The sequence below is a fragment of the Rattus norvegicus genome, chromosome 18, assembly GCF_021556685.1.
Source record: "Rattus norvegicus strain SHRSP/BbbUtx chromosome 18, alternate assembly SHRSP_T2T, whole genome shotgun sequence".
Lineage (NCBI taxonomy): Eukaryota > Metazoa > Chordata > Mammalia > Rodentia > Muridae > Rattus > Rattus norvegicus.
The window spans coordinates 11,695,035-11,767,123 of record NC_141551.1 but is presented as its reverse complement, the minus strand read 5'-3'; the positions used below and the strand labels follow the sequence as shown (position 1 = coordinate 11,767,123).

Here is a 72,089-nt window from a genome sequence, read left to right as displayed (position 1 = left end):
GGAGTTGAAGGGGTTCGCAACCCCATAGGAAGAACAGCAATATCAACCAACCAGACCCCCCCCCCCCAGAGCTCCCAGGGACTAAACTACTAACCAAAAAATACACATAGAGGGATCCATGGCTTCAGCCGCATATGTAACAGAGGATGGCCTTTTCTGACATCAAAGGGAGGAGAGTCCCTTGGTCCTGTGAAGGCTCGATGCCCCAGTGTAGGAGAATGCTAGGGCAGAGAGGTGGGAGGGAGTGGGTGGGTAGGTGGGTGGGGGAGCACTCTTTAGGGGAAGTGGGGGAGTGAGATAGTGGGTTTCCAGAGGGGAAGCCAGAAAAGGAGATAACACTTGAAATGTAAATATATAAAATATACAATTAGAACAAAAGCTCATCATGAATAGCCAAACTGCAAATTAACCATTTTTTCCAGAACCTACCAGAAAGCTGAAGATACACACAGCAGCTATACTGGGATGTTAAGAGAGAAGTATTTGCTTAAGGGAGTAGGGATCCTGCCAGGTGCCAGTCCTAAAGATGGGAAGAGAAGTAGGGAGTGGGGATGTTGAGAAAGACCCAAATCATCATGGCCAAATTAATTAAAGCAAACATTTTTATTGTGTTAAATGGGCACTCTCCCTCCCTCTCTCCCTCTCCCTCTTCTCCCCCCCCTCTCACACACACACACACACACACACACACACACACACACACACACACACACACACAAAGTGGTATTCAAGAGATTAGCATTGGATATGAGGAAGACAAGGATTTGATAGCTTAGGAGTAGGGGCGTTTCCAAATAGGGGGTTTGGTGGACAAAACAGTCTGGGTTATAGGAGGTGAACAAATTAGTCATAATGGCCTTCTGAAACAAAGACATAATTGCAAGGTGGTCATAGCGAGGTAGTCATAACAACCTTTTGAAACAGAAGTAGGGTCAGAAGATAGTCATAACAGCTTTTTTGAAACAAAGCTGTGGTTGCCGTTTCCTGTAACAGGCAGTACAGAACCATTTATAGTTAAGGTTACAGGTGAGGCATAGCCCAATCCTTGAGAAACAGATTTAATGATGAGCAGGAATGAGCCTACTTTGTTTTTATTATAAAATGGATTTTAATCCCAAGACTGAGGAGGCCTGGTTCATAACAGTAAGAACTGGTTAAAAAATTCAGTTAAGAAATTGACAGAAGTTAAACGTGAGCTACTGAGAGGACAGAGGCCCTGGGGCAGTAGATACAAGAGATGTTTATATATTTTTCTTTAAGGATTTCACCATAATATATTGATGAGATCCCTGACAGAGCATTCTTTGTGCGGTGTGCCCCAGGAATGGGTAGGTCCTGCAGGATGGGCCAGAAGCTCTTAGCAGTCTTCTCTCTCATTTTCATCTTTCAAGAGTCTTAAACCACAGACCAAGGTGCACAGCTGTACCCAGGCACCTGGCTGGGGCTGGTTTGAGGAACGCTAATGTTTCCTGTGCAAAGGAAAAGCTTCCTGGTCTTGGAAGAGGGGCAGGGATATGCATGGGCTGCAGAATTATAGCTGATTGGTGGGAGATTTAAATGCTCTGGTCCACTGAGTGAAACCACAGCTACCAAAGATCACAAACAGCTCAACTCATCCAAGAATGATTCAATCCTTGATAAAGAAGGCGAATGCTAAGATACACCTCACGCACACTCCCTCGAGACAGTGGTCACAGTGTGTGCAGTGGATCAAAGCTCAGCCAGAATCCTCATGAGAGAGGGAGGACAACATACTGAGGAAGAAGCAGACTAAGAGGGTCAGTCCCTCTGTGAGGCAGGGTATCACAGTGTGAGTAACACTGTAACCATAGCAACTGGAAACTCAATGCAAACCCCCTCCTCACAGACTAAATCACAACTTGAATGACCATCTTATTCTGTTGAACCCAGTATGTGGATACTGACTTTCACTGAAAGTAAATCATTCATTTCCCAATGACTTAACATTTTGTTTGTTAATCCTTTTCTTCTTCTTCACAAATAACTATTGCCCACTTTTCTTTACTGTCTTAGGAAGTATCAGGTTGTTCATTCTCCAAAGAGTCCTAAAGCTCAAGCAGTATCTACCGGGCACACACGCACTGTCTTTACCTAAGCACAGTCCTAGTGACTGTCTCTCTGTGGGATAATTTTCATCATTACATAGCTTAGCTGTCCCGTTTGCATTACCTGGCTCTCTAAGGAATAATGACAGCAATTTATAATTACGATCAGCGTGATTGGGACAGTCCTTTGACATACTTCCTTAGTTATTTGAATAATGCACACACACAATTAGAATGGACACAACCGAATTCTTGGGTGCTGGGGAGCCATCATTAACACATATTCATTTAGGCTACTGTGGTCATAAATGGACTTTCCCTGTGTTTATTTAATAGCCTAACTTAGGCTCACCAACCTGGAAGAAAAGTGCATAATTTTAATTCGAAGAGGAGGTTAGGGCAAGGTCTAGAGCAGGCATGCTGCCTCCTGCCAAGTAACCACTGATGTCGCCAGTAAGGGACGGAGGTGCCAGAAAGGGAGCCCTGGGAACCAAGTACAAAAGGAATTTCTGCTGGCAGCAGGGCGCCATCTCTTTTCGTAAACAAGCTGGGATTTGATGCTTACAATTAAAATACATGCTTTCTAAAAATATGAGACAATTCTTGGATTCTTAAAGTAAAAGCACTTGCTAACTTAACTGTGCACCAGGTCACCTTGGGAAACCAAAGCCCATTGTATCAAGGTTGAGCATGGACTGTGGAGGGCTTGGTAGCACACATCTGTAATGATGGTATGCAGGATGCAGAGAACTGCAAGTCCGAGGCAGTGTGCACCACGTAGAGAGACCCTGCCTCAAAACTGAAACGAAACCAAACATGAACAAAAGGAAGCAAAAAGTGATAAACTGGGTTTGAGCTATATGTCCAAGATAGACATTCTTGTCTTCTTGTTCTCTTTTTACACCTTGTCCTGTAGACACCGGTTCACTCAGAAACAAAGCCAAGGGCGTCCCCAGGGAAGACCTCTGCTTCCTTTGCCGCACCTATTTGCATTAGGTTCATCATTTCTAACTGCAGTGTCTCCTGGGAGAGCAGATTCTTCTGGGTCTTCCTTCCCGTACTGTGGTACTTGTCACCCTCAAAGGCTCTCTCCATTTACAAGGAGTCTTACTCGAAGCCCAGTGCATTGGCCTCTGCAATCGGTCTTCCTGAATATTTCAGTTTGATTCTAAATGTACTATTATTGCTGTTTTGCTCTCCAACCTCTACTATTCTCTAAACCTTACTCTATCTTAAGAGATTCCTACTTAAGTAATATGACAACATAGAAACCAGGTCTCACATTACGAAGATTTTGAAATAACATTTATTTATTTATTTGTTTTATGCTGTTGAGATTTGGCTTAGGTATTGTAATGCTAAATTCTATGTCAGAAGGTCTAGGCCTAAGAGTGACTTCTCATGTTTACAAGGTTTTGTTGTGCAAACCTTGTTCCTTGGTTTAAAACTATTGGTTAAACAAAATTGGCAACAGTCAGTTACTGGAGGGATTAGAAGTAGGTGAGTTTGGAGTGACCTGGTTGGAGCAGAAGAAATGAGTGGGGAAAAGGAGGAAGGAGAGGGGAAGAGGAACCCACCATGAGGGAGGAAGAACCATGAGCACATGGCCAGGAGAAACAGCAAGTATCAGGAACACACATCTGGGGAGGCAGCCAGGCCTGCAGTTAGAAGAGTAGATTAGGAGCGACCCCCATTAATTGTTAAAGTCAAATAAAATAACCATAGTCTGAGTCTCATTTCTTTGTAAGCTAGTTGGCGATAAGCTTAGATTGTGTGTACTACAATTATGTGAGTGTGTATGGGGTGTACATGCACCACCGTGTGTTTGTGGAAGTCAGAGGATAACTCAGGGCCATTTGTTGGTTTCCACCATGTGGGTCCTAGGAATCCACCACAGGCTGTCAGGCATGACAGGAGCTATCTCTGGCCTCCAAGAGGATTTTGTTATTTAATACTAGAGTTACATGTGTCCTTGATTCAGCCAACAATATAAAGAGAATGCTGAAAATATGAAGTGATGGCAAGATGGGTTCGAAGACGAGGAACAGTATGAGTCAGGAGATGGTCTGTGTGACGAGTTAGAGGAAGACAGGAAAACTTGTTAACTTCGTTGTTGGAAGTAGGAGAGGAAAACAGAGACAGAGAACAGCTTATATGTCTATAGAGTTCTAGCAGGGGATGATTTAAAGAAGGTGACGGTCAAGGATGAATTTCAATGCCCATAAGGTGTTTGCTCTGTGGTATACAGATTACACCGGTGGTAGGAGTTGGGAGCAGACTGTAGCATCAAGATGCACTGGCGAGCTTTATATGTAAAAGATTGCATTCAAAACCTAAGACTGTAGGTCAGCAAACAAAGGCCTTGATTTCTCCGTGACTTACTTAGTATGCTCACACATACTAAGAGGGTTGTGATGAGGATTGAGAACTAATGCATGGGAGGGAGGCACCTGGTACACAGGCTTCCTTTCAGGCCCGTGAATGGAAATCAAAATTCTTATGACCGCTGTAAAGAAAGGCCTATTCTAATTACCCATCAATGATTAACAGTGACCCACAATAGAATAGGCATTATGGGGTATTTACATGGGGCGTTGTCTCGTGCCTCGGGGAGTTGGCCTGACTGACTTCGAGTCTAGCAGTCCATTCTGAGGAGAGTATCTTCAGGGAACCTGGGTTTGAGAAAGGTTTTGGAACATCTGCCCTTTTCACCTGTTTTGCTCTTAAAAGTAATCCTGAAAGGAGACATGGATGAAGAACTTAAAGAGTTCATGCGGCCAGGATGAGGAGATGGGCGGGAGTTGAGGCAGAGGAACCAGAGAAGGTGAAGGAGGGACTCCTCAAAGACACAGGGCAGGGGAGCTCAGGCTGCTGAGTAAGCCAGTACAGTAGACAGGGTGCGGCATGTGAGCTGTGAGCTGAAGAGGTCTTTCACCTTAGAAAGAGGGTGGATCCTGGGAAGGGCAGGTGGCCAGAGGGTGGGGACATGGGCCAGGCAGGACTGGAAAGAGACAAATGGGAAATTGCTGGGCCTGGTTGGGTGGAGCTCAGGCAATAAACCATTGCAGTCCTTGGAAGCAGCCTGTGTCTTCGTTAACATAGTTGCTCAATTAAAGGTCCCCCTCCCCTGCTTCCTTACACTGCTGGTTTTAGTCACCCAGTTACTCATTCCTGAAGGCAGCTGGACAGCCCCACGCTGCTCCAGGAGTGAGTGGCACACAGGAAGATCTGTTTCACTTGAGCAAGTACAACCAGCTTTACACAAGTCACTGAAACCATCTGGGCAGGACAGGATTGTTCTGGGATTAATTATATTACAGAGATGGGCTGCTAATGAAACGGAATGCGCCATACATATGTACATGTAGGTTTAGATTTTTCTGATTTAAGTGCTTGCTTTGATAGGAAAACTGTCGGAGCCTATCACTTGGGAACGGCGAGGTCGCTGCACGCATGGCCTTGAGGCGAGGGAGAGATAGGTTCACGTCCCAGTCAGCCCTACCTCTCGGCTGTGAGGCTTTTGGAAGTTACTTACTGTCTTCGGATTTTAGCTTGCTCTCCACCTAAGAGGTGGCATGGGAACTAGCTGCAGTGTATAAGGTAGCTGATATTGTAAATAACAACAACAACTACAATAACAATAATAATAACAACAACAACAACAATAATAATAAAACAATAAAAATAGTCCGCAGTTACTGTTACTTTTGAAGTGCTATACTAGTTGTTTGTTTCCTGGCGCTCTATCTCCGTGCAAAGCTACTCAGGTCGCATCCTTACTGTGCATTCACAGAGGAAGTCAGAGTACAGAGAATCCATTGCTGGATAGGGATTCTGAGGTTACAGGCAGTTGAGCTGCTATTGTTAGTCCAAGTCTTCTGAACACCATACCTTGTGTCCTGTCTAGGTGAGCCTCGGGACACAGTACAGCTGTGTCACACAGACATTTTATGTTCTTAGTCTAATGCTTCATTTTACCAAATAGCATGAAAGGCTCACTGACTTCATCTTTAAAGAAAAAAATGCGAATTTTTAAAAATATGATTTAACCGATGCAAGACACTCTCACATGTTGATGGGACGCAGAACATATCAAAGCTACATAAAATTTAAAAATTAATCAAGGCAAGCAGCATGAAATGTGGTCCAAGCCTAGACGGAAATACTTTGGCGTGAGAGAAATTTAAAGACATTTTTGACCATGTATCTGGGAAGTTTCGTCAAAAAACTCTCCTGTCCTGAGCACCTCAGCAAAAAGGCATGAAGTGGAGAAAAAATGAGCAAGAGTTGAGGGACTTGTGGCTGGAGCTATGAAGGCTAGGAAATCCCTGCTGAAGTCAGCAGTGGTTTTAAAAAACACATTTGTCCGCAAAGGTCCTGTTCCCTTCTCTCTGTGAAATGGCTGTGACCAGGGCATTTGAGAGGGAGGGAGAGAGGGAGAGAGGGAGGGAGAGAGGGAGGGAGGGAGGGAGGGAGGGACGGACGGACGGAAAGCAGAAAGATGTCTTGAAGTTCTCCAAACATTACAGCCCTCAGCTTGCTGCTTTCAAGCTGCCGAGGGTAGCCGTGAATGTAGTCCAATATAGACCGGGAACTTCTCCAAAACAAGGTTTTCTCCTAACACAGTTTTGCAAATCTTTTTTTTTTTTTCTTTTTTTTGGAGCTGGAGACCGAACCCAGGGCCTTGCGTTTACTAGGCAAGCGCTCTACCGCTGAGCTAAATCCCCAACCCCAGTTTTGCAAATCTTAATTGTGATCTTTGTACACAACGTGGGCCAGATGTACCGAAAGCTTGGAAATCCCACCAGTGCCTTCTGAGTGTCTTCCTCGTCTGTTAGACTGCCCTCTGGGTCCCATTGCTCTTAGACTCTAGCTCAGTTTATAAGTGCAAGCTTAGCACCGCTCTCCTCTTCCTCAGTTCTGGTTCCAGCAACCTCCACACTAAGAGCAGATGGAGCCTTTCGTAGTTTCTCACCTGCACCACCACCCCTCTCCTGTAGCCCTTCCCTTCCGCTCCTTCCCGCTTTGCAACACCTCTCAGTTCTCACTCCACTCCGTCCTTTCTTTCGTCCTTTCCGTCAGATCCATCCTGCCTTCCCCACCCACCAGCATGCAAAGTGGGGTACCCAGGTCCCCATTGCGTTCCTCCAATGAGTGCCCCTTGTTCCCCGCCAAGGCTGTCCTCACACACTACGCATGTTTGCCCGAGACCGCTCACCGTATTCCATGTTCTTGAGGGCAGGGACTGTAGCTCTCCTGTTGCCATCAAATCTGCAGGGCTGGACACAGGTCTCCCACGCAGCAGAGCGAACTCTCCATAAATACTTGTGGAGTGAGTGAAGATACCCTTAAGTGTGCTTTGCTATTTGTGAAGTCAATGTCTCAGGAAGAAGACGGAATTTATGAGCAGAGCTATCCAGCAAATTGTAATTAGTCCTGACACAAAGAACATGTATATAATCATTCCTACATTTCTCACTTTGGAGTGATAATTATTTTTTGCAAGTTCTGAGTGTTTGTGAACTCATGAATTCTGAGCAATATCAAATGTGGCAGTAGATGGCTCCTGTTTACAGCTTATGAGAGTAACAGTCTAGAGATAAACAGCTTCACTGGGGACTTCTCTTTTAAAAACAAAACAGCTTAAGAAAGGACGGGAATTGCTTTGAAGAAGAAGAGACTATGGACAGCTCTTAAGTATAATTTAAGTGAACTCTGTGTATAGCCTATATATCTGAAATACACATGCAATGCCAGAGGCCCAGCTCCTGGTGTCATTAGGACTTAGAGGCATTGGCATGTGGCATGAGGGACACAGTATGTGCGTATTGAAGGACTGTGTTCAAGGCCTTTGCACAGTTGAATCTCTTTGCTCGTTTTCCATTTCACATGACAGGACACTGTCATGCCCAGTGGTGAAGCAGCCAGCGTAGGCACGAAGGAAGGAGTTTGTCTGTCAGCTAGCCTGAGCAGACTTCTGACACCCATATGCCACGGATAGAGAAATTGCACTCATGTCTGCAGAAACCTGCCCCCCTGAGTCCCCACCGACCCTTCCAAGCAGGAGGCTGCCTGCCCTACCCAAATAAGGAATGTGTCTGTCTGCAGGAGAAGTGTCAGTGTCAGAAGGTGTCAGAGGAGCTGAGAGCAGAAACCAGTGTTGTACGTCACATTCCTTACATGAAATTAGAGTTACTGGTCCTAGCGAGTCTTCTGAAGATTAAATGTCATAATATGTATGAACTGTTAATGCAAGATTTAACCATAGGAAACTTACTTTAAATCAGATGGTGTGTGTGTGTGTGTGTGTGTGTGTGTGTGTGTGTGTGTGTGTGTGTGTGTGTGTGTGTTGTAAGAAAGGAAAGAGCTTATTTTGGCCAATAATAGAGGTGTAGTGGTGAAGGAGACCTGGCAGTAGGAGCAGGAAGCAACCGTATCACTTCTTGTCCACACACGCAACTCACCACATTAACCACATTTGCTTTTTTTATGTTTTATTATGAGACAGAGTTTCTCTATGTAGCCCTGGACATCCTGGAACTCACTCTGTAGACCAGGCTGTCCTCACACTCAGAGATCTACCTGCCTCTGACTCCCAAGTGCTGGGATTAAAAAAGGTGTGGGCCACCACAACCTTTTCTTTTTTCAGTTTCTTAATAGTTGAATAACATTACATTTACCATACACGTTATTAAATAAATAAACTTTTATTCACACTTGAAATCTCATTAGTAAATTATTTAATGTCTGGGCCCTTGATTCACAAGTTAACACTTCGTTTCTGCTTTTCCCTTTAGAATTGAATATTAGCTGAAGGCTAAACTGTGTGTGTGTGTGTGTGTGTGTGTGTGTGTGTGAGTGCGTGTTTGTGTGTGTGTGCATGTGTGTGTGCATGTGTGTTTGTGTGTGTGTACATGTGTGTGTGTGTGTGTGTGTGGGTGTGTGTGTGTGTGTACCCGGTGTATGCCTGATGCCTTCACTGGTCAGAAGAGGGTGTGAAACTGCTTGGAACTAAGAGAGATAATGGCCATTTGGGTGCTGGGAATCGAACCCAGATCCTCTGCAAGAGGGAGTTTTCTTAATTGCTGAGCCACCACTTCAGTTCCCTAGACGTGTATTTTTATTTGAGGGAGACTAATGGTGGTCAGTTCTTTCAAGATTGTATTCTCTCTTCCCATAAGTTTCACTTTTGATTCCTCTTTTCAGATGAAATGAAACAAAAATAAATGCGTGCAGTAGGCCAGGCACAGAAGGACTCGTGCTGCAAGATCTTATTCTTTCTTAGTGTAGAGAATTTCACAGCGACAGCAATGTGCTGGTCACCAGAGGCTGGGCTTGGGGCGCTCAGGGAATGCTGGTTAAATCACACACAATTTCAATTGGGATGAAGAATTTCAAAAGGCCTCTTTTACAGCACATTCACTACTGAGAAAAATAGCACGTTGGACATTTCCAAATTGTTAAGAGGATTGATTTTGTCAGTTCTCAAAAGACCTTATCTTTGTTTCACCCCAAATAGTAAGGATATGAGGTCATCCAGTTTAAATAGCATGGTTTGCCCATTCTACAACACATAGTTATGTGAACCATCCTGTAGGACGTAATAACTTTAGGTAGCTATTATTTTTCAGTTAAAAGTCAGTAAACACACATATAACATTTCCCTGATTCCAATGCCACCCCTTAAAATAGATTCACGATTGGTCCCTGGGTCCCTCAGCCTTGTCATGGAGTGGGAGAATCCATGTATTGCTGTCCCAAGACTGCAAGCCCTCCCCTGCTGAGGTTTAAAATGCTTCATATGACTGACCTGGGTGGATACAGTGCAGGAAGGTAACTAATAATCAAGATGTTCACCCACTGGAGAACTCTGCACTCTCAAAACAAAACCAACACCAAAATAGCTCTGAAATGCGAATGACATAAAATCCACAGTTCTTTCCCAGTTTTCACTTAAAATGTTTAAAGTGTGTGTGTGTGTGTGTGTGTGTGTGTGTGTGTGTGTGTGTGTGTCCCTGTCCCTCTTTGGTGTATGCCCGTGATAGCTGCTTACTGCTCACTTCCAACACTCAGCATCCCTATAGGGTAAGTGCCCGGCCAGTGCTTCAATAGTGAGAGTCAAATGTGATAGTGTCCACACGAGCTTCTTGTGCTTTCTATTTTGCATTTTAACTATGGCCAACCTTATCTGGGGAGGTACCTTCACTAGAGACAACAAAGAGATGGTTCTCTACTAAATCATAGGCCAACGGTATTGTCAGGGGAGCCGTCAATTCAACTCCCCAAAGCTCGCATTTTAAAAATGAATACATAAGTGTATAATACGAACACGGAGGGCTTGGGTATGGAGAGCAACCTGTAGGAAGGCAAGTAGGCTGTGAAATCCCACACTTAACTATGATGAAACCACCGCCCCTTAGCTAAATTGCAAATGCCAATCAAGTTATTCCTGATTATCCAAGTCTGCAATCAAGACTTTTGCCTGGGTTTGGTCTGAACTTAGAGGGCTAATGGGACAGACAAGTCTTGACAAGAAAAAACCGTGGGCCTGGGTGGTATGGTTGAGACTCTCACATGGATGGGTGCCCAGAAACCATTGCCAGCGGGGCACCTGGAAGAGATTTCCCCTTTAGAAAATAAGCATTAACTTCAGGGTTTGAGACACACAGAGCGTTCTCCACACAAATATTCAATCACACCCAAATCTTGTAGTTTAAGCAAATGCAACATACTTTTACTTTCATATAGTATAAAAGTTTTGATTTTGAAAGGATTTTATAAGCTTCTTTTGCAACTTGATTTTTTGCAATATAAATATACATGCTTTTGGGACAAAATTACTGATGTCATGCAGAAAGGTAGGTTTGAAAATTCCCAAAAAAATTCCTAATTTTTATTAGGTAAAAGTGTCCTGTTTCTATGACAGTGGAGCTCTGGAATTGTCACCTTTTTGCAAGCTTTATAATGAAGTCATATGCTATGAAGGGAGCATTAGAAGTTAGCAAGCAAGAATCTTGGAAGAAAGTCAAGTGTTACTTGCTTAATACAAGTTGAATGTTGATGTCAGATTTCTGAGTGATTTAGGACAGGAAGCTTGTTACATCTGAAGAGTAAAACCCAAGGGAATGAAGGTTTGGTGGTCCCGGGGTTGTTTTGAAATCATGAGAATAAATCTTCAATCTGTATCCATGATGGGAAGGAACACTGTCAGAATGATTACATTGATCCTGTGATTGTCACCTTATTGCTAAGGTTAAGAAAGTACACAGGTTGGACCTAGGCCTCCCTGCACATACATAGCTAGGAACAGCTTGGTCTTCATGTGGGTCCTGAATAACTGGAGTAGGGGGCTGTCCCCAAAACTGTTGCTTGTCTATGGGATATGTGCTTCTAGCTGTGCTACCTTGTCTGGCCTCAGTGGAAGAGGATGTGCCTAGCCCCACAGAGACTTGATGTGCCAGGGTGGGGACATTTCCAGTGGGGGGATGGCAGGGGGGAAGGGGAAAGGATTGTGGGAAGGAGTGACTGGGAGGAGGGACAGTGAGTGGGATGTAAAGTGAATAAAAAAGTTGGATCTGCAGTAATTTAATTCTTCCCAATGGACCACATGCAGGTGACTGGTTCTTCCTCAAGTCTCACAATGTAAGGAATACTTGTAGAAGTCACTTATACGAAATGAATAAATAAGACTCTTAGCCATTTTTCTTCTTTTCCATTGTGGCCTCAGTGTCTATCCAATGATGTTAGATAGTGTAAGAATGGGGGCATAGCGGATGTAGATCGCTCCTGAGAGACACAGCCAGAATACAGCAAATACAGAGGCGAATACCAGCAGCAAACCACTGAACTGAGAATAGGACCCCCGTTGAAGGAATCAGAGAAAGAACTGGAAGAGCTTGAAGGGGCTCGAGACCCCAAAAGTACAACAATGCCAAGCAACCAGAGCTTCCAGGGACTAAGCCACTACCTAAAGACTATACATGGACTGACCCTGGACTCTGACCTCATAGGTAGCAATGAATATCCTAGTAAGAGCACCAGTGGAAGGGGAAGCCCTGGGTCCTGCTAAGACTGAACCCCCAGTGAACTAGACTGTTGGGGGGAGGGGGACAATGGGGGGAGGGTGGAGAGGGGAACACCGATAAGAAAGGGGAGGGGGGAGGGGGATGTTTGCCCGGAAACTGGGAAAGGGAATAACACTCGAAATGTATATAAGAAATACTCAAGTTAATAAAAAAAAATAAGTTATTAAACCCAAAGCTAAAAAAAAAAAAAAAAAAAAAAAAAAGAATGGGGGCATAGAATTTCTATGGGTCGCCCAGATTTCCAAAGTTTGAAAGTGATTTCTAATTTATTTACAGTCATTTCCAGTGGATTTAAAGGCATATGCACAACATAGTAAAACAGAACGTTGTGAACAGTTTAAGCCGTTTTAGTCACCTGAAGACAATCTGACCAGTATCAGGGTCTAGCGGCATAGGCGTACTTGCAGACGGAGGCTCCTGTGAAGGGCGATCTTCATCTACAGTCGGTGCACGTTATCTTTTCCCAGGATGATATGTGGTAGACACACCAATGGGAGAGAAGCAAGATGTGTTTCAGTTGAATGTGTGCCAACGACAGTGAGTCACAGCGTCCTCGTCAGACAGGCAGGATGTCTCACTAGGAAAACGGGCTCGCCCCACCCACTCTGCTTACCACGTTTTGCCAGACCTCAGCACTCCGTCAACTACTTTCTAGACATGTCACCGTGATCCTTGTGGGTTTACAAGGAAATTGGTAAAGCTCTAGCCAGGGCAGGGGTTAAAGCATGACTGAGTAAAGGCTGACTCTGTGTATAGACTCAACCTGTAAGTGAGTGTGTGTGTGTGTGTGTGTGTGTGTGTGTGTGTGTGTGTGTGTGATTTAAAGCCTAAGCATTTTATTTGTGGCTTTTTAATTCATTAGCTATATTTTCAGCAGTACATATAGTATATTTATTTATATGGCTCATTTTCTTTAATGAAAATTATAAAAATATTTGTTTAGATTTCTTTTTACATTTCATTTGTAGGATTATATAGGATGCACTTACAGGGTTAAAAAAAAGTATGGGGGGAGTTCATGGTTTCAGTGTGGCCCAGGCTGAGCTACAACTTGCTCTGTGGTAGAGAATGACCTTGTATTCCTGACCCTTTCTACCTCACAAGTGCTAGGATTACCGGTGCTTGCCACAAAGCTTCTAAGGAACTTTGGAACTTACCACACATTTTTATTTGTAGATAAGAACATAAAGGCCATTCCTACCTTGGGATGGAGCTTTAGTTCGCCTTATGTGACAGCCAGGACAGAACTCTAACCCCTCTACTGATTTCCTGACGATTAATAATATAATTACTTTAGGGTCATATGAGATGCGTGACAAACTATTGTTAGTTAAATTTGTTTCAAAATTAGGAATTTGGGTTAAATTCATGTTTTCCCATCATAAGCATCCATGAAAACCACATAGAAACTTAAAAATAAATTAGCAAAATAAATGATAACAGTTAAACACTGATTTCCTGGTTGAGCCAACCACTAAAATATTTTTAAAAATTCCATAAATACTCATAATGTATGTGTCTAGACTAGTATTTGAGAAAACTAGGTATTGAAACATGCACCTGTTTGCATTTCAAGATGATTGGACAGAAAATAGACTAAATATCCAGCTAAAATAGTTATCATGTCCAGTTACACAGAGAACGTAATCTTAATTTTATTCCTGAAGAAACCCAATTTTAATTTCAAGCTGCTTTTTTCCAGGATTTCCATGGTCACAATTTTATTATAGACTATGTAAGAAAACCCATAAACTGGTATTAAAAGGCATGCTTTATGAATTTTGGGGGGAAGGGTCAGGGTCTCAGTATGTAGTTCAGATTGACCTCATGATCCTCATGTTCAACCTCCCCAGTGCCATGATCATAGCTTGGCTGTTTACATGTATACGTGTAGGAACTTACAACTGATACCCTGTACAGAATGGCTGCTAGAATATTAAAAATAGTGACTTGATATCTTGATTAAGTTCTGAATAATACACAAGAGAAAGCATTGAAGCCTACTCTTTAGTTTTCAGAGTTATAAGGATCTCTTATTGTTTTGTATCCAAGAACATTGTAAAAGGACAGAGATCACAGCACTTGGGGTTAATCAATTGCTATCAATAGTCTTGTGCCAGGCAGAATCCCAGGTCAAGATAGAAGTATAGGGAGAACATTTCACATAGGATCTTTAAACCCCAATGGTCTAAGACCACTTCTTTTCCCTTTTTATTATGTCCTTGCCATTAGTTCAGAATGCGGCATAATTCAAACAACAAGAAAGATACTCTGACTGTGCTACTTGGCTGTGGTGTATGTGTAAGGTGTGTGCATGGGTAGTGCACATAGATGTGCACATTCAGGTTAGCAAGGTTTCCCACTGAACCTGTTGCTAGGATGGTGTCCTTTGTGCCACTAGAGATCCTCCCTTTTCTGCTCCCCACATTATTGGGGTTACAGGAACATGCAATCAACCAGGCTTTTTACATGGGTGTTGGGAACCAAACTTAGATTCTCAAGATTACACAGCAGGCACTCTTACTCTTTGTGAGGCCCATGTCACTTTGTGACATCCCAATAAGAGCAGAGAAGAAGGCTTTAGGCCCCAGGTATGTGCATGGCCCCAGTGATGGTGAGCATGTTCCTTCTATGTACCCCGAGAATCACTTTGCTTCATTTTCTGACCCAGTCTCCTTCCTCTTACCTCCATGTTTCAGCATGATATTTTAATTATAATACTCTCATCAAACCAAGTGGCTCAAATGAAGCTGCAGACTTCTTAATATTGATTTAAATAACAACTTAAGAGCATTCATTTGTCTACTGGTGAAGGCACAAAGTCGATCTGTTGTTGGATAAGTGGGAGTGAAAGGAGAGACAAAGGGGAACAGAAGCTTGTAGATAATGATGGAGACCTTCTCCTATGGGCTCTTTTCTATTCTAATTCCACGCTCTGCGATGTAGTAAGTATGGACAATGTTTCCATAACTTGTTTATAAACAAACACTCAAAACGCCTTATGTCTCATATCCAACTTAGAGAAAACCCAGTCTTTACTTTTCTTACATAATGATCAGAAGAGGGAGATAACCCTGGCAATTTTGTTATTGGCAATTTTTACAGAAGTCTTAAGTGCCGAATATTCTCTGAAAAGACAAAAAGGCAAGTGGATGGTCACAACAACATCAAAAGCCTCTTTGACAGTATATTCTTCCAAGAGAGGAAACGAGGGACTAGGTCCAGATGTAGTGTACAAACCACCATACTGTAGCTTGCAGATACCATTTTGTACAACTAGAGCTACATTTTTTTAACCTGAAGAGTTTGCATTTTTTATTGGATTTTTTAATTTACATTTCATGTGTTATCCCCTTTCCTGGTTTCCTGTCCATAAACCCCCTATCCCGTCCCTCCCCTCTGCTTCTATGAGGGTGTTACCCCACCCACCCATCCCTTCTTGCCTCCTGCCCTGACATTCCCCTACACTGGGGCACTGAGCCTTGTCGGGACCAAAGGCTTCTCCCATTGATGCCCAACAAGGCCACCCTCTGGTACATATGCAGCTGGAGCCAGAGTCTGTCCATGTATAGTCTTTGGATGTTGGTTTATTCCCTGGTTGGTTGGTATTGTTCTTATACGGGTGCAAACCCCTTCAGTAGAGCTAAAATTTTAACAGAATAAATTAACACTGTAATTTAAGCTCGAAATGCCAGTAATTTGGGATGTATTTATATCTGATATAACTATGTTAAATATTTTCTTTCTGAGACAGGGTCTCATGTAGTCCAGACTGACCTCAGACCAACCATGTAGCCAAGACTGACCTTGGATTCTCAACCCTTTTGCCTCTGCCTCTTGGGGGCTGGGATTAAAAGTATGTGGCATATTGATTTATTCATTGCTGGAGACAGAAGGGAGGGTTTTGTGGATGCCAGGCAAACACTGTGCTAATGGAACTGCACTGTAGCCCAGGGAACGAATGTTTTCTAGCTTTAGACAGTAAAGATGTCCACATACGCCTCAGGTTCTAATGGCAGTTGCTTTATTGTGACACATGTAGAGCTGTTGGTGTTGTTCAAGTGAAACTTGTAATGTGCGGAGTAATGCTAGATGCAGTGTGTTTTTATCTGCCTTAGTCTGGTTGACACAGTCATTTCTAGTTTCTGTGTCTGTAATCCAAAACTTTGAGTCATTTCATAGACCCAATGCACTTTTAAGAGTTTGCTGAGATTCTATTTCTTGCGTCTTGAGATTCTATTATTCAAGGTATGAATAACAACATGAATAATAACGCATGGTGACAGGTGCTACTGACCCCAGTGCCAATTTCTGTTTGTGACTGACATGGGAAAAATGTGTTTGCATTTGTAGTCACCAAATACTTACTGAGCACACTCAGCACGCTATGCTTGGCATTTGAAAGAGGGATTATGGGATGGCTAGAATGAACTTGAGGAATAGTACCTCTGAGTTAACAAGCACAGACTCGTCAGAAAACACCAAGCTTAAATTATACTTTCTACTGACTTTTGATGAGAAGTTCAGGAAAGAAAGTGGCAGAGGAGATTTATTTTCTTGGCAAATAAAGAAATTTTGAGATATCAAAATGAAAAGCACATTAGGCATGACAAAAATAAAGGTTCCTGGTCTTAGGTCCCTTTTGAAGTGGGAACTTCCTGTATAAGACTATGCTGATCACTGATAAGCAAAGGGTTCTTGAGTCTTGACTCTAGCTGAGGCAGTTTTGACAACTGATGGCTGCCAGGGAGAGGAGACTCAGTTTAATTTAAGGGCGTGTGTGGCCCTGGTTGATTGAATGTGCTTCTTGGATGGCTCCATGCCCATTTGAATGTGTGCAATAGAACATTCTGGACTATTAAGAAAAAAAGAAGGGCTGGGGATTTAGCTCAGTGGTAGAGCGCTTACCTAGGAAGCGCAAGGCCCTGGGTTCGGTCCCCAGCTCCGAAAAAAAGAACCAAAAAAAAAAAAAAAAAAAAAAAAAAAAAAAAAAAGAAAAAAAGAAGAAGAATAAAAAGAGGACATTAAGTTGAGAGGTGTCTACAGGGTGTGAAGGGGATCCATGAAGAGTTAGGGAGAGGTTTCCAAATGATGCAAATATATTGTATGTGTGTATAAAATTCTCCAAGAATATTACAATGAAAACCAAAATAAAAATAAGACAAATATATTTGCTGGTTAAATGCTTAATTTGGCAGTATTTAACCTGAATGGTGAGAGGGAAATCTGTGTTCTGAGCTCCTTATCCCCTTTTAGGCTGTGTAGTAATAATGCTCATTGTGTTTAATTGAGATCAATCTGAACAGAAAGTTTTGGCTTTCTCTGGTTGTTAAGTGCATGTTGTCTGCAGATGCAAGGACTTGCATTTAACCAGACAGGCAGTCAGAAGGAGCCAAGTTCCTGCCTTTTCATTTTACTTCTTTCAGAAATAGAATATTTGGGTCTTTGAAGCACCCTGAATTGTAGAAAAGCCCTCATGTCAGAGAGTTTGGGGTAAGCATGGTGCTGTGAAAGTCCCACATTTATCTGAAACAACTCATTCGAGAATTTTCTTTCAGTATGATCAAAAGGGTATGGAGGATAGAGAGTTTAAGTTCTGGAGCAATTTCCAGGTTCCCAACTTCTTATGGGGTACAGAAGTGGATGTATCCACATGTGTCAATGCACTGAGCTTCCCTAAAAAACTGTGTGATGAGTACTGTCTCTGAATTCCTTACTTGAAGCTTGGACAGGGTGAACATAGGTAGCAACTGCCCACCATACACTATTGCTAGTTCGTCTTTTAAAGATATGTCTTTAGATGTGGAACTACACACTTATATAAATCTGATGAACTTGCACCCAATCTAGAATTGTTTTTAAGAATGACAGGTCCAACGCCATAATTATGTGCCAACAACACTGACACTCTCTGTGTAAACCTGGACTTCTGGTCACCATCACTTAAAAGCATCAGGGAGTTCTTGCTAAGAGACGACTATCTTTGAGACCAGAGAGTCATTATACCCCAGTCACCACTCTTACAACCTCTGTCTATGTGTAATAAGTGAAAATGTCATTTTATAGCTTCTTCTCAAGACATTTTTCCATAAGGCATGTTTTCTGCCAAACTTACTAGGGCTCTCTGCAAAATTCAAAGAAAGAGATGATTTCCTTAACACTCCAGAAGAGAAGTAGCTCAGGCCTAGTGTCTTATGTCACTAAGGTGGGACACTTTCCCTTAGTGTATCAATGCTGGATAGGCTGTGAGTGTTATCTTATTGAGTCCCCTGGTATTTCTATGTCTTCACATCTTGGGAAGAGGCAAAATGACCGTAGTGTCCCTTTGAGGTTCCTGTAAGAGATGACTTGATAGTATAACGTACTATACTGGCCTCGGGTGCTACTAGAGTCCACATTAGCACCCAGAGGAGGACTTCAAATCTCCATTGGTTCCTGTTTCTCCTAATGATGCTCATTGTATTCAATCATTAAAAGTTTTCTCAATCCAGAGTGGAGATTCATTTTCTTTTGTGGTGACTTAACAAGCGAAACTTGTTCTATACGCAAGGTGGGATGAATCAAGTTCTGACATGGGATAAACACTGGTGATACAGGCAGAAACCTGTTCAACGACACTTTGAAAGAGGCAACCATCAAACAGAATAAGATTCCAAATTTGTCAGCATTTCCTAAATGACTCTAGATTTTATAATATTAATGTGCCAGAATCCTCTAAAACTCACAAGCCTGAAAAGAAATTCTAATGTTCTTGTATGTTAAACTGAAGAACAAGGAGTTTAATGTTGTCTTTATTATATAAGTAAGTTTATGTTTTTAGCTATACAATACACTGTGACAAATGAATAGATTATTGGAAGTAGTATGTTTTCTTTAACTCCTATTAACTTACAGATTTGAGAATCAATTGTTGGATTCCACTGTGTTCTGGATTCTCAGAAGGGTTTTGTTGACACAATAAGTAAAAGAATCATAACCACTTAACTTTGCCACAGATATTTATGCCATTAATACTTTTTGCGGTTTAGTATAGGAAAAGTACTTTAAACTGCAAAGTATATTATTCTAAGTTAATTACGTGGTCAGAAGGCTGTGTAGTGAGATGTTTGAATTAATATTTTCTATGTTGAGAAAGTCACTTTAGACCACCTTGAAATACTAACAGAAGACAATTTAATAGCAAACGAATGGACTTTTATGCTGTTAAACTCTTTGCCTATGGGTTCAGTTAGTCACACTAGCCTTTTTTTATGGGCATCTTTTATTAGTAGGAAATGAGACTGGGTTTTCCAGACAATTTTTCACAGTAAAAGAGAAATGGTACAGAATCTCATTGTTTATGATTGTAAGTTGGGAGGTAGGGCTAGAGAAGAGCCAACTGAAGCCACCATGAAAGAGTCCCAGCAGAACGGTTGCAAAACCTTCAGTTTGCATCAGTCTTGCTTAGGTGCTTACTAAACACAACATTTCCTTGATCTTGTCCTTTCTCATTTCAGGATGGCTCTTCTTGTCTGGCTTGAGATCAAGAATTTCTGGTTTACTGAGAGCAACTGGTTTTTTTCCCAACATGTTTAATCTAGATGCTACTCAGAGAAATCCTCCCAGTCATCAGACACTAGAGCCTGGACTCTGGAGCCAAGTGTGATGCCATAAAGGTATTAGTGTGTGTTCTTTCTTCTCATTCAGTCTGTGGTGTTGGAAAACATGTGTTAAATAAAGGCTATAAAGTTTTATTTGTTTGTTATTCCACCTTATCTTTTCAACTTTGTCACATACACCCTAGCGTCACCCTTTCAGGTTAGATCCTGTTTGTTTTCATTTCTTTAGAAGGCTATATGTTGTGAGTTCACAAAATTCCATTTCTGAGATTGAAACTACAACTGTTTTAGAACGTTCTTGGAATATATTCATTCTTATTTGAGAGAAGAAAGTTTACTTAAGTGGCTAAAGAGAAACTGCCTGGATTCAAATGCCTCCTGTATCATCAACTAGCTGTGTGTCCTATGAGAGTCACTTTATGCCCTGGGCTTGTTGTTTTTAACATGGGATAATAATAGCATCCGTTCTATGTCTGCTAATATGTTCATTCTCCATGGTTCCAAAACTTGTGAGACATGAATAAATTAAGAGATGCAAGACACTTGGGATACTGGAAAGAACCTGTTAAAACCATGTAAGGCTTACTTATCATTCATTGTGTTTAGACTACTAAGTCACTTATCTGGCCCTTATAAATTTATGCAAAGGGTTTAACTATTGAATTTAGGGAAATGAATATTTTCTTCCTTGATCTTTAGGAACCATTGGCTTCTTTACAGAGAGATAAAGATATAATTGTACTACAGAAAACAGCAAACAATCAACGTGCAGAGTCCAGTATCAAAAGGTCTATCTACAAAACACCCCACACTAAGTTTTGGGGAAAGATTCTAAGAGCCAGAGAATCAGGGACTTTCCTGTAAGATCATGTTTCCTAATAACATCAGAGGCTATACTTGTAAAAATGTCTCACTAACATGACTGCCAAAATGTGAGTTTAACAAGGAAGGCAAAACTAGTTGAGGAAAAGCCCAAAAGGCCTCAACTATACACAAAGAACTGGAGGCAACTGAATAAAATTGGGACTGGGAGGGATTGTCCTGGCCAGGAAAAGCATACCATTGGTTATCCAGTGCCAAGTGGTCATCACTGAAAATATGCATGCAACTGACATTATATGAGTTATATTCTTAAATGTAACTCAATATGTTATATTTAAGAATGTGTATATACATATACGTATATATATATATGTATATATATATGTGTGTATGTATATATATATATTTGAAATATGTATGTGCACTCAGTAATGGTTGATGACAAGCTGAATTTGAAAGAGAGCAAGGAAGGGTATATTGTAGCAGTGAGTATAGCTACAAGCTCAGTGCTCCCAGCAGGTAATGCTATTCCAGCCACCAGCCCAGGAACTCTTTAGATTCGTGAATGGAAGACACACACACACACACACACACACACACACACACACACGTACGCACACACACATGCACATATACACACACACACACCAGTTAATTTTTAAATGCCTTGACTAGCTCAAAGGCTAGGCACTCCTAAGCCTTCTCCTGCTACCCCAGGCACAACCAGGGAAGTGGCCAGTAGTTATCCACCTGAAGTCTCACATGGCTGGTTGGCTTTCTCTCCTGTGGCTCCTATGTCCCATCTTCCACCCCACCCCCCATTCTGTCTCCCCTTTTCCAGGTTCTAGCCTATATAAATCTAAAGAGCCTGCCCTGTCTCCCTTTGCACAACCATTGGTCACTAGCATCTTTATTGATTGATCAAAAACCAATTAGGGACAAGGACCTTCAGCATTTGGACTGACAGATTCCCCATTTAATCAAAGCATTAAATCCCTAAAAGGTGAGGAACTTTTCTATTCAAATTAAAAGAGCTCTTTTCTCAGGCATAAAGCAAGCATAACAATAACAATTATGTAAATTGCAGAGTATGATATACAACTAACATCCAATCCATCATATTTATTACCACCTGAAAACCATGATTTCAGCTCTATATCATATCTCTCAATGCTAAACAACCTAAGTTTGCTTATGAAACTATAACTTGTCTTCAACCTCATCAGAAATCCAAGAATGAATTAAATATTACCTGGATATTTAGGAATCACAAAAGCATAGCTTCCAAAGCTTAAACCAATTGTAGAGACAGCTGACTACTTGGACAGTCGCCTATTCCTCGAAATGTCAGAGTATCTGTCTTTAGCCCTTTGGCCCAGAACCATCTGGCAGATCCTGAAATGAAGCAGGGATATGATGGACTAGCTTACCATGTCTTGGCAGAGCTTAGCAGTTGACTATACCACATTTGTCCTTTTTGGACAGTATTTTGTCTGCAGATGATATAGATAATTTCTGCCCAGTGGCTACCTGGCCACAATAAGTAACCTCACCAGGAGGAGGTATAAGTATCAGTATCAGTATCTTCTTTGAACTATGAAGCAGGTACAGTCAGTAGCAGATATGTATCTAGTCAAAATTTCTAATAATAATGTCAGATTCTGTGGATTTTGGATGTTTTTGAAAACTATATATATATATATATATAAAGTATATCAGAACTGTTAAACCTTGACTACCCTTAGCTATTTCTAATTGAATAATATTGAAAACACCTTAGTATAATTAAATCTGAACCTAATATAACCATAAGTTTACTATTTAGCCCTTAACTTTTAGTACTTAATCATCTTAAACAGTTTATAATAGCAGCTATAAAAAATTGGGTCAAAGTCTTGTGTTCTTAAATGAGTTGCAAAGTCACAATGACTATCTAAGAGTAACAATACCAATTTCCAATTTTGCATCAATATACAAATTTATACCAATGGAAAATCTTAATTCTATATCAATATGTAAGTTCTGTACCAATGTGAGAAATTATAACTCTAATTTTACACCAATTACAAAGATTTCTAACAAATGTAAAATTATGGCTACACAATGCTTTGCTCAAGAATAAATGTAGTAATCCATTCAATCTATTTCCTCCCTGTTCAAAATTATGACCATTTACACAAATTATCCCTTAAAATAACAACCTATTCATAATTTGTAAAATAGTCATAACCAGATACTCAAACCCAAGGAATAGGGCTGACAACTCTCCATGGCTTATTCCTGCTGAATAGGAGCTACGAGAAATTCTTTAAATGGGTGAGAAGGGGTAGGAAAATGAGAAAAATTGTTTAGGCTTAAGAAACCTAGCTTTATCATTTGTTATCCAGTCTCTGTATGCTTAGAAGGCTCAGAAATTGACTGAAGTTCTGATTGGACCAATCTGAAAGTTTGGCTGAGGCAAGATCATCTGGAATCAGTAGCAATCCCAAAGTTGTTCTGGTAGCGAGTCTCTGCACAGTATCAGGAGGTGGGAGGATGGATCAGCAGGTCAGTTCAGCATCTCTGAGGATAAATCTTGTCAAAGGTGTACATAATATAATATATGAGTCTCATAGCCAAAATTTTAGTACCTTTAAGATATTCATATGGATTGTGCAGGGTGCACCGACCAGTTCAGGATGAAATTTTGCTCCTTGTTTGAACAGGTGGAAGGAAGGAAAGGAGGTAAAAGGAAGGGAGAAATGTTGTAATTAAAATATAGTCTCAAAATCTTAAGAAGATAATAATGAGATTGAAGAAATGGTGGGAGAGAAGTGACTTCACAAACATGTTATTTGTAAGTGAAGCTAAACCTTTCTTATCCACATAGAAAAATGAATTCAGAAGATTCTCATTTCATACAACTTTGCAGCTAACCCTAATAGCATTGTGATTCGTTCGTTCATTCATTCATTCATTCATTCATTCATTCATTCAGAAAAGGTTTTGTCACAGACTCATGATGAAGATCAAGCTAGTTTTGAACTGGAGATGATCCTCTTGCAGTCGTCTTCTGATTCCTAGGATCACAGGCTTGAACTACCACAGCTTTTTTAAGCATCTAAAGAGTACAATAGTCTTACCATTAACAACATTTTATTGATGTCACAGGTAACTTCATACTAACCTTGTTGTCTCCTCAGGGCCTCTATGGTGGTCTGTGGTGCATTCTCATTTGAGATTATATTTGAATTTTTCAAGTGAAACATTGCTTTAAGAGTGAATAGTGGTAGGGGTTGGGGATTTGGCTCAGTGGTAGAGCGCTTACCTAGGAAGCGCAAGGTCCTGGGTTCGGTCCCCAGCCCGGGGGGGGGGAGGGAAGAGTGAATAGTGGTGTTTATAGGAATGCCTTGATAAGTTTGTAGGTGACATAAAAAGAGGATTTGAAGAAACAAGACTGGGAAAAGAGAAGCAAACAAAGGTATTCGGAAGGTTCTAACCACATTACTTATCAATATCCACATATTGTCCTCCCTCCCCACAATTAGATGGTAAGATCTTATGGATGAAGATAGAACACACTGTTGTTATGGGAAATAAGAAATAAAAATGGAACTGAACTGGAAGCTTCCTCTTTGCTGGATAGCTTTCATAGTACTGAAGGATGCTATATAGGAGAAAAGTCATCAATGGGCTTACCCAATGGCAGACCCTGTGTGTACAATACTTCCCTGTCAGGCTAGAGGTGTTCACTGGTGCAATAGTGGTATGGCTGGCACAGGATGAAGCAACCACTTTCTGATTGGATTTGAGGCCTGCTTCACGGTAGAAAATTCATACCTAGTGCTGTAGACTCCACCAAAGGCCCTGGCTCAGGAAAGCGTAGGTCTTAAGGCAACCTACTACTGTTGTTTTGCTAAACATGTTGTCAAACTGCCTTATAAATATTTATGTTTATAGCCATAAATTAGTGCTGATGTCAGCCTTGGTCAGAGAAGTTTCTGTTTGTCGTGGGAGATGCTTAATGCTGAGACTCATAGTTGGTCCAAGTACTGAGTATAAGTGACTACTGAGTGCTTCGCTCTAAACAGGACATCTATCTCACCCCTCCAAAGTGCAGAGGGAGCAGGAGGAATTTAAAAGCTGTGGCTTGGGGAGGAGTGTTGTAAAATGCTGTCTTTTGATGTGATATGGTTGTTGAACTTATGAACTCACAGCTACACTGGTTGTCAGCACAAAGCTTGAACAAGGTGGAGCCAGCCAGCAGTCCATCATGGATGAGGAAGAGCTCCATAAAGCACACCCACCATGGTGATCACTTGCCTTATCTGCCATTTTCCTCAGCCACTAGTAGCCACTAGTAAGTTGTACTTGTAAATAAAACTTGCCCATGCTCATTCGAGCAATTCTAATCAAATTTAGTAGGTCATCAAACAATCAGGCAAGCAAACAACAAGAACAAAAAACAAAAGACAAAAGAGTAAAAGTAGAGGAGACTTGAGAAGGGCTTCAATAAGAGTTGTGGGGAAGAGAGAGTATGACAGGTGAAGGTGAGATGACAGAAACACATTAAATACGTCTGTGAGAGAAAATAGTTTCTTTTCTAGTCTTGTGATAAAATGCAGTGACCAATGTAACTTGTAGACAAAAGTGTTTATTTTGACTTACAGTTTCCAAAAAATAAGAGTCTATCATGGTGGGACTTCATGGCAGGGAGTTGCAGGAGCAGGAAGGCTATAGACCACATCTCAGCTGCAGACTGGAAGCAGAAACCTGAAAGTGGGATGAGGCTATCACCTCCCAAATCCCAACCTCAGCAAATCATTTTCCAATAGTACTGTATGTCCTAACAAAGTTCCATAACCTCCCCAAACAGTGACACCAACTGGGGCCATGTGTTCAAATACGTGAGTTAATGGATATTTCTCATTCAAGCCACTACAGTGTCAAAGAATTGTTATGCATGTGCGCTCTCTCTCTCTCTCTCTCTCTCTCTCTCTCTCTCTCTCTCTCTCTCTCTCTCTCCCCTCTCTCTCCCTCCCTCCCTCCTCTCTCCCTCCCTTCCTCCCTCCTTCTCTTTGCATGTGCACGAGTGAGCTCTAATTTAACTCCCCCTTCCATAGGATGATTTTGTGATCAATACAGGACTCATAGTATGTAAGACTCTACCTGGCCACACCCTGATACACACACACACACACACAGAGAGAGAGAGAGAGAGAGAGAGAGAGAGAGAGAGAGAGAGAGAGAGAGAGAGATATGAATTCTAGGTGCTAAGGATCTGGAAAGCAGATAACAAATGTTAGGCAAGGTTGAGAGCAGAAAGGAAGCTGCTATGTGGAGGCCCTGACTTCAGGTGCCACCTCCCTCCCTGCCCCTTCCTGCTTGGTCCACCGCATGAGGTGGCCGTTCATTCACTTCAGGTCATCACAATAACCATGTTGTTTGCACATATTATCCTGTGCTCCACGGGAAGCACCAGGTGGAGACTATCATTATGCCATTAGATAGGTAAGAAAACAGAGGCAAAGTTACACTAATTCTTTAGTTCAAGGGCTCATAGCTGAGGAGAACCAGAGTAGCAGAATTAGTGTGAGAAGAGCTCCCAGATGTTAGACACTATGTGACACTCTTGACATCATCAGTCCTCTGACCTTGGGAATGGAGGGAAGAAAGATGACCTATTTGTATCTGAGAGCAGGAAAGTCAAGCCTTGAATAGAATGGGCTGCAAGTTGGAACCAGATCCATAAAGATAGTTTGTGTATGCAGAGAGACTATACAGGGAGTATGACTAGTGGCCAAGGCCATTATCCTCATGATGGCCACGGTTTGCACCTTACCTGGATTTTGCCTGTGACTGGGCCATCATACCATTGAAAAACCACTCCATTTAGAGCATGTTCATTGACAGTAGGAAATCGTAAAGGTGAAGAATGGGTGTTCAAACTAAAGTAAAACCAGATCAAGCCTTCATTTGACTATCACCTAGCATTATTGTGAGAGGAGAAAAGGATCTAAAACACAAAAGAAGACAGAAAACTGGAAGACATTGAAAAGAAACACAGAAAATGAAACCTTAATGTTTGCAAGTGACATTTAAATCATCCCATTGCTAAACATGGAGTTAGTCAACAAGAGAGGCCTCTTTACTGGAATTCCAGAGGAACCTTTGGTAAACATAGCTTTATAACTTTATTTTGTTTAAATATTTCTACTGAAATGACTAAAGTTCTGATTACTGGACACAGGCTTAATCAATCTTAATATTTCCTTTTATCTTCTTTATAAAGTTTTTGAGTATATCCTCAGGGTATCATGAATCATAAGTACATGGTCTTGATGAGTCAACATTGACCCTGTGTCATATTTTTCTACTTTGTGGTAGACCTTTGTCCCAAGCAAATGTAATAGATTTTCATGTAGAAAAAGCAATTCAAAATATCTTCAGAAGAAATGTTTAAAAATCAATATACTAAATAATAAAAATATTTCTAGTTCAACAACTCTCTTGAGGTATGTATAATGTGATGGGGACCAAAATGCTAGGCAAGTACTCTGTCAACTGATCTACATCTCCAGGAAGAGTTCTGGTCTAAGAGACATCACTAGACTTTTCCTAGTATGAGCTGTGGAACACCATATATACATATGGTATGTACATATACATACATACATACATACATACATATACATATATGCACAATGGTATCAATGTGTTTTTGTATTTGAAAAAAAGAGAAAAAAATAAAAGCAAACCAAGACAAAAAACAGCTTCCTTCTAGGAGGCATAGCTTCCTGTCAGAAGGAAATATAATGTAACATTATGGCTAAAAGTCATTTTCTATTCAGCCATCTCCAGCTTCCCTTAGAGTGCTGGAAAAACTCAAATACAATTAATTTTTTACATATTCAGCATAAAATAGGATATACATAAAATTGCCTAAATAAAAATATACAGCATCTCCATATGCAGAGGATTACAAACATTTACTTTACTAAGTTTTATATAATGATTGGTTGGAATCCTAGCTTATGCTTGAGTTGGAAGACTAAAAATCTGGAAGAATGTTCACACGAGCATTGATGGAGTTAGAAGTTTTGAACCAATTACTGTGTTCTACACCCTAATTCAGGGAGAGCTGTAAGTCAGTTGCCAGAGTATTTGGTCCCCTTCAGGAATGGGACCAGGCATGTGATATCCCTGTCTCTCCTCTCAAATGCTGTGGTTCCAGACACACAGCCATGGTTTCTGTTGTTGTTGTTGTTTTGTTGTTGTTGTTGTTTTGTTTGTTTTTAACATGGGTTCTGGGGATTCACGCTCAAGTCCTCATGCTTGCATGGCCAGTGCTCTTACCTACTGAGCCACCTCCCCAGCTCTGTCTCCAGCCTTTTATTCCAGTAGCAGTGCCCTAGCTGGCATGAGTAGGTGAAAATTCCATGTCACCACTCACTAGCTCTCTGACTGGGAAGAAGTTATTTACATCCCTATGGGTCTCAATTTACTTGTCTATAAAAATGTGATAATAACAGGATCCATTTCATGGATTTGTTATGAGCATGAATCCAGATGATACATATGAAGAATTTAACAGTATGTTTGATGCATAGAAGTCAAACAATGAATGATAGCCATTATAATTAAGGCAGTGTTCATTGTAATAGAGATATAATGGAGTTGTCTAGTCCACCTACTCTCTTACCTTTGACCCTTGGTTTCTGTTTAATGTGACCAAGAAACCTCAAATATTAATTTACCACCACCTCTTCATTTCAACTGGACTCTTGATATAATTATCCAAACAGAAAGGACCAGAGTGTCTGCTTTTTATGGTCCCTATTGGGAGAATATTTTTTGTCTTTTACACAGTAGCTGTGTCAAGATTCACCCCGTTCACTGCCTTCTATAGCATCTTATTTAGAAGTGACTTCATTACTCTGAGAAAATCTGAAATCAAGACTTGAGGACCCCAAACCATCTTCATTGGCTTATTTCTACCCTGGCATCTCAACCCATCTTCCCCCGTACTGTTATCCAAGATTAGGAACTCAACATCTGTTCTGTTTCCTGCCTCCTCTGCTCTCCTAGCCTTTCTGCATGAAAACACAAATCATGTTGTTACTTACAAGAACTCCCCAACCTGGCTGCTTCAGTTTGAACCTATGCCTTATTCCTTTCATCAGGATTAACTGTAATAGCATACTACTCTCTTTAATTTTTCAGTTAACCCGTATTCAGTTAGAAGCAGTCCTTAATGTGGAATGTGTGTGATGATTAAACCACTGGCAGTAAAGTTCTTAGAATATGATTTTGAATATAACAGTTGCACAAGAAACAGCCACTACCATCTTCTTCATGTAAAGACATTCTCCTTAAAAGACTTTGTGGGAGGCAGAGAAAAAGAGATGGATTTTCTCTTCCTACCTTCTGACATTCTGAATCAACAGAGTCATTAGTTCTGAACAAATTGAAATTGGACAAAGGGAAATGAGTGGCATCAGAAACTCAAGGTATGAGCCTGAGTTTGAAATGGCAGTGTCAAATGTCCTGCGTGACATTGCTAGTGGTAGCATCCAAGACATATGGTCTCTGTGGCAGGTCATTCATTGTATTTTCTTATAGTGAAGTTTCCCTGGCCACCTCCAGTTTTGTGAACCTGGCTTGTCAGATTTTCTATGGATTTTTATGATTTATCTACAGTTTTGTGGATGAGTCACTTTTCCAGCTTGTTAGCTGGTGTCCACTTTGTTGGATCTAGACATCTGGGCAAGAATAGTGTCTTGTATAGTTTGTTTTCTCGAGTTAAGGTTTTATGTAGTCCAGGTTGGTTTTGAGCTTGAGCTCCTGTGCCCACCTCCAGAGATCAGAGTATAGCACTACTTTCTGGTGTTGGGAATCAAACCCAAGACTTCCTGCTTGTGAGGCTAACACTTAGCAATCTCAGCTATATCCCCAGCCTCTCTTGTAGCTTCTTGAAAAACACTGTCCACTAGAACACATTTTTTAAAATTCTCTTCTATATGTTCCTCAGCTTCACATTTCTGCCATGTTTCTGCCAAACCTTTCTTTCTTTTCTTCCTCCAACATGATATTTCTGTCTTGTTCTGTATTTCTCTCAAGAGTTCTCCTTGTGTAGTCCAGGTTGGCCCCAAGCTTCCATCACCCAAGTGCTGACCTAATCTCTCAGACCATTTAATTTCATCTTGTTTCTCCATCCCATTCTTAGATTTAGTTCCCCAACAATGTAAACCCTCCAACTGGTGGAGCTCATCCATGACAACATCTTCAGCTATTCTGAAATGACACAGATCCAATACCTGCTGTTCTGTTTAAGCCTCTAGTCCTAAGTGCCAGGCTCAATTTTTGACCTGCCAACACCTGGATGAACAAATTTCCATGCTTGAACTGGCTCTTATTGCTGGCCTTTCTTTAAAAAACCAAATCACAAGGGTGTCATCTTGACTCATTTTCTTTCCATTCTTTCCTCCCTTTGTGAGGGTTTTGTAACAATCTTTTTTGATGATTGAACACCTGGTGCTTCTAATCTGTGCTGCTTTTCAGTGTGTACAATGTGATTCTTGTCTCATTAGTAATTTCAGAATGAATACACACACACACACACACACACACACACACACACACACACACACACTTACTCATGTCTCCTAAAGTATTCCTAGCCAAATAATTTCAGTTGAAATCAGTTAACTCTAGGGCCTTCTTGTTGACCTTACTTCTAAGTATGGGATGCAATAAAAGTGAAGAACTTAGATATTGAGCTTTCCTTTGAGAGCTCAGGGCTGGCAGGAAGGAATATGATATCACCAGACAATCCTCAAACGTTGATTCTCTCAGTCTTGCCTTGTCCAGGTTGTCCTGTTGATCTGCATGTTCCCACAGACTTCACATAGGCATCTGGCTGCCCCCTTACCCCTGTTCACAGGCCTTCACCAGTCCCCTGGAACACCTACCACTTTATTAGATTAGAATAACGAGTTCTTCATAAGTTACTCTTCGGAAAATACAGTCTTGATATCACAGCATTTAAAACAAACCCATATCAATTTTAATAAGATCTAAATGGGTGCAACTCTATGTCATATAACGGAAAAAATTGAAGACTTCCTATCCTTCATATTGCTTAGATCAACGTTAATAGAATTCCAAATTTTAATAAAGGTGGTTTTTTAACAGGCCTCAAGCCTATTTTTTTAGATTGTTTACTTAAAACAAACAAGATTGTAAGCACATTAAATTTTGTATATGCTTCTGTTGGTAGGTAAACATTAAATTCTGTGTGTGCTTCTGTTGGTAGACATAACAACATAGCTAGTAAGCACTGGTTAAGGAAAAGGATTAAACAGAGTTCAGTAAGAGGAACTTGTGATGGAACGAAGGTTATAAGAGAGATAAACACTTTTAGAATCCTTTTTTAGAACATTTTTATTGATTGACACTTCTGTCCTGAGAGGGAACTTTTGATCTTTCCAGGCTACTCCTTTTTCTCAGCTTATACCATGGAAGCCCTTCTTCCCAACTCAGCTTTTGCTATCATCTTTTTGCCTATAACTGCATTTAATTAGAGCCACTTGCCTGTGCAATCATAAGCATGTATTTATTGGAACAGGAACAGTGGCTACACCACTGATGACAATGACTGTCCCTCCCCCAACACTCTTAAGTGTCAATCATTCCTCAGGGAGAGTTGGGGCTTCATAAGCCCTTTCCCCATCCTTGACAAAATGTTGAGCGCTAATCTTGTGCAGGTCTTGTTGAGATAGTGATGGCTGCAGTGAAGTCATGAGTGCCATGGCTATGCCCTGTCTATAAGATGTCTTTTTCCCCTCTTTCTCCTTGCTGTCCCCTCTGCTGTGATACTCCTTGAGCCTTGGAAGAGCTGACATAGCTGTTCACTTAGGGCTGTGAACTTTATGATCACCTATTCTCAGCGCTTTAGCCAGTTGTGGGTTTCTATATTAATCTTCGCCTCTCTCAGTAGGAAACTTCTCCAGTGAGATCTAGATGAACCATTAATCTAAGGGTATACATACAAATGTTTTAAAGACAGTTTGGTAATATGGATGTTGAGCAAATCAACAGCAGATGGTTTCCCCCAAGGCACCCAAGAGCTCCTCAGCTCTGAGCATTCGTCCAGGTTAACAGTATGTGGCATGAATTCCCTCCTGTGGAGCGGGCCTCAAATCAATCAGAACGAGATTGGATACTCCAGTACCTAACTGTAGCACTTGAGAGTTCACCTCGCCTGGCAGGTCATTATTGTAATTTGTAGGGTTCACAGCCAGGTGATAGCATTAATGACTTTCCTCTTGCAGCAGCCTACATCTTGCAGCATTTCAAAAGCTTTCCAGATTAGATGCAGCCTGACTTCTCTATGTGCACTGACCAATGTGTGCACTGTCTTTAGCAATAGGGTTTTACTATCAGGTCCGTGTGTGTGTGTGTGTGTGTGTGTGTGTGTGTTTAATTGTTTTATATTTTTACATTCCAAATGTTGCCCCCATTCCTGGTCCCCTCTCCAAGAGTTCTTCACTCCAGCCCTCCTTACCTTTGACTGAGATGGTGTTCTCCCCTCACCCCTACCCCCCACTCCCACACACATCCATCTTCCCTGGGGCACTAAGTCTTTTTTTTTTTAGCTATTCATTTAAATTAATTATTATTTATAACAACACATATGAGTAACAGTGCACATTTCATTAAGTTAATGATTATTTCATACATGTATGCAGTATGTACATGATTGATCCCATACCATTCTTTACTTCCAAAACTTCCACACTTTTTTTTTTCTTTTTTTTTTTCCGGAGCTGGGGACCGAACCCAGGGTCTTGCGGTTGCTAGGCAAGGGCACTAAGTCTTTATAGGATTAGGTGCATCCTTTCCCATTGAGGCCAGACAAAGCAGTCCACTGCAACATATGTGCCAGAGGGCATGGACCAGCCCATGAATGCTCTTTGGTTGGTGGCTTAGTCTCTGGGAGCTCCCAGGGTGTGGGTTAGTTGGTCTTCCTGTGGGGTTGCTAGACCCTTCGGCTCTTTCAATCTTCCCCTTAACTCTTTCACAGGGGTCCCTAATCTAAGCTCAATGCTTGGCTATAATTATCTGCATCTGTCTTAGTTTCTGATGGAGTCTCTCAGAGGACAGCCGTGCTAGGCTCCTCTCTACAAACACAACATACACATACATCTCTCTACATACACAACATCAGTAATAGTGTCAGGGCTTGGTACTTGCTCATAGGATGGGTCCCATTTTGGGTTGGTCACTGGATGGCCTTTCCTTCAATCTCTGTTCCATTTTTGTCCCTGCATTTATTTAGACAGAAACACCCCTGGGTCAAAAATCTATCAGGTTCTTGATGAGCAGTCAAAATCACAAGGAATAGCCTGTATTAGTTTGGAGGCCTCTGTGGCCTTCCTGACTAAAAACATACATACATACATACATACATACATACATACATACATACATACACACACACACAGATTTGTCAAAGGGTAATTTTCTACTATTGGAAAATAAGCATTTATGCACGCATAAATTATTTAATAATGTGTCAGTAAGTAGCAGAATTAATGAAGATGCTTCTGAATGCAACACAGTTAACTACACAGGGGAAACACGTGTAATACACCTAGTTTACCAGGCATTCTTAGTTTAACAACCCAGGAAGTCAGCATGTGTGTATATAGTTTTTATCCTAGCTCCTTTGTGGCTGACAGGAGGTACAGCTCACTCCTGCTGCCCAGCAGTTCCAAAGAACACCTCAGAGTAAGAAACGAGTAACAGAAGGACCAGGACTCAGAATCGGAAACAGGTTTTACAGAATACACATTGCTTTCAGACCATTGAGAAGTGGAGAAATGGCGAGTACAGTTGTTGTAAGTCAGAGTCCGCCTGCAATAAAAGTGAAAGGTAGCTGCCTTTAAGAGGAAAAAATAGAACTACAAAGATATGAAGCGATGCCTGCTAAATTTTGAAACATTAATATATTTGTTACTATCTTGATATGATTAAACATTCAAAAGGGAAGAAAGAACATATAAAATTTGTCCTAGATTGAAATTGATGAAAGTGTCTTTTCTTTTGGAAAAAAACTTTTGTACCTAGAGATTTATTTAAAAAATTCTACCCAGGATAAAATCTCAAAAAAGGAAGAGGAAAAGTTTTTATTTTCCAAATATTTTTTCTTATTTAAAGAAGAGAATTATGACCTTTAGACAAAATTGTCAAGTTTATAAATTGTAACTTTGTAAATTTAGGATTATATTTGTATTTTTCTAAATATGTTATAGTCTAATTGAAAAAAATTAAAGCAAAGCTTGTCTCACAGTGTTAGCCTACGCTTTTTATTTAATTTTTTTGTATTTGAATTTATTGGAGTTAAAAAGAGCATTTTCTCCCTTCTGGTTATCTATTCAAAGCTAAATTCACGAAGTGGCAAGTCGTGGGAATATACTCGCTCATTTGTGGTTGTGATTCTACCCCAGATTGCTTGGCATCATCACAGGTGTTTCTAGATTCGGTACAGAGGCTGTGCACTCACTGAGACCTCCAGGTTCTTCCTTAGAGTTCTGTCTCGTGGCATGGAGTTTATTAGATCAGTAGATTGCAGTCTTCTTGGCTCCTCCAACCACCTGTAGGAATTCGTTTGTTTTTAAACGCTGGAGTCCCAATTCTAGAGATTCTTGTTCTATTGGTCTGCAGTGTATTTCCTGGGGAGATGTGAGCAAAGTCTGTTCACCCTGAGTGAACAGAGGACAGAGCAAAGAAATAGTCCCTCTGAGATCTATCTTGGAGAGCCGGTGAGTTGAGAGGGGATATTATGGGTAACTCTCAGGCAGCTTCTCACCAAAAGGCCCACCTCATGTAGAAGATGACTCAATAAAGCTACATCCCTGGAGTTCACGGCACCACGTGTTGGCAGTTCCACCAAAGAAATTCTCTACCTCTTTGCAGTTACTTATTGTTTATATAAATCACCCTAGGGACGTGCCTTTGTGAATTTTATAACTTTGAGGTTCTTGAACCTATTAAGTTTTGTCAACTTCCTGGGTCTACATATGTTTCAACTAGGAAGAAAATAGTAACAGAAATGGGTCTTTTAATTAATAATTTTAGAAGGTCTATAACTGATTGACGTGTTGAGATCTAATTCAGGTTACTCATGGACGCCATCTTTGTGCTACACAAGCACAAGGCCTGGAATTTAGATCTGCAGCATAAGATCTGAGCACTCCAATGCATGGCTGTAATCCCAATGCTGGGAGGAGGGGACATGAGGATCCTGGGGCTTGCTGGCTAACTAGCCTGGCGAAAGCAGCTTCAGAGCCTTTCTAAAATCATAAGGCGGAAAACTGGTTAATGAAGACATTGGGCTTCTACGTGCAGGAGCAAACATATGCATGAACATTTGCACATACACATGCATACACACCCAACACACAAAAGAATCCACATGTTTTTCACCCATTGCTTTAAGAGTCGGTGGTGGATCCATGAAATCCATGCTTTCCACAGCCCAAACCTCTCTGTTTCCATCTCTGGGAAGCACTGGCTGATGCTATTCCGGTCAAATGAAAACAAAATGGACTGGTCTGCTTTGTGCTGAGTGGCAAGACTTCCTCAAACTCACTTTAATCTTTATACTTTATCCCATGTGTTTGTGTATAGTCATAAATAGTATCTCCATTAATACTTTTAAGAACATTCTAAATAAATTTGTGTTGTACATGCATGTTTTATCCACATAGAATCATATCTACACAGGATATACAGTGGTTTAGGTTGTGGTGAAATTTGTGTGTACTCAGTCACTCTCCACCATAAACCATCTATCAGGGAGGAACATTGCTTTCTTTATTATCATTGGCCACTTCTCATTAGTTCTGAATCTGCATCTTCTGTTCAAATGAATGTGGCCTCCTTGGAGTCTGACAGCGTCGTATGCAGAATGCGAGGCAGTCAAGCATGCTTGCTTCATGTTCTTCGTGTATTGCCTCTGGATGACCTCATCCTCGTTCCCACTTGGAAGGTAATTGGGAAGGGTGGGGAGCTCCTTCCTGCTGACTCCCCTTTCCAAGGGATCCGCCCAGTAGAACTCCACTCAAGGCTTAAACTCTTCTTAGACAATTTTCTATGAACTAGAGAACAACGTGTAACTGCCAAGTGCAGATGGGTAGAGCAGGGAAGTGGAACTCCTTCCACATCGTCATAGCTTAAGCATTCTGTATGGTAGAACAGCTGTGTGGCCATCTTAAACTGCAACACCTGGCCCTAAGTGCAGAGTTGTGTAAACCAACCTGCACGCTTCAGAAAAGCACGCTGCTCTGTACCACATCCTGATCTCTTGAAACACAAATGAAAGCATAGAACCCATCTTATCTCAGCTACCTGCCTACCCACACAGTGCCTCTCTTTTCTTTCTTCCTAATCCAATAAAAGGTCGCTAATCCAGAGTAGAGGGGCTCTGACTACTTGCATGGTATCAGTTCTTCTTAGACTATTCTAAAAAATTCTGTCAGTGCTAATAGATGCTTGCTGTTCCCTTACTCCCTATTTCATGCTATTCTGTAACAGTTATGGTATCCCAATTCATAAGATCTGTATATAAAGGTTTGCACTCTAGAACCAGCAGGCGAGTCTAGAATACACACATTTCACTTTTAAGAAGATGTATATATAGTGACTGGTCCAGATGCAGACAGCACTTCACACTTGGCCAACAGACAAAAGTGAATTTTGGAACAACATCAAGTCAAGAAAAGAGCCAAGTCACATGTTTTTGAGAGATAGCACATGGGGCCTCATTACTTAGTTTTTTTTTTCTCAGTGTAGTCTTTCCTGTGTGTTCACAGGTACTTTTCATTTAGCTATTTATACCTTCTGCTGATCCACTGATTTTTTTTTATTTCCATTCAGTGTGAGAAAATGGATGTGTGTTTGTGTGTGTGTGTAAGGTCATCATTGGGGAGAAAAGATTAATGCAAGAACATGAAATAAATCATCAATGTTGTTCTGGTTAACCTTTAACAACCAACATGTGCCTCAAGACAGTTTCTGGTGCAAGACTGCACTGAAGACAGCTTTTCTCCTGATTCCTTTATCTCCTCTAATTGCTCCTTATCTCTGAAGAGATCTCACGAATTTCTTCCTTCAAGACAGTGAATCTAAGAGCATCTTTCCTTCCCTACCTTGCGGGGTTACTTTCTCCATTCTCTATAAGAACATAGAATAGTTCTCCACCCCATACTATGCTGTAGTCTCCTCCTCAGCTGTTTTTCTCAATATTCTCTGACTAGAAAAAGCCATGCCTACATCTGAAAAGATTAGAGCAGCCCCACAGGCTTAGAGAGGAGATGCTAGGTATCATTTGAGAAAAGTTGGTCCTCTGTGAGCTAGTTTTCTCTTCAATCCATTTCCCTTCAGCCCATCTCCTTGTTCATATGTCTTCCCAGTTTCTGCTCTTTATAGAATTTTCTATTCCTTGTGCAATAAAATTCTAAGATAGATATCAGTCTCCATTAAAGGCTATAGTCTCATCTTCCTTAATTTCAGCAATATTTACAGTAAAAAGGACCTTTGATTGGTTTCTCTTATTAGTGTGTGTGTGTGTGTGTGTGTGTGTGTGTGTGTGTGTGCGCATGCGGGTGCATGTGTGCTTTATATGTATTTAACCCTGGAGGCCAGAGATCAATGCTAGGTATTCTCAACTGATATCCATCTTATTAGGGGCATTCCGGTCTTTCACTGAACTTGGAGCTCACCTATTTGGTGAGACTGACTAAGCACTGAGCCCTAGGAACCCACCTGTTCCCCTGTGCACTGTTAGAATTACAGGTATGTACCACCATTCCTAGCTTTTTAAAAATATAGGTGCCAAGCAACTTATGCCTGATTCTTGTGTGTCACTTTATGCCACTCTCTGTCCTTGTTCTGATGTCCATTTGGTTTATCAAGGACCCTGGCTTACGCTTTCACATGGCATAGATCACCTGGTGTTCACCTCATTAACAAGGGACAATAGGATGGTCTCCAGAGTATTCAAGGCTACCTTGAACTCCCCACACACTGCATTCTGTGCTAATATATGCATGAGACCACATACTCTTTTCTATCTTTCATACATAGACTCCTTTTCTGTTTTCCAGTACAGTATTCATCTTCATGTACAGTTTCTCTGCCCTGTCTCTTTGCTTTCCTTAAATCTTCTAGCAGCATTTTAGACACAATGGATGATTATTCATCAGTGCAAGACATCAGTGTGGACAAGTACTTACAGATGACTTGCAAGGTATTGAGCCCATTCCAACCTGAATTCAGACTCTGAGAATGAAATCCGGGCGTTCTCAAACTCAGCATTTTTTTTATTCTCAAGTTCCCTGACCTATGCCAATTCAGGAGGCTCGTCTGCTAGCAATTGATTGCAGAAGCATCATAGCATAATGATAATTGGAGGCCAGTAGCTAATTGTGGCTATTTCATAGAGGGTGTATGCTTTAATGAGTGGAGTTTCTTTTGTCTAATGGTAATCACTCTTAATCCATTTACACAAAAGAAACCATAGTTAACACAACTGTAAAGCCTAGAGTGCGTTGTTAATGTTAGCTCCTCTAAAGTTAGTCTCAGGTTACTACGATCTCTTTTTCTTTTCCCATCCTACATCTATTCTATACATTATAGTGGCCATACTTTTATGCATTCATCTGTAAGTGAAAAGATCTTATTTACCTTATTAATGAGAATAGAAAGAGAGCAGCATAAAATATTCCTTTCTAGTGAATGTTTTTCTAATATATGACACCACTACAAATCTTTAAAACCTTAAGTGTTTGTCATTTTTAATTAAAATTCACCAAGAGAGTACAGAATTTAGAAATACTAGTGTCTTAGCTCATCAAGGACTCCAGCATCCAGTTCTTAATATGTTTATCTTACAGGAGTTAATTTAAAATATTGCAAACATAAGATTCTTTCCAGCTTTAGAAGTAATTGTAGGTCTACTCAAAAGTTGTATGTACACAGGTGGCCTTGATAATGAGTAAGCAGTAGAAATGACTTAAGTGCTCAGTTAAATTGGTTGTGATGCATTTATATGAACAAAGTTGTGTTTTTCTTAAGCCAGTTTGAATTAAGTGTGTGTGCTAAATCGAAAGCCCTAAATCACTCTCAGAGGTGCTGACGTTTCTTTTCTTAGGCTTGACAACAGTTTTGGTAATAAACGTGAGTGATCACTTTATGTAAAATTAATTAGTAATCTGTGTAAAAACCCTTAAGGAATCATTCCTAGTAATTTTTTCCACAAATAATTTATCTTTAAATTTTAATAACCTTTTATTCAGATAATTTCCAACTTCGATATAAGTGAAGGGCTTTTCTCTCTAGGCATTGAGAATAGTTTCTTATGTTCAATGATGGGCATTGAATGATGAGCTGATTAGAATAGGCAGTGAGGTTCTAGTTAAAAATAGACCCTAAATGCTCAACTTTGAAAGTCAGAAGAGACTAATCAGAGGAAATGGCAAGAAATGAATTGTTTTTGTTGTTGTTTGTTTCGTGTTGTTTTGGTTTTGTAGTATTCTGAATTCAAGACTCAGACTAGGGAGGCTGGTTTTACATGAGGTTTCTCCACTCCAGGGCTTGGCTCCTTCCCCTCACGTGTATTCCATACAAAGTAGTTTCTTAGAGCTTTATCAAGCCTAGTCTCTTAGAATAAATTGACCCAGACCTTAGTGTTGTTTAAAAATAACTGTTTCAGGGTTTCGAATTTTTGTCTTAAGTAGTTCTTCCTATAAATTGGCCATGTGACAAGTTTCTATGAAATGTGTTGCTGTATGCCCATAAAATACAGTTTAGGTCCATACAGAGATATAACTTAAGCCAATCAGTAAAGGAGTCCACGCACCCTGTGAGGCTTCCCCTTTACGACTTTTTGTGGTAAATGAGAGATTACGCAGACACTCTTCTCCGTTGTCGCTGAACTACGAACTTAAGATCTGTTAGTCACTTTGTTAAGTGCTAAGATCTTTAATATCTGCTGCAGTGTCCTTTTCTTACCCTTTAAGTTTTGTGGAGTCTCCAAAAAGTGTACTTAGTTTTAGCTTTTTGCGACTGCCAATGTTCTTTTATGTCCTTGAATGGCATTCCATGGGAGCAGGGCACGAAGCCTAGTATGTGGTTCTATCAGAGGTAGAGGTGAACGTCCACATCTCCAGAGCTGAGATTTCCCACCTGCATTCCCATACCAGTTTATGTGGTGCTGGCAACTGAACCTGCGGCCTAAGCTGTACCTCTAGCCCACTTCTGCACTCTTTGTTCATGAATACAGGGATAAGGTTTACTTTCTCGTTGACTAAAATGAGTCCTTGTTTGTCTATTGGGAACAATGCTTAAAAGTTTGCTAGGCCTCTGGATTCATAGCAGTGGCCTAGCAAATAAAAATTTAGTTCCACTCATACACCTAACACAATACTTGACAGTATTTAACATCCTCCCCCAACTTCCATTGCTGCCATTAAGCACAACAGATATTGAACATACTGATTTAAAATAGAAGATGCTAATTTCTGCTGTTAAGAATCATTGGTGCTTACAGAAACCTGAATGCTATGATATCATTGCAGCAGTACTCTACGGCAGCTCCCATATTGTAATGCACACCTAATTAGGATGAATGGAGTGACTTTTTGTGATTAGTCTAGTAGGTTTTAGTTGTCAGGCAGGGGGAGGGAGAACAATACAAGAAGAAAACCATACGCGAACTATGGCTTGTTACATTATTATTATTATTATTATTATTATTATTATTATTATTATTTTGTTTTTTTAATGAGGTTGATATAGTTTGGATATTTCTTGTGATGTCTAGAGAACTGACTCCTAGGAGACAGAAAATAATAGGGGACAGACACAATGCACCTGTGGCATCCACTGGAATGTAATCTCTCTGGCAAAGCTGTAGTGCTTCGTGGCTTAGGCTATCCCTGAATGCTTTGATGAGAAGATAACTCCAGATGGAAATGATTGCACAAGCTCTGCCCTCTGATTTGCCAATGTGCCTGACCAGGAATTCCTTTTCTTTACTTTTTTTTTTTTTTTGCATAGGCTTTATGCACAATTCCTGTTTGCACCCAGGGGGCAAGGCAGGTTATTAAGGCCAAGAAGGAGGGAAGGCTGTGGGAGGACATAATAACTGGGAGGACTTCACAGCCTCTACCTGGGGGTAAAGGGAGGAGGGCTGAGCATGGAGGGTGTTGTCTTTTAATTCTGACTATGTGTTGAGTGGCAGGAGAAATTTTGAAAGCTGCTTTGAGGAGGAGCCAGTGCCTGGGCATGGAGTGTTCTGTGCCCCGCTCTCCCCACTTGTAGGAAACCTTCTCTCCATGCACAAGTAATTGGACTGGAAGGAGTACGACTGGCAAAGGAAAAGAGCCATTCTGTCTCCTCCTCCTGTTCCTTATCTCTCACATCCTGACTTTCTTCCAAAGCCGCCTCAGCTGTGCCAAGCTGGCTGCAGAGCGTCTTGACAGGTGCCAGCATCTGCTTAGCCTCCCTGTGCACTCCAGGCCTCTCTATTAGCTGCTCACCGTCCCTGGCCATTGGGACCGCTTCAGATGGCTGCGGCCTGTGCTGCCCCAGGGAGCACCTTCTCTAAGCAGCTCCTTTTCCTTCTCCTGGTGAGTAACATCGGAAGAACGAGGCAGGCTCTTACCTGCTTCATCTGTCCTGCCAGCCTTAAAGGAGAGTCTTGGTAGGAATGGAGGACCGCACGGGAGGGGCGATAGTTAGAGGAAAACAAAACCTGATTTGAGAACAATTTATAGCTGAGGGGCTTGTGATCCAGGTTGGGAAGGGATTCGCTTGTTCTCCAAGCTCCCATGCACGCGTGGTGATGTCTTTCAAGGGAATCCCTCGTTCTGTTTGGCTGTGATTTTTTTTTTTTTTAATTTCCTGAGGAGTAGTGAAATAATGTTTTGGCATTCCTCCCAGAAGTTTCTAAGATTTGCTTGAGCTAGTAGGCACTCATGTATTTAGCATGTGATTCCACTGAGCCGCCGAAGGAGAAAAGGATTCTGGGTGAAGATATGAGTTACTCAAGATGCTCTTGGTTCTCTCAGGACTTTCAATGTGAGGATGTGGTTCAACTCCATAAAAGGAGAATGACAGCCAACAGAATTGGCATGAAGCTGCCTTCTGCCTGGGTTGGAACTGTTTACAGGATGCCATTTTTGCCTTGGGGAGTGGTAGAGTTTCTTAAATCTCAATTCCGAAATTCTGCCTTGTGACTTTCCTGGGTATCAAAAATACTTTGGTTATAAATTATATTTTCAGAATCCAGGGATTTTCATGAATGGACATAAACATTTTCTCCATATAAATAATTCATAGTGCAGGGTTGATGGCCACCTCCTCATCCTACCACTACCAGAGACTAGAGCACGTAGAGGCCACCTGGAGTTAGTGTTACTTAAGTGAAATGTAGTGAAACCCAGATTTTTCTTGCCTTTGGTCCTGATCCCTGTCCAGCCCATTATCCCTTGATTCATCCTGTTCCCTTTCATCCTAGAATCTCACACGAACTGGAAAGGTAACAAATCCTTCAGAGTCAATTTTAGACCCCAATTTAACTTGGAGGCAGAGGGACTACTGATGCTCTGTAAACTTCCATTGATTCTATTTACAGAATGTGCTTTCCTGCAGTGGGGTCCTAAGACAGGGAGGAGCTAAAATGACGACAGGCTTGGAGATGCAGATATACCCTATAAAACATATGTAGACCTATTATACACATGTATAATGAACATGCATGAATATATGCAGTTACGCGTCTGTTTCTAACTATGATGAACTTTTCCCACACTATGCGTGTAGAAAATTACTAACCCACACTTTATCCTCAGCAAGACCTGAGGCATAGTTTACTGCAATTATTGGCCTTATGATGATGGTATTTCTAAAAAGCCAAATGAATAGAATGTCTGTTGTTTTCATAAGTAGTTATTTAAATTACAGCTGTATGCAAATGTGACCTATAAAATGGCAGATGGCCACATTATAGGCCTAGCAGATTTGTAAAACAAATGGACAACCCAATTTAAGCTGGTATGATGCATCTAGTAGTCTTGAGTTGAGTTAGAAGGATGTAGCATCTTTAATACGGCCATTAACCATTTGGTTTATCCCTACACAAATAGATGTGTAGACTTTTAGAGTGCAGTCTTCGAGAAAAAGTGATCACAAATTGATCTGTATGATTCTGCAAAATCTAGCTGTGCTCTCTTTTTTTTAATTGACATGGACTTATTTTAATAAAAAGAAAAGTATAAAGTGCTACAAAAAGAAATAAAATTGTTTTGAATTTATAAAATTCTCTGAGATTACAACTCACTTAAGAAAAAAAAAAGATACTTTGCCTGCTTTGGAGTTCTTAGGTAAGTTTTAAACCAGCAGCTGTGCCTTAAATATAATAAAACTTCAGAGAGTTCTGTGATCTCATATCACTTAGTGCGGTGTTTGAGGACACTTAGATCTTGAAGGGTTTTTTTCCCCTTTTCTAAGACAAATGATTTGATGACAGTGGAATGGTTCTAAGTGACATTTTTATGAGCTTAAAATTGCTTTTAATATTTCTCACTTCAACAGTAACCTCAAATAGCAATAATAATAAAAAAGATTGGAGAGTTGGTTTATCAGTGCTTATAGAATTCTATAATCCAGTACTTTTTCAGGCTAATGATCTGTGAGGTGTGTGAAGTCTTAGAGGCAATACTCTGTAAACTCAATGGATCATAATACATTCTGTTGCAATCATGTAATAGTGATGTAATCCTAAGGACTGTCCACCTAATTATTTCATTGATACTAAATGGCTTCCCAAAGCCCGTTTCCCTATACATATCACTTTCTACATGAATAAAAAGATGTAGATGATTTAAAAGTTAATTCTAAGACTGATAGTAATTTTATTAACCAGACAAAAATTGTAATGTGAAAAAATGTGATCAAATGTGATGTCTGTTCTTTTTTTCTTTTTCGAGGTTCTGGTATTACTTTGCAATGCATGTCAGAAAGTTTCCCTTCAAGTTCCCTCTCATCTTAAGGCCGAAAAACCTATAGGCAAAGGTGAGACTCTGTTGAGAAAAGATGTAACTTGCTGCACTTGACTTCTGGCTGTTCTTGCAAACTTTGGGATGAAAGCTGTATGATTGCTGCTCTACATTAAAGCCAGCTATAGTTTCCATTTACACATGATGGCTGAAAGTAGTCAAACTATCACCTTTTCTTGTGTATCTGTATTGCTAGAAAAATTAGCAAACATCAGAGAATTTAAAAAAATTATCTTAGCTTGACAAAGCCAAGGCATCAAAACCAGAAGCATATTTTAAGTTATGTCATTTCTTCTGCTGTCAGATTCCCAATGTCAGGTTCTTTGCTGATGAAACATTAAAGAAACCTCAAAGTTGAAATACTCCATATAAAAGTGTATTCATTGTACCTGTGCTTGGTAGCAATGAATAGATATTTACTGAAAATGTATACGGCGTATTTCACAGAATAGCTTGTGAGAGTCAAATGCAATTCCAGTAAAATTTACAACTAGAGCCTTCAAGGTACATTAAGCACTGAGTTTATCAAATCTCAAAAAGATCTTATGTGAATATTATTTGCATTATTAATAAGAAATATTGCATAAGAATAAACTAGGTTTCTCATCTGTTGCAACATAACTTTCATCTTATTGCCAAATAAAATTTAACTTAATCTCAAAATCTACTGGCAACATCTTATGATAAATGTACTATAAAACTATGTAAGTCAACAATATATTATGACACACACACACACACACACACACACACACACACACACACACCCCTATCTTCCTTCAGATAGCTCTCAATTTCGAAGTCACCATATCCTCTTAAACCCATTATACGTTAAAAATGTAAGGGGAAATGCATTCAGTATACCTGATTTACTAATCATTATCTTAGCAACAGGGTCTACTGTATAGTTTTGAACATGGTCCCATTCTCTGTTCTAATCTTAGCATCACTAGGACTGGCCTATAACTCTGGCCAGCATCAGGAAGGAGGGTCTTACCACATGTCCTTAGTTTGAAAAAGTATCAGTATTAAAGCCTCAGGCTCCAAGTCAGTTCCTACCACGTGCATGTTACTGTCACACTGTCTTGAAGTTGAACCATTCTAAGGTAAGGACCTGTGAACACAAACCTCTGGATGCTAGGGAAAGTGGAAGTAATCCAAACCCAATGAGATTCAGAATTGTTTATTTCTTAGACCAACTCATGATAAACGTTATGGGAGCGATGTAGTTGAGGCTTGTCCTTCCTGGATGAGGTACTTGGTTCTCGCTTCAGCACTACTAAAGGAAGGAAGGAAGGAAGGAAGGAAGGGAGGGAGGGAGGGAGGGAGGGAGAGGGAAGGAGGGAGAGAGAGAAAGGAAGGGATGAAAGAAAAGAAAGGGAAGCCATAAGTTCATTAGTTTAATTTTCACAATCCCTACGTTTAGAATAGAAGGTATTTGGTGTCCTGCCCTCTTTCTGCTCCTCCTATGCATGTAGCTGTCATTCCTGTAAGACTCGTTTCCTTCCCATCTAACCTGACAATTGCTGTGAAATGTCCTCACTGTAGTGAATCTGGAGGAGTGTCTCAAATCACCCAGCCTGATCCTGTCCAGTGACCCAGCCTTCAGAATTCTAGAAGACGGCACAATTTATGCAACACACGACCTGCTTTTGTCTTCTGAAAAGAGGGGTTTCTCCATCTTGCTCTCAGACAGTCAAGGGCAGGAACAAAAGAAGCTAGAAATTGTACTGTCAGCAAGAGAAAAAAAGGTAAAGCATGGTAGGGTAGGATGTGCTTTCAAGGCCCTTGGTGCACCTGCAAGGCTCATGTCATCCTTCAATGATTCTTTTGTCTTTTACTCAACGTTCTCCTAAGAGAAGAGTGGTATTTACACTATTTATATAGTTATTATTGAGGATGACTAAGGCCAGGGATCAAAGTAGGAATATCAAAAGTTTCAGATCAAATTTAAGGTTTGGCAGGAAGAAGAGCCAACCTGAAGAAGGAGAACAAGGCAGGGGTGACTCTCAGAGACCAGTGAAGGATTCCAGGCAGTGCCGCTGCACCCTGGGCTTCCTTCCAACTGACAGCTGGTGACACTCATCAAAGAGACCTGATCTCCTACTTAAAAACTCTGTAGGACTTTAGAGTGGATGTGTGGTCTGGCAATGGTGTTCTGTAGAGGTGTTTTGATCATAGGTTCACTTTCATGTGTTTAAGGGTGATGAATCTTGGGAATAAAAAGTTTGCTAAACTTCATATCTCACTTTAAGTAAACTCAGCATAAGGATATAGTCATCTAAAACTATAGATTACATTTATAAATAGATCCCCCAAATACACTTCTTTTGATCGAAAGACCACTCTTCCTTGAGTTTAAAATGCGTTCTGTGATTATAAAAAGAATTCTTTTTATCCAAATTGCATGAAATCTGTTTTAATAAAAGATATTCATATTTTTGTAGAGGTAAGGATTTTACCTGTACCATTCTATACAAAATGAAGCCAATTCTTAAATATTTGCTAATTGATCATCTACTGGGGAGGCAGGGAGACTCTACAGTTTCTCAAAGATATTTATATCAATGACTAACCAAATTCTGACTGCTAACTGGTTATATTAGAAAACAAGTAGAACTTGGGAATATAATATAATATGAGGTCAGTGTGTGCATGCGTGCATGCATGCATATGTCTGTGTGTGTGTGTGTGTGTGTGTGTGTGTTATTTACTGAAGAGTATAATACAAATATAGTACAAATGTTTTGGAGATTATGATATTGTCATGTATTACTCTTACGTATTTTTCCTATTTTATGTTGAATGGGGAAAACCCACAGTTTTAGTAATACTCAGTGATGCTGTATTTCTTCATTTCTCATCAAATGTAGGCTTTTAGGAAGAGGCATACCAAGGAACCAGTGCACAAGCGCAGTAAGAGAAGATGGGCTCCCATTCCGTGTTCACTGATGGAGAACTCACTGGGTCCATTTCCACAGCACGTTCAGAGGGTCTGTTCTATGTTCTTTTACTTCATATGTGTTAAATGTTTCCACCATTAAACTTTCCTTTTTAAAAGGCAAAGTTTTAATGGAGTGGGGTTGTAGCTTAGTGGTAGTATGTGTGTCCAGTATGCACAAAGCCCCAAACTCTATCCCCAACATCCAATAAAATACATAAATAAGTAGTGTGCAATCCACTGAATGAGAAGTATAAATTATCAATTATGTTGACATCATCTATCCATCACAATGTAACAATCCCACAGAGTTTTTCATCCAAATACTAACTGTTCAAAGATTTTATTTATTTATTTATTTATTTATTTATTTATTTATTTATTTATTTATTTATTTGGGGTATGAGCACACAAGTACCATACAAACACATGTGAGTCAGCAGGCTGCTAGAAGCAGTTGTTTCTCTACTTTTACCATATGGATTCCAGGGTTCAAACTTAAGTAGTCAGGTCTAGAGGCAAGCACTTGTATACTTGAGCCATTCGACCCTGTGCTGGATTTCTAAGCATTAATCTGTAGAGCTTCTGTCTACTAATTCTGCATAACTCAACTCTGGCTTAAATAAACAACTATCCCCCAAACTACCCATTTGGTGGTGGTGGTGTTGTTGTTTAGTAAGTGAGATGTCTCACTGCTACACAGCTAAAATGCAAACACAGGGAAGCTTTGGAACAGTCTAAGATCTGTAAAATTAATCGTGCAAGAAGTTGTACTACCTCAGTAGTAATCATACAGTTTTCAACCCCCCAAAACCTGAAATCACAGAAAGGTTTCCTGTACCATGTACACAGAAACATAATATGGTAAGATGCACTGCTCCACAGGCTTCAGAACCACATGGATGTGTTCTGAACATTAGGGATCAAACAAGGGACAAGAGCCTTGATTTCACATGTGGAAGAATGAAGATAAGATTTCTAATAAAATGGGCAAAGGAACAGAGGAAAGAGAAAGTGATTTAAAATAACCTCTCAGAGACTAGATTAAGATATTGATCATGATGTATTTGTTCTCTCTCCAAATTGTTTCTTCTTGTTACAGATCCAATCTGATTTTAGCCAGAATTATTCCATCTTTTACTCTATCAGCGGACCAGGTGTGGACAAAGAGCCTTTCAATTTGTTCTACATCGAGAAAGACACTGGGGACATCTATTGTACCCGAAGCATTGACCGTGAAGAGTATGACCAATTTATGGTACGATTACTGAAATATTTATTTAACATTATGTCTTTATTACTCATGTTTTAATATTTAAACATCGATTTTTTTAAAAACAAATACTGTGTCAAATAATTTATATATATAAATATATATAAAACATTACTAATATTCACTATAAACTGGGGCTAGGCTGAAAAAAGAGACAGTAGGTTTAACAAGGGAAGCAAATGGGTAGAGGATATATAGAAAATATGACAAATTTTCAAGCACGGATGCTTATCTACAAAACTCTGGAGAAGTAACTGAGATTGTCACTGGGTTTTAAGGTCTTTACAATAAAATACTTCCATTACTGTTAGCCAAGCTTTTCTGTTGTAAAACACATGAAATTTAAAAAACAAGATAAGCAAAATTGGCACTTGAGCACATGCCCAGAAAATCCGACCTACTTGTCCTGAGCTGGACTGTATCACCCATGGCGCTCTGAACGCTCTGAACTTGCGTGTAGGTTGGTTGGAACTATCATTTCGGGCCTTGCTTAGTGTTGTGCAATGACCCAACTCCAACACCCACCCACACCCCTTTCTTAAGAAACTTAACCCTTGAATTGTACTTTTTCTAGGCTTCTAGAACTTATTTACCAATCCATCTTATTCTTCTTCCTAAAGACAAGTCCACATATCTGTTTAGCATTCTAATCTTTAACTGGTATATAAGAGACAGCCCCATGCCTTAGGAGGATGATATTGAAAGACACTACTTAAGGCCTTAAATTTACCAACTCTCAATGAGGGTAATAGATTTTCTTGCTGTTGGAGTTTAACCATGAGAAATGTCTGTGAGGGAAGTCCAGAGGGGAAACTTAGCAGCGTTTCTTCAGAGTTTTAGCTTCAGAAAGCCACCTGTGAAAGAAAGTAACTTATGTGAGGAGTGGAGAGCTCCCAAGAAGATGATGCATTTACAGTAGAAAAACTGGTTTAGAGCTAGGCATTCTGGACAGGCCTGTCACCATACCAATGCAGAGGGGAGGCCAAGACAGGAGGACTGTGAATCCAAGGCCAGCCTGGGCTATTGGGTGAGAGCCTATCATAATAGCAGAAAGAACAGAAAGAAAAAAGGGGGAGGAAGGAAAAAAGGGAGAGGAGAGAGGAGGGTAAGAGAAGAAAGATGGGAAGATAAAATGTTATTCAACACTTAGAATGTGAAATACAAGGGAAGGAGGGCAAGGAAAGAGCAGAGGGTCCTTGGTAAAGAATTAATAAAGAGGAGACTAGAATACTGTAAAACAACTCATTAAAGTAGCATGAGTTTGAAAACAATATGCAATATTTCTGTTGTAGATATTTCATGACTGAGGACAAAGGTGGGTCTGTTGTAACACTTTCTGTACTCTATGCTTTCACCAATATAAAAAAACATTTTAAGAATATTTATTGAAGAGAGAGAAGCCAAGCTTCATTGTAACCATTTCAGTTTTAGTGTTTGAAGTGCTGGGAGTAGATCTCAGTGGGCGCTGGCCATAGCTTGCGAGCAAGTACTGCATTGCAGAATTACCCTAACCCAGCATGGCTGTCACTTTCATCTCTGCTGTATTTGAGCCTGGTGATTAAACACAGAGTCTTACCTACATGAGTTAAATGTGTAGCTTATGTCCAGTCCTATTGCAATCACGTTTACCTTTATCTACATACAAGCGAAAGTTCTGTAAGAGACACACTGGATGCTTGCTGCTTAGACAACGCCTTCCCCGTAAGTAGGGCAGTTACCAAGGATGTTCTCTACCCAGACCTAAGAAGCCATCTGCTTGGTGCAGGATCTACTTCATTCACTATCACAGTTCTGATAGGATCTGATTTTCAACCTCTTGTTTTTTCTTTGCTTCTTAATACTGTCAGAGGGAGGGGACAGAATCATTAAAACAAACCTCTTTGACATTAAGTTTTGTTACCGTTTGACACTTTCATATATTCACACAGTGAATTTTCATCATTCTCTCTCTTTCATCCCAAGCTCTTTTCCTCCTGCAGCTGTCTTCTCAGCCACACCCGTCTTTCCTCGGAGTTGTCTTTCTGTGTGTGGCCACAGCATTACTTTCTTGCTGTATGCTTTGCTAGTTTTATGCTTTCGATGATTATGCTCTTGGGCATGGGGTCTTCTCTGGAGTTTGGTTTATACGCCCAGCCATGCCCCATTGGAATAAGGCCTATTGCCCCTTTTCTTGCTGGTATCAATCGCAGATAGCTTCTCTATTAGAGATAGTGTTTTATGTCCATTTCCCCTTCTGATTTGAACCTGCGTAGATCCCTGTGCTTGCTGTCAGAGTCTCTTTGAGTTCACATGAACATTAGTCCTGTTGTGTCTGGAAGACACCATTTCCTTGGAGTCATCCAGCACCTCTGGTTCCTGTGATCTTTTCAAACAATTCATTTTTTCAAGATATATTCTGTGGCCTGTTCTTCCAGTGCCTCTTAAGTATCTGTCACTGTTCCTTGTAACTTGGTGAATCACAACCTCTAGGAATCTGTTTTCTTAGTTTATAGGCTGCTGATATCTATCCTACCTACCACAGATGTTGACAATGTGACAATATCACATGCAAGCAGGAAAACTCCTTAGAGACATGCAATATACATACTCCGGAATTTTATGGCCGAGGTTTGGATGCAATTGCTTGACCGTTTACTTCTATTTAATTTATATAAAATGTGATTTTAATAATGAATTGCTGTATTTAAAATAATTTCACTTAACTTATATGTTTCTCCAGGACCTGTGTTCGGTGTGTTAGGTGTTGCAGGATGACAGTTGTAATCTATTAAACATTTTCCTGCTTTCATCTAGTCTTAAATTTCAAAACTGGCATTTTGAGAAAAACACACACAGTCTAGGGGGAGATGAGAGGAACTGATGGAAGACTGAATAGTATAATATTCGAATATTCTAAATATGGTGGTGAAGCTGTAGTGTGATGATAGGGGTGGTGATGATGGTGGTGATGGTGGTTATGGTGATGATGTTGATGGTGACAGTGGTGGTAGTGATTGTGATATTTCTGAGAGTTATGGTGGTGAAGATGGTAGTCTTAAGGTTATTACTGATATGAAGCATATCAAAGAAGCATTTAACTGGGGGCTTACTGACAGTTCCAGAGGATTAGTCCGTAATCATCATGGTGGAGGGTATGCTCAGAGTCAGGTAAGCAAGGCACTGAAGCAACAGCTGAGAGCTCACATCTAATCTGAAGGTTGCAGGCAGAGTAAGAGGGAGCCTGGGCTTGGAACAGACTTTTGTAATCTCAAAGCCCACAGCCAGAAACACATTTTCTTAATGAGATCACAATACTAATCTTTTCTTACCGTCCACAGACTGGGACCAAACATTTCTATGTATGAGTCTATTCAAACTACTGTAATGGTGGGGATGGGGGTGTTAGGATGGTGGGATTAGGTGAGGGGGCTCATTTGGGAGGTAAGTCAACAGCCACTTACTGAATGCCCATTTTGCACCAATACATCGACACAAAAATACAAAAGTAACTGTGTAGAATTTATATGAAAAAAAACCCAAACAAATCTTAAATCCTGGTGCCTAGGATCAAGAGGCAGCCCGCTATCGTGTAGTTAAGGATACAAATATGGTTTTATTACCGTTTTATTAAAAACGTATGTTTGTAATATAAAAATAAGAAAATGCAGGCAGAGCCGTCACCCAGAATTATGACATAATATATGCATATTAAAATTGAGACATGTTTATAAGCTTTGCTAGTCATTGTTACAAGCATATCTACCGGTGGTTCTACCTGTGTTCTAACAAGTTAAAAACCACAGTTAGTTCTGAGAGCACTTATAGCTCATGGAACTGAGAGCACATGGAACTCTGTAGAAGAATAATGGGTTGGGGATTTAGCTCAGTGGTAGAGCGCTTGCCTAGGAAGCGCAAGGCCCTGGGTTCGGTCCCCAGCTCCGAAAAAAAAAAAAAAGAAAAAAGAAAAAAAGAATAATGAGAAATAACTTTTCAAGGCGGCAGAAGGTACAGGGTGCACAGAGAATGACTGTGCATTGTATGCACGACATCATTTCTTAGCTGCTCATACCTGTGTGTGTCTTTAAACAATGCCTCTGCCCTACCCCTGCCTTTTTTGTGCACGGTTTGTCACGTAAGAAGCAACTGACGATGTTTCCGCCCTTCAGGTGTATGGATATGCAACCACTGCTGATGGCTATGCCCCAGAGTACCCTCTGCCTCTGCTCTTCAAGGTAGAAGATGACAATGACAATGCCCCATATTTTGAAACCAAACTGACAGTTTTTAGTGTGCCTGAAAATTGTCGATACGGTGAGTTCACATTAAAAATCCACATTTCATTAACGTGTGTGTGTGCAAATGTACAGGTGTGTGTGTGTGAGAGAGAGAGAGAGAGAGAGAGAGAGAGAGAGAGAGAGAGAGAGAGGGAGAGAGACAGAAAGAGAGAGAGAGAGAGAGAGAGAGAGAGAGAGAAAGAGAGCGAGAGAGAGAGCCTGCCTGTCTACTGTCTAGGTTCTCTCCTTGGACTATGGAATTGGGGTCTTGAGCTCAAATCATCCAGTTCAACAACAAGCTGTTTAGCCAGTTTCATCTAGCTGGCCCGACATTTTACAAGATCATCGACACTTCAAAAGTACTGTATGGTAAAATGATTGCCAGGCATGGTGGCACAAACCTTAAATCTCAGCACTCAGAAAGTAGGGATCAGCGATGTCTGGATATTCAAAGCCAATCAGGACATCGTAAGGGCAGCTCTGGCTACATAGAGAGACACCTTCTCAGTAAAAGTTGAATTTTATAATTTTGCTTTATGTACTTTTTAGCATTTATCTTTGATTACATATATATTTGAGTTATTCTTGCTAAAGGTTTTAATTCCTTGTATGAAAAATATAAGACATGTTTTTCATAGTATATACCTAGCTGAAGTTCCAAGGAAGAGAGGCTTGGGAGAAATTTGCAAGAGCAATTATACAATGCTCAGATTATCTGTAAACAACTCTGGTGTGTGTGTGTGTGTGTGTGTGTGTGTGTGTGTGTGTGTGTGGCTTATATGTGTGTCTGTGTCTTTGTGTGCATGTGTGTTTTGACAATCTTCTGCAATGATACCTGTATTTTTCGTTTATAACTCAATTATATTATGATTTAAAATTTGACAACATTGGCTTTATCTAAACAGGAACTTCAGTGGGACAAGTGACTGCCATAGACAAGGATGAGCCTGGAACCCTACACACTCGTCTGAAGTACAAAATCTTGCAACAAATCCCAGATCACCCCAAGCACTTCACCGTCCACCCAGACACGGGTGTGATCACTACCACCACACCTTTACTGGACAGGGAGGTAATGGTTCAGTGCACGAATTCATCAGCAGTCACTGTTTAAGCTGGTAATTACTACCAGGATGATTACAGTACAGCCCATGTGCTTCCTCCCTGAGCTTTCTTCCCAAGCTATGCCCAGGGAGGGACTCTCTGGAGACATCTTTGCATCTGCAGAGATGCTGAGATTGTACAAGGATAAGACAGGTCTGACTTGCTCTCATTGTGCTGATGCGAGGTCCTGATAACACTTACTTTACTTCAGTTTTGCTTTTGAAAAAGTAATTTCATTACGACGTATGGCATTTGGTAAATTGATCAGAAAGCCAGAAGATTCCCAATTGTTTTCTTCCCTAGGCCTATACAGGTCCATTGTCTATTCCCAGTTCCTTCTCCTTATCTCAGGGAAACACACACACACACACACACACACACACACACACACACACACACACACGCAGAGACAGAGGCAGATGGAGACAGAGAGAGAGAGAGAGAGAGAGAGAGAGAGAGACAGATGGAGACAGAGAGAGAGAGAGAGAGGCAAATGGAGACAGAGAGAGAGACAGAGACACAGAGACACAGAGACACAGAGACACAGAGAGATTCTTTACAGTTTCGCCTTTTCCAGGATGTCGCAGTCTGAGCCACACAACACGAAGCCTTTCCATGCTGGCTGGTTTCTCCTATGGGAAGTAGTCTGAACTTCCCAGGACTTTCAGTGGCTCACTACTTTACAGTACAAGTTATTCTTTCACTGTCTGCACATAGGAGTGCATTTACTCCCCTCACAGCTATTTCCCTCACTTCAGAACCTACAGGTTTTGCTTAAGTTTTGTCAGACATGAATGGATAAGCTGACATTTTAAATGTTAAAAAAACTGCCGCTGGGTAGTTCCTTCATTTACTGTGAGTAGAAAGGGAGGTTTTGTTTGTGCTTGGCTTTAAGAGTAGTTTATTTAGCATGGCAGGGAAGGTGCAGTGTGAGGTATCTGTTCACACTTCAGAGTCAGGAACCAAGGAGCTGCATCTCTGCTCTCTTTCTCCATTTCCCCTTTATATAGTCTGGGGTCTTAGCACACAGGACAGTGCTGTCCCTTAGCACACAGGACAGTGCTGTCCCTTAGCGCACAGGGTTGTGCTCTCCACACTCAGTGAAACCTTTTGACATCCCCTTTTAGGCAGGCCCAGGTACGTCTCCTAGGTGATTCTAAACCTAGGAAAACTGACAAGTGAAATTAGCTGTATAATTTGTTCAATTCCTTGTTTTGAATTTGTATTTATGGTGTTTTTATTAAAATTATCCAGGGCAGGACATGTAGTTGTGTTAACACATACATATATAAAAAATGTAAAGCCTGTTCACAATATAACCACAACACACAGAGTATATATCATAACTGTCAGTGAGAGGAAATAGATGTATTTACGAATACCTTTCCTCCCTCCCTCCGTACCTCCCTCCCTCCCTCCCTCTCTTTCCTTCTTTTACAGAAATGTGATACTTACAAACTAGTGATGGAGGTACGAGACATGGGGGGCCAGCCCTTCGGTCTCTTCACCACCGGAACGATCACCATCTCACTGGAGGATGAGAATGACAATTCACCGTGTTTCACCCAAAGTTCTGTGAGTGGACTTGTGTGCTTATTGAACTAGATTCCTTCATATTTAAAAGAAAAAAAAACCCTAGAGTTTGGCAACTTCCTAAAACAGACATATTGCTTTAAATAGTAATCACTTAAAAACAGATGTGGTTTGCACGAGAAGGATAGCTGAAGTGCTCAAGTTTCTGAGGTAAGGAAGTGCCTTCGTTCCTGACCACTGAAGAGCACTTCTGTTCTGGTGTACCTCATGTGTTCAGTGTTTTCTTGGTTATTATTGTCAGTTTGGGGACCCTTTTAGACTTTGAAGAAGAGGCCTTTTCTCCTAAGACCTGTGTATTTCAAGTTATGAAGCAGGAAAGAGATCAGCCTTATATGCTTTGCTGGGGTCAGAGTGATGTCCTGCCCATAGCTCCTCCTGTGTTGGGCTTTAGCTAGCTAATTATGGCAGACATGCTATATGATGAGATTGCTAAGGAATGACTGTTTTTCTGACTTCCAGTGAGTAGCTTTGCACTTTTTCATGCACCTATACTAGAGTTTTAGTCAGAGAATAAGAAATCTAATATAGCTATGGATACTTCATTGTCAAAGAGCTCATTCACATACCTAGGTGCGAGCCTTTTCATCGTACGTCTTGTCGTAGTAAAGGTTTTAATTGCTGTGAGGAGACACCATGGTTACTGCAACTTATAAGGATAACATTTACTGGGGGCTGGCTTACAGTTCAGAGGTTTAGTCAATTATTACCATGGCGGGAAACACAGAGGCATACAGGCAACCATAGTGATAGACAAGTAGCTAAGAGTTCTACATCATGATCCACAGCACCAGAAAGAGCAGTTAGTCACTAGACCTGGATTGAGCGTCTCAAAGCCCACCCCCAGTGACACACTTCCTCCAAAAGGCCACACCTACTCTAACAAGGCCACACCTACTCTAACAAGGCCACACCTACTCTAACAAGGCCACACCTACTCTAACAAGGCCACACCTATTCCAACAAGGCCACACCTCCTATTAGTGCCCCTCCCTATCTGTGGGAGCCATTTTTTTCAATACACCACACATCCCTTGCAGATTATAATTTATTCTTTTAGTCTTTTAATATCTTATGCTTCCTTAGCTTTATTTCAGAGTAATGTCCATGATTTAACTTCTCAAAAAAAGAAGAAACTTTTCTCTTAGTAATGTTTGCTTGTTGATCAAAGTAAGCAAAGCAGGATTATTGTGAAAACCAATCATTCTGAGCTGCTGCCGTGGCTCAGTTGTCTAGCACTTGCCTTGCCTCTTCAGGCTCCAGGTTCAATCCGTACTACTGTGGGAAAAAACAACAAAAAAGCAATATATGCTCTCACCATAGGTATTATACAATTAATGCATTAGCACAGTTCAATTGGTGTTCGCTATGTCTAAAGACGGGGTGGACTGTAAGTATAATACAGGATCAGAGAGGAGGCAAATCTGAGATAGAAAGAGAGCAGGAAAATCACCTCACAGAATTTTAGCAGTTAAGAGATGGGTCACCTTTGGTTAATGGAGGGGATTTGAAAACACGATAAGAAAGAAAGAAGTTAGCCAGACATGAAACTTTATAAACACTTTTCCAAATTATGAGCACATTACTCCACATTATATTCTTTACATAGAACTTTAAATATAAAGATGACATTGCTAAAGCTGTGGACATATACTTAGAAAGGCGTTTTCCCTCAGTATTTTGCAGAAGTAGACGAAAACAGAATTGATGTTGAGATTCTAAGGATGATGGTGCAAGACCAAGATTTGCCCAACACCCCCCACTCGAAGGCGGTATACAAAATCCTACAGGGGAACGAGAATGGGAACTTCAAAATCACAACAGATCCAAACACAAATGAAGGAGTCTTGTGTGTTGTCAAGGTACGTAATAATCGTAAAGCTATTCTTTACAGCATCCAAACCTGTGCTTTGACATTGGTATAAATGGTATCTCTATCTATGGACCCTTCTCCAGGGAGTTATAGGCAGTTAGAGGACACATGGGAAAGGAGTCACTTGTCAGTGGTATAGCCACTCCATTGACAAATATGCCTGGAAAGAGGACTTGGGAAGAAGAGGAATTTTGTGGAGTGGTAATGGAATCAAAGAATATAATGAGAGTTTTGATAAAAGGAATTATATACATATGTATATATAGTTGATGTGTAATACATGCATTTAAATTAATACCATATGTCTATATCTATTTCTATATCTATATCTATCTATGTCCACAGTAGTGTTGTATGGTGTTGAAATGTTTTACAGTGGTGCACACAGAGCCTTTTCTGTTATTTCACTCTTTCTAAGCGGAAACTCATAGCAGACACACACTTCACCCCTCTGTACATGAAGTTAACTAAGCAGAGGAAGTTGAATCTATCAGTGGCCTTGATGGGCAGCACTGAATGTAAACACCTGGCTGCTCTCTGAATCACTATGTCCTTGTCCTGCGTGTTTTTCTCCTTTAACCCCCCAGGGTAGTTTCAAGCTTTCCAAAGAAGTTATTTTTCTGATAAGATGTTCATAAAATGTCCTTTAATTTTTACACTGTCTATTCTTTCTTTTCCCCTCTTGCCTGTCTTCTGTATTTCCTTCCTTCACCTTTTTCTTTAAATTTCACTTGCTTCAGGAGTCTTACTGGGATTAGACCCAATCATGCTGTGTTCCCATTAGTGTTTAAAATTACAATAAAGATGAAGGTGGGATCTTCCAAAGTAAAAAAGTAGGAAGGAAAATGGTCAACTCTTAAAAATTGATAAGTTAACCATTTAAAAAGGATAATTAATCTTTCAATTAGCGCCAGCTTTGGGCAACATTTTAAATCTAGAAATTGCGTTCCCTGTCTATTAAATCTTGGAATCATAGCGTCCTGTATAACAATATGGGGACTGATCAGTGTATGTTCGTTAAACAGCCATTGAACTATGAAGTCAGCCGCCAAGTCACTCTGCAAATCAGCGTGCTTAACGAAGCCCAGTTCACTAATGCCGCCAACACACAACCCCCAACAATGTGCACCGCAACCGTCACTGTGAAAATTAAAGACAGAGATGAGGGTCCTGAGTGCTTGCCACCAGTCAAAGTCATTCAGAGCAAAGATGGGCTCCCAGCTGGCCAACAGCTCCTGGGCTACAAAGCGATGGACCCAGAAACAAGCAGTGGCGAAGGCTTAAGGTAATGCTCTTTCCTGAAAACGCCCGCATCTTCCATGGAGCCTGAACTTTAGGAGTGGTTTGTGTGTCTTCGCTTCGGCCATTTGACGTTTGCTTTCTGAAAACCTAGGTATAAAATGGTAGGAGACGAAGATAACTGGTTTGAGATTAACGAAAGCACAGGAGACTTGAGAACCGTGAAAGTTCTAGACCGAGAGTCGAAGTTCGTGAAGAACAACCAGTACAATATTTCCGTGGTGGCGATGGATTCAGGTGAGTGCCATTTTCTAAAAGTGAAACGTGAATGTAGAATGTGACTGTGTCTAGGGCAAATTTTAGTCCAGACACTGTTTCCTCGAAGGTACCAATAATGTACAACGCAAAACGCTGTGTTGAGTGTAATGGCTCAGGGCACTGAGATCACCCATTTAGTCCCCTGTGTGCCCGCCTTGGGCAGAGCCACAAGAGAGTAAAAGGCTGAAGTCTAACTTTTAGTACTGGTTATTTATTTCTGTTGAGGGATATCGTTTCCTCTCAGAATGCCTTGTCTGGGGCCTTTAGTTTTTTTAATTGTCCCGGTGAGGGTTACTATCACTATGATGAAACACCATGACAAAAGCAAGTTGGGCAGGAAAGGACTCATTTCATTCAGTTACGTTTAACAGTTCATCATCAAATGCAGTGAGGGAGGAAGTCACACAGGGCAGGAACCTGGAGGTGAGAATAGACGCCAAGGCCATGGAGAAGTGCTGCCATGGAGGAATGCTTGCTTAGCATGGCTTGCTCAGCCTGCTTTCTTTTTTTTTTTTTTTTGGTTCTTTTTTTCGGAGCTGGGGACCGAACCCAGGGCCTTGCGCTTCCTAGGTAAGCGCTCTACCACTGAGCTAAATCCCCAGCCCCTCAGCCTGCTTTCTTATAGACTCAGGACCTCCAGCCCAGGGATGGCTCCACTCCTCATGGGCTGGGCTCTCCCACATCAACCACTAATTAGGAAACTGTTCCATAGGCTTGCCTACAGCCCAGTATTAGGGAGACATTTTCTGAACTGGAGTTCCCTCTTCTCAGATGACTCTAGCTTATGTCAAGTTGACATAAACACTAGCCAGGAAATTTACCTTACAGGTCTTTGCTTATATATGGCTTTTGGTTTCCTGTTTTTACAGGAGTTTTGTGTGTGCAGATGTGCATGTCTTTAAGTCTGTGTGTGTTTCTTGTACTTTTACTTTGGCTTCTTTTTTCTGCTTATTTGTCCTATTCTGTTTTGCTTTTATTATTATTATTATTATTATTATTGTTGTTGTTGTTGTTGTTGTTGTTGTTATTTAGATGCCTGTTTGCTTTCTAAAGAGAGAAAAAATAAGGTATGGGTTTAGGAGAGAGGGGAAGTCGGAAGGAGTTGGGAAGAGCTGGGGGAGAGGAAACAGTAATCAGAATTTATTATATGAAAAAAATCTATTTTCAATTAAACAACAACCACAAACATTCTAGGACCTAGAGTGTCTCCTTCAAACACTGTCAACTGTGAAGTGATGATCTTAAAACTCTTGAAGTAAACTCCTGCCTACAGGAACCATATATAGTTTAAATAAACATATGTATATAAATGTGCTAACAATGTTTGCCAATGTACACATGTACTATTATGCAATACATTATATAAACCTAAAGTTAAAATAAGTAATAAAATATGAAAAGAAGTTATACTTTGATTATGTGCATACCCTTTAAGAGAAGTCCTCACAGAGATAAAAGAACATCATCTTGGGACTTTTCAGACTGAACTAATTCTTTTGCCTATTCGGTTAACTCAAGAAGGTGTCAACTGTTTTAAGATGTCTAAGTTGAACATGTAAAATGTATTGTCAGACAGTAACATTGGCTATGTCTGCACATTTCCTTAATTTGTTCAAGTTAATAACACAAACCCCCAGATATTGTTGGCTATATAGCCTATTTTAGCTACAATTTTTTAAAATTATATAAAAGTATGTGTGTGTGTATGTGTCTGTGTGTGTGCACATGAGCAAAGAGGCCATTGGTGACGGCTCCCCAAGGAACTGGAGTGGCAGGTGCTGTGAGCCACTTGATAGGGACGCTGGGACTTGAACTCAGATCCTCTGGAAGAGAAGTACACCCTCTTCACCACCAAGCCACCTCTCTGGCCTTGTTGATAGTTTTGAAGCAAGAGCTGGAGCTGCCGAAAGAGAGACAGACAAAAAGTTAACCAGGGAAGACGCCGGCGACTTCCTGTTTCTGCAGACAGGGCAAGCTGACTCATGCCCACTCTGCCCATTAAGGCTTCTCTCGCCTCTCAGCCCTGCTGCCTTTGGGATAGAAATACCGGGTTACATATCCCCTTCACAACCATGGAGACCAGGAGTTGCGGGGAGGTTTAGTCCTCCTAGTAATGAAAGCTTTGACGCTTTATATTCTAAGCATTAAAGAACCCACCTATCAGATAAAAATCATCTAGCTTTCAAAATCTGTGCTCCCTCTTAATGAGAATGTCATTACCAAGTGAACTACCTGCATATTACCTTTCTCTTTGATCCACACCTCAAACATACATTTCTTTTATAGAGTTATTTTACTATAAGTTCCAAAATTCTGTAGAATAACGGGTGGGGGATATTAGCTGAGAAACATATTAACTTAATATATTTTACAGTTCTGGGTGATGTGGGTTTTTTTTTATGTTTGCTCTACCTATAAGTAAAAATGAAATCTAAATGTTTTACACATAATTATGATGTGAAAGAGGGCTCTCTGTCTGCTTACTTTTAGATGTTTAAATTCCAAGCACAGGATCATGGGAACTAGGAGTCTTGAGATGAGGATTTGATCTTTCTAAGAATGAAAGCTTTTCTGCTTTATATTCTAAGAGAATCTGTGGTATAAATTTTTTACCAGTAGAGAACACTTAGGCGTCTCTACACATTGAGAGACTCCAGAGGCTTTTGGGGTAAGGCACAAAGAGGGGAAGACTACAGAAATCCTGGAAATTCTTATTTAGAGAGGAGAAAATTACAAGAGCAAAATATAAGAAATTAACTTTGTTGCTTAGTACTGAAAAATACTGAGGGTAAGCTTGGTAGGGTTAGTATAAAAGAGAGAAGCTTAGGCAAAACAATGTCCCAGAGTCATACGTAATCTAGCTTACGTCCTTGTATTTCTCCTGTGCGTCATTCTTGTCTGTCAGGCTAATCTCTCTGCTGTGTGTCTTGAGGACACTGTTTTATGCACCTTACTCCTAGAACATGAGAGTAGCAGCCATACCCTGAAGCTCATGTCCCTTAAATTATTCAAATGAATAGCAGTAACAGCTTCCGTGATTGTTCTCTGTTAGTCTTTCTTTGATTTGTAATACTGCAGTTTAAGCATTATTATATGCTGGAAATAATATGATAATTATTGTTTAGTGCTGTAACTCTGAAATTGTGCCTTCACTTTTTCTCATTCGTATTTTTTTCTTCTAAATTGGTTAAGAGCTCAATTTTTTTCCCATACCCACCCTGCCACCCTTCTGGTAAACTGTCCCTTTATCAGGCATGAAGATGAGAATTCGGTATATATCTGTTTAAGGCAGATCTTTAAAAGTGACATGGGTATGCGTATATGAGCTCCCGCATGCATGGTCTTTAGAAAGGTAGAAGGCTCTGGATCCCCTGGAGCTAGAGTTACAGGCCGAGCTGGGCTGATCTAAGACTTTCGCCACAGAGACCCTGATGAAAGGACAGAGGGGACCTAGTTCTGTGTCTTTGCCCAGGAACAGACTGGGTAAGATCCAGTCTACGGCTGGGTTCTGTGTCTCAAATGAGTTAAGGTTTCAATTCTTGAGAACTTTTTCCCCTCCTCCTCCACCACCACCATTAGCGAGACTGAAGCTCTCAGTCTCAAAGCCTCTATGTACTTAATTTCTGACACTTGAAGTATCCTATGCTCACCATGTGCTCTGTTAGCCTTCTGCTGAATTTGTCCCATCTCCCCTTATAAGCATATGTAAGATCCTTACTTCTCAATAGTCCTGCTTGGCATAACACATTGCTTGTGCAGTAACTCCCGAGCCCAGCTTTCCTATCTCTAACTTCTCTTCTCGTCTTCTCCCTTAGGATCCTTTCACTGAAGAAAGACCTGTTTGTCCATGTCACCTCACATGAATGTTAGAATCTAAAATGTGGTCTTGGCAAGAGCAGCAAGCACTCTTCCCTAATAAGTCCCAGCTAACGTGTCATGGTTAGACTTGCTGTTCCTCTGTGGTTTGAGAAGCTCATAAGCCTCCAGGATCAGGCAGTGAAATTAGCTACTGAGGATTTTACAGTTTTGAGGTGTACTTGATGCTTAGAACAACTGAGTTCAAACCATATAAAATACCTTCTTAGTTTTAGCCTCGGAACAAGTCTTAAAAGTCTCACTGTGTAGCCATCGTAGCAAAGCATTTTCTTATTTGAGTCCAAAAGGAACACACACAGTCTTGGGAGCTAATGAGTGTGCCACAACGTGAGAAGGAACAATGTGGAACCTTTCTAATCATAAAGAGCTCAACCCAGGTCTGACTTATAATAGAGTGAGCTTCGGGAGATGGGAAACATACAGTGATGACGACTACTGACTTTAGACGCTCTTTCTAGAAATGCTATGGATTTAGATTTTAGTTGGCACAAGTACTTCTCAGCTCTGTGGCTGGTACTCCCCACTTACTGACATGTATGAGTCGCCTAAATAGGAAATCTAAAGTAAGCTGTTGGACCAGACAGATGCATGGAGATGCCTCTTCTGATATTCTACCATTTCCTGTAAATGGAAAATCACCCTTGAGTGTCCTAGAAATTTTCCCAAGTTTATTTTCAACTCTGTTTTGACTATTAGACTAATGTTAAGCATCTTCTGTTCTGTTTTTATCATCATGTCTCAAATGGAGCCTCTTACAGGAAAAACATTAAATGATAAATATTGGTTAAATGTAGACTTAAGTGAATCTCCATTTCCTTTGCCATCAGAGTGACCTCCTTTTATTTATCCTAGTTGGCCGATCTTGCACAGGAACACTGGTAGTCCTTCTGGAAGATTTTAATGACCACCCACCACAGATTGACAAGGACATAACCATTTGTCAGCAGGAAAAGGATTATGCCGTTTTGGAACCCGTAGATCTAGATGGGCCAGATAATGGTCCACCTTTCCAGTTCCTTCTGGATAATTCTTCCAGCAAACTTTGGACTCTAGAGTCACAGGATGGTAAGTACTTATGCTACATATTGTAAGTAATCCCAGTTCAAGATGGCTGACAGCCTGTGCTCTTACCTTGGCTTGTCATAATAAATACATATATACTGTAGAAAGTTATTCATCTTGGAAAAATAAAATGCTTTAATATCTTTTTGTCATCTGTCATCTATCTACCATTCATCTATATATCTATCATCTATTTGTTTGGCAATTATGTACTTAATAGCTATCAGTTTATCAATTATTGACCTATGTATGCATATGTCTGTGTAACAATCATCTATCATATATACTATATACATATCTACCTATGCCTCCTGAATGCAGGGATTAAAGGCATGTAGCACCATGCCCAGCATGGAGATCAGTCTACCTTTAATTTAAAATAATGTCAACCCTTTTCCTACTTTTCTAAAACACTAAATAATTTTTAAGAAAGAAAATGAGCTATTAATTTTGTTGCATATTAATTTCTTGAAGTTAGTAAGAACAATGTTGTTGAAATGTCGTATTAATACATACTCTATCTACCCTTTTCCCTTTAGGCAAACGTGCCATTCTTCGGCAACGACACAATCTTAATTATAACTACTATTCTGTGCCAATCCAAATACAAGACAGACATGGTTTTTCTGCAAAACATGTATTATCAGTGCGAGTGTGTGACTGTACAATTCCATCAGAATGTAGAATGGCCATTGAGGAGAGGGATGTTAAACCAAATGTAATCCTTGGGAAATGGGCCATTCTCGCCATGGTCCTGGGATCTGCATTGCTACTGTGTAAGTACCACTGTCTAAAGTGTACCAACCCAGTGCTGTGGAATACTTACATGCTAATTTCCTGGAGAAAACAACCTTTACAGAGAAGTTTGTTTTATTTCAGTTTCAGAGGTCTCAGCCCATAGCTAACAGGCTCTGTTGTTTTGTGCCCAATGGCCAGTAGCATGTAACTAAGCAACCTATTTCTCTTATGGCAGTTAGAAACCAAAACGAGAGGAAGAAGGGGTTAGGGTTGTCCTCAATGACATAATTTCCTTCTGTTAAGGCCCACCCTTTGAAGACCCTACCACCTCTTAACAGCACTCTGAGGTAGGGACAAAAACTTTACGATGTGGACCACCTGGGACAGTTTATCTCAGCTGTGATATTCTGGAAAAATATACTGCAGTTCTTTATCTTAAGGACATGTATCACTGTTGGTACATGTGCCTTTAAAACAGTCTTCCTTAAGTGGGGTTCTCTGACTGTGGAAGAAACAGTAGTAACAGCAGATTAAAGCTGTTTAGGTAAGTTTCAGAGGTCATGTTTTAACTCCTCGGAAGTTAATCATGAGACAGTGAAGATTTCTGAAAATCTGTAGAGACATTTTTAAAAAATACTTTTTCAATTTCTTTGTTTTTTTAAAATTTTTTGTTTATTGTTAAATTATTTTAATATCTTCCAGAATGGCAAAAAAATTATTTTACCTTGCTTCTAATTTTTCCTGTAGGCATTTTATTTACATGCTTCTGTGTGACTACTACTAAGAGAACAGTCAAGAAATGCTTCCCAGATGATGTAGCCCAGCAAAATTTAATTGTATCAAACACCGAAGGACCAGGAGAAGAAGTGACGGTAAATCAGAATTAAAGTCCCACTGAATAACATGATGACCCAATGAACATAACTGATTACCCTCTAGTAATAGTAAAGCCTAATAATTATTGACCTATACTGCACCAAGCAGAAATTGAAGTTCTCTGCCTATTTTAATTCATTGTCCATTTGTATTGGCTTTAAGGAACAATTCAAACAGTAAAAACACATGTTCTCCCTGTTTTATAAGATAAATAAGATATTGACGGAACCATATTTCCTCTGAAGGCCCCGAGAAGGATAGCTTAAGTTCTTTTCAGTTTTTGTCCCTTGGCTCATGGCCACGAAAGCAATTTTCATGGTATCATCACTCTATCTGACACTCCAAATTTTCCTTTTCGTAAGAATACTGGTCATGTTAGATGAGAGACTAACTTCTTTGAGACTTACACAATTGCATCTACAGTGACCCTGAGGTTAAGACCTCAACATATGAACTCCTAGGAGGCAGACTTTGGCCCAGAATGTCTATGATATGATTCTTAGGATTATTCTGATTTTGCACGTAAAGAACAGAAGCAGAGCAAGTGACTTGTCTGTGGTAACAAAGAGTTGGTTTCTGTGACACTCATTCATTTTCTAATTCTACCTTTAGGAGGCAAATATTAGACTCCCCACACAGACAGTCAACATCTGTGATACAAGCACATCTGTTGGGACTCTTGGTGGCCAAGGAATCAAAACACAGCAAAATTTTGAGATGGTCAAAGGAGGCTACACCTTGGAGTCCAACAAAGGAGGTGGCCACCATACCTTGGAGTCCAGCAAAGGAGGTGTGCTAGGAGCAGCAGACACTGGCCGATATGCTTACACTGACTGGCAAACTTTCACTCAACCTCGGCTCGGCGAAGTAAGTGCTTAAGTCTTTAGGTGCCTACTATGTCCAATCCTAATATGATTTATAAACCAGGGTTTCCCAAAGTACCCCTCACACACCTGGATCACACCTTTTCATCTCCTGTACAGGGACAGACACTGGTGTAAGGGCCATACTCAGAGTTGAATTTAAAATTTTTGATTTGCAAGACTTTAGGACTAATTTATGTGTATGTCTTTGGTATATTAAAAGACTGATATCTTTTTCACTAAATATCATCAGAAAAATACATCTTCAGTGAAGAATTCGCTATAGTATAATGAACAGACCATAAATTTCCACCATTTTGCCAGTATGCTATAGTTCTATATGTAGTTATGAAATCTTGCCTACCTCAATCAACCAAGATAGTTGGGTAGGCTTTAATCTTAGGTTCCATTCTGCATGTTTTCCTTGCTTTTGTTTCAGATTGCTCAGGCTGATATGAGCCAAATGTTAGATAATTACAACTATATAACATGAATATATTATGCATGTTATATATAACATCAATGTATTAGGCCCTCAAAACTATATACGGTATAAATGCAAGAACCACAGCCTACACTGGTTCTCCCCCACATATACAAAGAAGCCATTGAGATACAGTTCAACTAAATACACCTTATATTCCAGTGAGAACTTGTAAGTTATTTATGTGATATATGCATAGCCTTGGTTCTTATAAATGTGGTCACTTTGAGCATTTATGTATTTGCTATATTTTAAGAATGAATATAATATAGACCAATCATGTGCATTTTTTATGTATAGGAATCCATTAGAGGACACACTCTGATTAAAAATTAAACAGTAAAAGGTAAATCCAAGATATCATTTTTATGCTGGTCTGTTTAGGTGTCTTTTAAAAGTCATAATAAACTGTGCTCTTTCTCCATACAGAAGGTGTATTTGTGTGGACAAGCTGAGGAACACAAGCATTGTGATGACTACGTTCGCTCATATAACTATGAAGGCAAAGGCTCCATGGCTGGTTCTGTGGGTTGCTGCAGTGATCGGCAGGAGGAAGAAGGGCTAGAGTTTTTAGATCACTTGGAACCGAAATTTAGGACATTAGCAAAGACATGTGTGAAGAAATAAAGGTGCTGGTTAGTAGAGAAACATCTGCAAATGAACACAGGGGTGTCACTGGATGTAAGAGGATAACAGCTTGTAGTAGCGACTTTGGGTATTAAAAGAAAGTAAAGTCATTTGTAGATAAGGGTGCTTTACCAACCATAGCTCTCCAAATTCTCCTTGTCCCCAGAACTTGCCTGTTGTCTAGACAGGATGTTGTCACTGTTGCTTTTCTTTCTGTGCGTGTCTATGGCCTCTTCAGGACTGAACTGCGTGTGCCACTGAAATTCTGGTGATGTCTGAAACTTAAGCTCTTTTGCACTCTGTGCAAGGCTCCATGGTAGAGTTGGGTATTGTGGAAGCTTAAAATATGAGTTTGCATTGTGTATATAAAAAGTAAATATTTTTCAAGGTCATGGGAATTCTGCTTCTAAAGTATTTCCTTTAGTGCCAAGATATTGTTTTTCCCTTTTCCAGAGTAGCTTCAGATAAACTTTTAAGTGTTTTAGGTATAGCCTTTTGTGTGCCTAACAAGCTCTACTCTCACTGTACATTTCCCTCATTAGAAGAGTGCTATCTTCATTCAGAGCCTTCAAAGCTTACGACTCGATCTCTGCCCACATGGCTATGTTATCATTGGGATCATGGAGCTTCTGTCTGAATAACATGGGTCAGAGTATCATGCTCACTGGACCTAAAACTGTAGAGATTTGTCAAGAATTCCATGAAAATGAAAACACTTGAATCCTGATTTCTATAAACTAGCTTAGGCTCACGGAATATATATATATATATATATATATATATATATATATATATATATATATACATACATATATATATCACTGATCATACTTAATGTGGTACTACCTTACCACATTTATATGTACTAAAATATGAAAAATTATATAAATACTTTGGGAGGACTGCTAGCTCTTTAACTTGACACTGATCTACTATTTCATTGGCTTTTAACTGGTCTCTGTCTTTAAACTTCACTCCAACTAGCCATAGAAGCATCTAGCTGAAACCGATACAAGGCTTAGTCCTTACTGTATGTTAATACTGAGTTAATGTCCACATTGAGACACAATACTCAGTATACTTTGGTAATTACTCAGAGGAAAAAAAGTTGGAAGGCTAGAAATAATGTTAAGTGGACATGCATTAAAGATCATTAGTTCATTACAGGAACATCTACCAAATTTTATTGAAACAATAGCTATTTTAACATGCATGAATAAATGAGGTGTAACACTTTAATAAGATTGTTTTATTGATCTATAAAGAAAAAATATATATCTAAATTATATTTTATTAGTCCTTTGTGGGAAAGTACAGATATGTGTCAAGTTACACTTCATGAAAACTACATTTAAACTAAACTTTCCTTCTTAACCCATTACTTTCTATCTATTGGCAAAATAGTTTGCTGTTTCACTTTAGGTCTTATTGGTCTTCATTAGGAAAGGTGATTTTTATTGTGAAATTGGATATTGGAATAAAATGAAATATAGCATTAGTAAGGCAGATATGATCTGTAAATTCCCCATAATGTGTGACTTTTACAGTCACTGTAAGATGATTTGGGAGGGGGTTGGGGATTTAGCTCAGTGGTAGAGCACTTGCCTAGCAAGCACAAGGCCCTGGGTTCGGTCCCCAGCTCCGAAAAAAAAGAAAAAAAAAGATGATTTGGGAGTGATGCAATTTTTACTTTTTGAGGTAAATGTCATCTGACAATGTGAATTTTGACATTTTAGGCTCTTATATAGTACCAATTTGGAAATGCGTCAAAGGTCATAGTAAGTTATATTATTCAATGTAGTTATAGAATATTCTATGAGCAGTTGCAAATTATTCCCTTAACAATCACTTACAGTTGTTTGTGTCATCTTGCTCTTAGACTTACTGAATTATACGTGAGAAAACTTTTTTCTAAATTAAACCATACAATTTATATCCACAGGTGGATTTCTTACGCATCAAGAGAAGGCTCTCTAAAGCATTAGACGTTATTAGAAAGTTCGGAGAATTTATCTGTATCAAGCAGTTTTAGATATTTAATTTTTTTCAATATATTATTAAAACTTTTCTCAGAGGAATTATATTTATTTTTGGATTTATTTAGGCAACTCCAAGTAATTCTCATTTTTCATCAAAAATTAAATATTAACTGTATGATGAACTAAATATATGAAACCCTACCAGACTGCACCATTTAGTTTGCTAATAAAGTACTGTATTTCATATAAATTTGACTTTTAAGTAATTGTTGATTTAATAAATTGATAGCTATGAAATGTTTTCTGTATTTCAACATATATGGGGGAACATGCCCAGCTTTTATCTTTTTGATGTTGGCTTCAAATATTTCATGAGAGAGACAAAATACCCATGGGAAGAAAGATCAGGAGAGATGAAATGATACAGTTTCTTTAGTGAGCACGCTTCCTCAAATGCTCCCTAACATACTAAATGTTAATTCTCAATGTTTAAAAATACTGTATAGAACTTGAAACCCATGTGTACATTTACTTTGTAGAAATGTCATTTGGAAAATATTTAAATGAGTGCTTTAGATCTGGGAAGTTTTTCATCCCCTTTTTGTAGTATGTAGGTCATAGAAGTGGTGTATGATTGAAATCTGAAATGGAACGATAGCCATGGAATATTATGGCATTGACCCATTTATTATCTGCTTCTCTTATAAATCTAAGGGAACACAGTAATCACTAGACACCACCTTTGTTTGTCCTCTTGGGGGTAATGGAAAAAGTACAGAAGGAGAAAGCTTTCTATGAATACATAGATTCACAGTGTGTAAAGCCCAATAAAATAAGTGAAAATACAATAAAGATTTTCTGGAATAGATGCTATCTGCATAAAGATAAAAACCATGCTGTATTACCTCAGATCCTTTTAATGAACAACAATAGCCATTTTAAGGTGTGTTTATTTTTGTGTGTGTGTATTTGTGTGTGTGTGTGTGTGTGTGTGTGTATTTGTGTGTGTGTGTGTATGTGTGTGTGCATGTATCAGCATGAAAGCCCCCTGACCTGGCCCTCAGATTTCTGGTGTATTCATAATGAATGTTACATGAAGATAAAATGTTTAAAATTTGTATTACTTGTTATTAATAAATAGGAATAAGGTATCTTTTGATAAACAATATACAGTTACAAGTCATTTGTTCACTAACTTTAGTGATAGAGGATGAGAAAGCATCTCTTTGGTCAGCACTGGATATGAGAATCCATGGACACAGGATTTGAAATTTGTGTTTAGTTGTCCATGTGCAACCATGAATATCTGGAACTGGGGAATTTTATTCCTGATAGTTAGACAAGTTAAGCCACATAATGTGACACTATTAATTCCAAAAATAAATTTCAAGGCTACAGTTGAGGTGAGAAGGGTTTTACCTGTCATTCATGTAGAATTACTTACTCCCTTTTGGATTTCAGAAAAAGTTAGAGAAGCTGCAATCCAACTGGGAAGGAATGGAGGGGTGCAATTCAGGGGCAAATTGTTTCACACGTGTGAGCAGCTAGGTTTGATCCCTGGAACTCCAGTGCAAAAGAAAACCCAGAGTGGAAACGAAAGGATTTTCTTTCTTTGACTTTGCCTCCCAGAGAATGCTTATAGCCTGAGGAATTACAGACTAGAAAATGGCCTCACGGCTCAGAGTTTCCCTTAGAAGGTAAGTATTTGAAGACATTCCATACGTGGCAGCTGTACAAGGTCGGAAGTGGCTTGCATGTGATCATTTCTTTCATTGCTTGTCCAGAGCAGGACCAACAGCAGAATCCCGGAAATTATTTAAAATGCAAATTTTTGAGTCCTGGACCGAAAGACCTACACCGGAGTGTTGCGGTCTTTGTCCTTTGTTGTCTGCTGTAATGCTAAATGCAAGCCCCAAGACTTGGAGTCTGCGCATAGCCCCCATGACTCTGCCACCCAGTTAATTCTGATTAGTGAATGAAGATGCAGACAGCTAACAGCTGGGCAGGGGAGACTTAGTTGGGGTTTAGGTTTCCAGGGCTTGGAATCATGAGGGAGGAGGAGGAGGAGGAGGAGGAGGAGGGGGAGGAGGAGGAGGAGGAGGAGGAAGAAAAAGACGAGGTAAAGGAACAAGAACAAGAAGGGGAAGAAGAGGAAGAAGAAAAGAAGAGGAAGAAGAAGAAAGAGGGAGTAGAAGGAGGAGCAGGAGGAGGAAGAAAAGAGAAAGGAGAGCCACCACGGGTTAGCTGAGCCATAAAATCTTGTCCCTGAGGGCTGCCCAACAGAAGTTAAGAACAGCCCAAATGGAACACAGAAAATAGTAAGTAACTGGGGGTTATTGATAGAAAACTAGATTCTAACAGCATGGAAGATAGGCGGCTGCCTAGCTATTGTTCTGATTAAGGCAGAACAATAGTGTAAATATAAAGGTTTTGTGTGCGTGCGTGTGTGTGTGTGTGTGTGTGTGTGTGTGTGTGTGTGTGTGCGCGCGTGCGTGCGTGCACATTTAATCCAGGAACTCAATGATCAAAGTGGGGTAGAAGCCCCAGGTCAGGATTTTAAATAATTTACCACTACACAGGAGGCTCCGAGCTGGGATGCAGCCCTCAGGTTTCTGACGTAGCTCACCTCGGGACTCCCGTCCTTCTGCTACCCTTCATCTCAACTCTCTGCTTCTTCTTTCACCACCAGTGTCCTGTGGTCCCAGAAATGTGGACGACACCTGACAACCTATCAGGACAGAGGTGTCTCAGACCATGTCTGCCCTACTGAGTTAAAATCTACATTTTAGGAAAAGCACCAGATGTGCATGTACACGAAACTTTGATAAGCTCAATGTAAATGATTGGGTGAGAGGGAACACAGAACCTACTGCAAGTAAATGAAGCCATTAGGGCAGGCTGTCTAGAGCAGCAGGCCCAAGGCAAGGCTATCCTCAATGAGTTGACAACACACATTCAAAACCATCTCTTATCACTTGCAAAGTATCAGCTTCCTTCATCTCTCATGGACAACTGACTTTTTGGAGACTGTACAAGACCATTTACTGTAAGGGACATAGGGACAGAAAATGTACTCAAAGTTTAGTAAGGGACCTTTTCATTGACACAATTAATTTGTTTTTCCCAGTCAAAGTGAAGAAAAAAACACATTTAACAAAATTAAATTTTGATGTGTGTGTGTGTGTGTGTGTGTGAACAAGTGTGCAAGTATGTATAAATGTATATATGTCTGAGTGTGAGTGATTTGATATGTTTCGATCAGGCCTATGAAAGCAATTTTTACAGGCTTTTCTCTGCTAACCAAGTTGAATTACTCC

At 40.2% G+C, this 72,089-nt stretch overlaps 1 protein-coding gene across 2 annotated transcripts; it reads left to right on the top strand.

Annotated features, from left to right (window-relative positions):
• The first annotated feature begins 40,930 nt into the window (after positions 1–40,930).
• Dsc1 (desmocollin 1) lies at positions 40,931–69,638 on the top strand. 2 transcript variants are annotated; one of them, XM_087592582.1, is made up of 17 exons: positions 40,931–41,246; positions 43,608–43,692; positions 45,225–45,427; positions 46,550–46,669; positions 47,720–47,875; positions 52,036–52,180; positions 53,049–53,215; positions 54,688–54,822; positions 56,514–56,699; positions 57,736–57,995; positions 58,104–58,246; positions 62,996–63,208; positions 63,745–63,981; positions 64,691–64,815; positions 65,432–65,686; positions 66,467–66,512; positions 66,596–67,182. In XM_087592582.1, exons 1-16 carry the CDS (start codon positions 41,184–41,186, stop codon positions 66,500–66,502), a joined length of 2,529 nt encoding a protein of 842 aa, XP_087448708.1. In that variant the 5' UTR covers positions 40,931–41,183; the 3' UTR covers positions 66,503–66,512; positions 66,596–67,182.
• The last annotated feature ends 2,451 nt before the right edge of the window (positions 69,639–72,089 follow it).

What these genes read in the sequence shown, in the direction of transcription:
- Dsc1 (XM_087592582.1), top strand. Translation starts at nt 41,184, where the DNA reads ATGGCTGCGGCCTGTGCTGCCCCAGGGAGCACCTTCTCTAAGCAGCTC. An exon ending in CGTGGTGGCGATGGATTCAG is followed by an intron (nt 58,247 to 62,995) that starts GTGAGTGCCATT and finishes TATTTATCCTAG; the next exon opens with TTGGCCGATCTTGCACAGGA. An exon ending in GACTCTAGAGTCACAGGATG is followed by an intron (nt 63,209 to 63,744) that starts GTAAGTACTTAT and finishes TTTTCCCTTTAG; the next exon opens with GCAAACGTGCCATTCTTCGG.